The sequence below is a fragment of the Vigna umbellata genome, chromosome 5, assembly GCF_029865625.1.
Source record: "Vigna umbellata cultivar VRB3 chromosome 5, Vumbellata_1.0, whole genome shotgun sequence".
Lineage (NCBI taxonomy): Eukaryota > Viridiplantae > Streptophyta > Magnoliopsida > Fabales > Fabaceae > Vigna > Vigna umbellata.
This window is the reverse complement of record NC_142169.1, coordinates 68,888,707-68,960,648: the sequence shown is the minus strand read 5'-3', so window position 1 is coordinate 68,960,648 and position 71,942 is coordinate 68,888,707. Positions and strand designations below refer to the sequence as shown.

Below are 71,942 nucleotides of genomic sequence, written 5' to 3'. Positions count from 1 at the left end.
AATGGTCAATTTTGTTGAGAAAAAAAAAACGTTACAAAAATTATAATAACATTATCTGTTTCTAGAAACTCTTGATGAAACGAGTTTTTTTTTTGTTTTTTTTAGAAAAAAAACCTTGCTAATGAGGTAGGTGTGAATGAGTTTTATTTGAAAAATGAATTTAAAAAAATAAAAACAGCTAAAAAGAGTTTTTAAAAATCAAACCGACATTTAACACAACCATGAAATTATATTTTCTTTCTCTTTTGTTTATCTACAACTACAAACAATTCAAGGACATGCAACTAATATTATTTTTTAAAATTCAATTTTTAATATTTAATTAAGAATTGAGATTTACAAAAAATAGAAAATAAAAAGACAGAGAGAATAATGAAATTCGCATACAACTATGAGTAACAATTTACGCATAAAAATGTGATAGAAAACCTTTTTCTATTTACTGTAGAAACATCTAAAACTAAATGAAAGTTTTATCCAATACATTATAAGTTCTTTTAGATATAAGTTTAATCTTGTAAAAAAATCGTAACTTTGTTTCTTAAATTCTTTTTTATGTAATTTCATTTCTATATGTAAGTTAATTTAATTATTAATTTTATTTCAATACAGTGATATAGTTTAAAAGTCAAAATCAATAACACGTGATAAATTTTGAGACCCCAATCATATATCATATATTATGAAAAGATTTGAGAATCTAATAATATATCATATACAAGGAAAGATTATGCGATTAGAACAATTTTAATTGTTTGGTTGTATTCGATTTGCTTTCAATTCGATTTGGTTTAAATCGGTTCAATTTGACTTGATTTGGCTCGACTTGACTCGGTTTGACTCGATTTGGTTTGATCTAATTCAATTTAATTCAGTTTGGTTCGGTTCGGTTCTATTTGACTGGTTCGGTTCAGTTCAGCTTAGTTCTGTTAGATTGGACTCGTTTCGGTTAGATTTGGTTCGATTCAATTCCATTCATTTTATTTTTAAGTCTTCTATATAAGAGTCTTTTGTATTTTTGATATATGAATTATTGGTACTTATAAAACTTTCCGTTTGTTTGGAATTGTTTTAGGTTTGGTTTGAAAATTTTAATAATTTGAGAAAACTGTTCTTTAATTTTAATTTTAATTTTTAAGTTATTAGGCCAAATACATTCATTTAGTAAACGTTAAATATATTAGTCAATATGCTATTAAAAGAAAAATTAAATAAATTTGATATTGGAAATTTAAAATTTTACCCACCACAGGCGATAAAAGTCACTTGTAAACCATTATCAAAGAACTGTAATCTTTATTCTTATTTTTTGTTTAATATAGATGGATTATTTATTGGAATCATTATTAAGTATAAAAAATGCATTTAAATTTCTTTTAAAAGAGACTCACAATACAAAGAAAGATAAAGAGAGGTACTGAATTATCTACTTATTATTTTTTATTTATAATAATTTTAGTATTCATGCATTTTTCATCAAAGTCGTGTATTAATATATATATATATATATATATATATATATAATCATATACTTTAAATATAAACATAACTGTCTTTTAGACAAATATGCTTTCAAAATATATTTATGTATATTGATTTTAATGTTTTAAATATATTAAACTTTTTTTAATATATCAAAAGTGTTGTATTCTAAAAATACAATAGAAGATATTTAAAAAAACTCTGTAGAAAAAACTGAGCTCGACAATTTTCTATCTAATTAATATTAAAATCATATAGGACTGTTTTAATTTCTTCATAATACAAATATAATCCATAGTGAGAATTAAAATTGTCGATAAATATACCAAATTTATCACATTGTTGTTCTGTTAAAAAAAAAAAGGATAATTTTGACTGAACCTTTAAGGATTATATTACTTTTTTTGGTGTACATAATTTTCATACAATTTTACTTTAACTAAAGAAGGACAATGATACTTTGACAATATTTTTTGACAATATTTTAACACTGTCTACGTGTCATTATGTGATTGGTTCAAAATTATTTTATAATCAATAATAATAATCATAAACACCAATATAAACCAATCACAGAGTGACATGTAGACAGTGTTAAAATGTTGTCAAAAAAACGTTGTCAAATATCATTATCGTAACAAGAATGTGTCGAATGCGTGTTTATATACATATATATTAAATTTATTAAAGAACATTAATTATGTCATAGTTACTTATATAAAGCTATATTAAATTTATATATTAAATATTTACATGAAAGCTAGTAATATTAAATGTAGCATTAATATTCGAATTCAAGATATCCAATTTTTTATTTGTTTATTTTAAATATAATAATTAAACATATCAGATTTTAGTATATAAATGAAAACACATTATTTAAAATAATAATTAGGAATAGATGTATATCATCATATATATTGATTTACCTATATATTATATAATAATATATTAAAAATGTTAATATCACATTAATATTTTAATAAAATATTATCTAACCTTTATTCTATTTTTTAAAATATATTTATGGAAATAATAGTTAAAAGAATAATTTTTCAACATATAATTATGTCAATTGCAATTCAAAATATTATAATTAAAATGATAAATAAGAATTAAAAATAAATATCAATTTATATAGATGACAATTAACATGACCTCAGAAGATGGTCTGACGTATCAGATCTTCATTAATAATCATTTAATTCGACAGAGTTATTATAATCATCCAAAATATGAAGTTAATGAATTGGACAAGAAACAAATGGGTATTGTCTAAGTTCAACTGGGACAAAAGTTTATAATAAATAGTATAAATAAAAATGAAACATGTTTAAATAGAATAAATTTTTCTAGGAGTGTTCACTTTGAGGGATGAATTTAAGGGTAAGAGGATAGATGAATTTGAAGGTAAATTGAGTGTTGTTGTTTTTTCAAAAAAAATTGATAACAAGTGAGAATGAATCTGAAAATAAAATTTATAAAAGTTAGTGTAGAATTTGACAGATGTGATAAATTAAAATAATGTTTTAATTGATAGAAATTTAAGATTATGAAAAATGTCCAAGTAAAAACAATATTAAATGATATTTATTAATAAATGATAACGCTAATATAAAATTTTATTTATGATTAATATATTTTTTGGTAAAAATTATTTAAAGTAGTATAATTAAAAAAAAACTAATAGGTAATTAATACAATACATTTTTTAGGATACATTTTAAAAAATAATAGAAAAATAAAATATTATATTTTTATCATTAGTTTTAAAAATAATTTAAAATAAAATATAATTAATGTTAATTATATTAAAATTATTGTGAGTTACTGTTATTATTATTAAATTTAAGGTTTTAACAATTAAAAACTAAACCGAAAGTGGACTCCTTTCTCGTAAAAGTAAAAAACTATGATGCAAAAATCAATTGGGTGTTTCTTCTTGCACCTCCAACACCGTATCGTGCACCTCCAACTTTTCAAATTTTTTTTTAACTTGAGTGCTTCTTTATGCACTTCACCAGTCTCACCTTGCACCTTTCAATTGATAGTTATGCCCTTCGTTTAATAAAATATGAAAAAATGTAACGATGGTTTAATGAGTTTTCAATCAACAACCCTTAATTTTGTATTATTATACTATAACTCTGCATGAACCTCATCTCATTTCTCCACTTTTAATCATGTATTTGTGCATGCGTCCTCAATCTCATCTCTCCATTGTTCCATTTTTTCTTTTCTTGTTTCATTGAATTTTATTTGTTGTTCTCATTTCTCCACTATTCCATTTCTTCCTTCTTATAAAATGTTTTAATTAAAATAATATGTCAAATTGTTGTTTTTTAATTTTAGTTTTATGTTGTTTTAGTTATATGCTGTTTTAGTTTTATGTTGTTTTTCATTTCCATATATATATATATATATATATGGGGTTTGCTAACGCGCGTACGCCTGTTTTTCAGTTGGTACATTTTAGCAATGTGTACCGGATTTTAGTAGACAAAAATACCCTTATATATCATGGATTCTAAGTTTTAAGGTTAAGGGTATTTTAATAATTTTCATTCTCAAAACTTAAAAAAAAAAAAGAAACCCCCCAAACCGTTACTCACATCTCTCATTCCTCTCAATCCTTTCTCTTTCATCTCTCTCACTCCAACCTTTTCTCTGTCATCCCTACTGTAGCCTCAATTGAAAAAATCAGAAACACTTGCCTTTAAACAATTTGTCTTTCTAAAGAGTTGAGTCATTGACATAGCAAAGGCTCATTCAACATCTCTTCAATTTCACCATCTTTACTAATTTCTCTAATTTCATCATCTGCATATGTTGAATCATCATCTCTAAAAAAACCCTCCAGGCCAATTACCAATTCTTTCAGATAAGACAAAAATTATAAAATAAAAACTCATTATAAAGTCAATTTTTGTAAGAAATTGTTTAACAACAAGTATTCCTGATTTTTTCCAGGTCAATTACCAATTTCTTTATGCTTGTGAAAATTGGATAAAATTAGATAAGACAAAAATTATAAGATCAAAACTCATTATAAAATCATTTTTTTGTAAGATTGTTTAACGGTTTCTGATTTTTTTCAATTGGGGCTACAGTAGGGTGTTTCTGATTTTTTCAATTGGGGCTACAGTAGGGATGACAGAGAAAAGATTGGAGTAAGAAAGATGAAAGAGAAAAGGTTTACAGGAATGAGAGAGGTGAGTAAGGGTTTGGGGGTTTCTTTTTCTTTTTTAGTTTTGAGAATGAAAATTATTAAAATACCGTTAACCTTAGAACTTAGAATCCATGATATATAAGGATATTTTTGTCTACTAAAACCCGGTACACATTGCTAAAATGTACCAACTGAAAAACAGGCGTACGTGCGTTAGCAAACCCCTATATATATATATATATATATATATATATATATATATATATATATATATATATATATATATATATATATTATTACAATAAATATGTTTAAAATAATCAGTTAAATATTAATAATAATTAGTTAATAAATAATACTTAAATAACTACAAATTATAACAACAACATTAAAAATTAAAAATAAATTAAGAAACAAAATAATAAATCAAAAATTAAAAATTTATGCATAATAAATATTATTTAAATAAATAAATAATTTCAAAAACATTAAAAATTAACAAACAAATATAAATTTTAAATTAATTACATTATAAAAAATATTTAAATAAATATCAAATATAATAAAAATTAAAATTTAAAAAATGTTAACAAATCAATAAAAAAAGTTCTATAAAACCACAAAAGCACAACAAATTAAATTTAAATTAATAAACGAATCAAAAACTAAAAGAAATATACAACAAATAATTAAATAATAATTCATATTGAAAAATAAAATATCAATAAATAATTATAGATTAAAAAATTAACAAACAAATTTAAATTTCGGAATAAAGAAAAATTAATTACATTAAAAATAAAATTTAAATAAATATTAAATATAAAAATAAAATATAAATTACAAAATATTACCTGCAAAATATTTAATATTCAAATAAACTAATAAAAAAATATAAAAACTGTGAGGGCCTGGGAAAAATTATAAGGCCATTGGACCCTATGTGGGGTAGCCAGGCCCATCAGACTAAGGCCAACCTAACCTTAGGAAGGGTTTCTCAGAATTTTCATTTCTCCTGAGCTCTTTTTTTTTTCTCTCTCTCAGACTCCTTGCCCTAACTTTCTCTGCCTTCTCTACCAAATCTTGAAATTTGACCGGTGCATTGTCATTTAGGTGGTGATTCTGCGTTCCCGGAGTCGAGAGCTTCGACTTAAACCGATCGGTTTCGCGTTCTATAGCGGGTAAGTGGTTTTGCCATTTTCCTCCACTGTTCTTGAAAATAGGGCATGCGATTTTGCCCTTGCATGTGCCTTGTGTATTCTTCTTTTCATTCCTTGCCCTATTCTAGCTCTAAGAGTTGTTGATTGTCACCAATGCGGTGATCTGTAGGTCCTGTTTGGTTCTCCGCTGTGTGGGGTCCTGTTTAAAGTATTCTAGCAAGCTGTACTGCTCAACTTCCAGGTAAGGGGAGATAACTCTGCTTGTTTGGTTGGATGGTTTAATGTATTTCCGATTGATTTCATGTGTGTTGTGATGAATACATCTTTGTTACTTGTAGAGTTCGGTTAGGTTTTTTTTTGTCTCGTTTAGTTTTCATTGGATTATAGGAAGAATGTTTCGTAAGCTATATGATAAGGATGTTAAGCACTTATGATAATGGTTGTTGTCTTGTTCAGAATATTAATGGTTTGAATTCTCTTCGAAAAATATTGGTTACGTATGTGCTCTAGGGTGTTTATGGCCATGAATCTGGTTTTTGTGACGTTTACGGGATCATAAAATCTTTAGAGAATCCATGGATCTTATAGGTTGGGGTACATGAAGAGTAGAGTTGGGAAAGTACGTGAACGTGGTCAAACTCTGGTGACGGAAGAAAAACTTGGATCACTGGAAAATGGGTTTGATGTTTTATGTAATGTAATGTGTTGTGTGCAGAGGTGAGAGAAACCAAATGGTTTCGCATGCTTAACATAATCAAGTGCATGAAATAAATTGGTGAAAAGGATTTTTTGGGTTGGGGCGCCGTCCAGGTTCTTAATGAGTGAAAGTGGTGTGGGGCCTTTAAGGTTTACACAAAGTAGAAGTGAAGGAAAAATGTAAGTTGTTAAAAGAGAAGGGAGGGACCATGTGTGATTAAGTGAAATTAGAAATAAAATTAAATATGGAAAAGGTTGGAGTGTTACGTATGCGGTAGGAATTCCTATGGTTTTAGTTCAGTTTTGTGATTTTGTATGCTATATAATAATATATTATATAAAGTTATCATAATTGTTATTTGATTGGTATTCTTATAATATTATTTTATGATATTAGTTATGGAGTTACAGTGATGTTGTGATATTTTAAATAGATGACGTATAATATATTTAATATAAGGACTTTAGAGAAGTGCAATATTTGTTTTTATATATAAATCTTCTGAAATATAATTAAATATTATATTATAGAAAGTTAAGGGAAATTAAGATAATATAATAAGAAGTTTGTTTTGGAAAATCTGTATAGAAACTGAATAAACTATAAAAGTATAAAATAAATAAAGTAAATAGTTTTAATGTTGGAAAACTTATTTATTTAGTGTTAATTAAATGGTGGTTTAGATTTTATGATAATATTATGTACTTAATTAAATTAATTTTATTTGTGGGGATGTATTATTTTACAAGAAATTGTAGAGTTTTGTGGTGTGATCTAGATAACATGACAGTATTGTCTATTTGAGATGATTTTCGGTTTAGTGTTATGTTGTTTGATTGACAGAGTGTCATGTATGTCCATATATTTGAATTGTGTGGCTTGAAATAATATGACTGCAAATTGTAATGATGAAATTGAGTGTGAACTGGACATCTCAGGGTGAGATGATTGAAAGTGATGTGCGGGGTGTTAATGTTGTTCTGTATAACTGTATGGAGCTTTGAACTGGTATGTCTATCCCTACACTCAAAACACTGTTCATGCTCAAATAGAGAAGAACAATGTGAGTGGTGAGAGTAGAGGGAGGTCATCGTCTATAGTCTTAGAGTTTAGACATAGACAGATTGAGGGATTAACCTTGCATAGTGTTGGGGAGGGCCAGCTGAACTATGCAAGTGCAAAGACGACCAATAGTTCGATAGTTATACCAATCCGGATGAGTCGCGTGAGTGTTTGAGTCATGGTCTAAAGTGGTATGCCTGGATTGTTCTTTATATGTAGCTAAGCGCGGTGATAATTATTGATTGAACTATATGATTATTGCTTGTTTATCTAGCTCACCCTTGCTTCTTTATTGTGTGTTGCTTTTGTATGTTTTCTTTTGCGATGATCATCCACTTGGATGAGAGCCGAAATTGTTGAGGAGATACCTGTGGAGCAAGAACTAGAGGACACTGATGTTGCAGTGCAGTCTACTTAGGAATTTCCTATTTGAACGCTTGAAGTGTTGAATACTCTAAACTGTTTAAGTTTAAAATTTTGTCTTCTTTATTTGGATGACTGTAATTCCGTACTTAATTGCAAGTCATACTCTAACTGTTCTCTTTATTTGGATGTTGAGGCCTATATTACATGATTACTCTTATTATATATTTGGGATGTCACAAAAACAAATAAATTCAAAAAGTAACTAAATAGAAAAAAGCAAATAAAATAAAAAGAAGGAAAAACAATGCTTTTTACAAATCAAATTCAAAAAGTAACTAAATATAATAAAGCAAATAAAATAAAAAGAAGGAAAAGTAATGCTTACACCGTAAGTCAAGATGCGACAATAGTAAAACCGTACTTCCAAGTGCGGCAGTTGCATGAGCTCTCAATTGCGCTTTCAAGTACGGAGAGTTCTAATCAGTGCGATTAAGGCATCTATCTTCGTTCTAGCCAAAAAATGCGCACATACAATCTTAGTACATACAAACAACTCATACAAATACTATATACAAACAATATATACAAATAACACATACAAACGAATATCATCACATACAATTTTTCTATCATATAAAGTTTAAGAAAAAAACAACCAAACTGGACGCTTCTTTGTGGTTCTAACAGGGACACAGTTGGAATAATAAAAAAATAGTGATTCTAACAGGGACACAGTTGGAACAATAAAAAATAGTGGTTCTGACAGGGACACAGTTGAAATAATAAAAAAATAGGGAGATACAGGGTGAAACTGGTGAAGTGCAGGAAGAATCACTCTTTTAACTTTAGTAAATATCTTTTTACTTTTTCTCTTTAAATTAATCCTATACTTTTTTAACTATGCACCTTTTAATAAAGTTTTTAAAACTTTGTCTTTTATTTATAATTTACTAACTATTTAATTTAATTTAAAAATATAATATTATTTAATATTTTTTATATTTTAATAATTATTAAAATATGATTTGTATTATTATAATAATTATATTACAAAAATTAAAATTAAACTAATTAAAATAAAAATAATTATATAAAATCTGATTTAATATATATAAATATATTAAATAAATAAAATAGAATTTCAAAATTTTAGATTCTTAATTATTATATTATTATTTTAGTTTTTCTAATATCACTACTATAATAATATAAATTATATTTTAATAGTTATTTAAATATAAAATATATTAAATAATATTAAATTTTTAAATTAAATTAAATAATTAATAAAATATAAATAAAAAACAATCTTTTAGTGTCGGAATTGGAAGTTCGATAACATAGTCGTCGGATACCAACCGATGACTTTTTTTTAAATTTATTTTTTATTTAAAATTTATTAACAATTTAATTTTGGGTTAAATATGTTTTTGGTCCCTTAACTTTCAGCGAAAATTGGAATTAGTCCCTCTTCAAAAGTTTGGACTAATTTAGTCCTCAAACTTTATAAATATGTGAATTTAGTCCTTTTAACCAAATTTTGTTAACATTATTTGATGTTTCAAACGCATTTCTCAGTAAACATTGAAGCAAAAATGTGTCAAACGGTGTAAACAACTCAAATGCTATCATGAAATGCACTTGAAACATCAAATAAACCTAACAAAATTTAGTTAAAAGGACTAAATTCACACATTTCTAAAGTTTGGGAACTAAATTAGACCAAAGTTTTGAAGAGGGACTAATTCTAATTTTCGCTGAAAGTTAAGGGACCAAAAACATATTTAACCCTTTAATTTTTCATATAATAATCATATTACAAAAATTAAAATTAAAATAATTAAAATAATTAAAATAAAAGTAATAAAATTAAAAGTAATTATACAAAATCTGATTTAATATATATAAATATATTAAATTAATAAAATAGAATTTTGAAATTTTTAGATTCTTAATTATTATTATTATTTTTTTAATTTTTTTATATTACTACTATAATAATATAAATTATATTGTAACAGTTATTTAAATATAAAATATATTAACAAATATTAAATTTGTAAATTAAATTAAATAATGAATAAAATATAAATAAAAAACAAATTTTTAGAATTGGAAGTCTGATAACATAGTTATCGGATACCAATATCCCATGACTTTTTTTTTTAATTTTATTTTCTATTTAAAATTTAATAATAATTTAATTTTTCATATAATAATTATATTAAAAAATTAAAATTAATAATTAAAATAAAACTAATAAAAATAAAGACAATTATATAAAATCTGATTTAATATATAAATATATTAAATTATATATTAAATTAATAAAATAAGATTTCATAATTTTTAGATTTCTTAATTATTATTATTTTTATTTTTTAATATTACTACTATAATAATATAAACTATATTTTAATAGTTATTTAAATATAAAATATATTAAAATTTTAAATTAAATTAAACAATTAATAAAGTATAAATAAAAACAATTTTTTCGTGTCGGAAATAGAAATCCAATATACTAATATCCAATGACTTTTTAAAAAAATTATTTTCTATTTAAAATTTAATAATAATTTAATTCAAATGAAAAAATTATATTTTAATAATTATTAAAATATGAAAATATATTAAAGTATATTATATTTTTAAATTAAATTAAATAGTTATTAAATTATAAATAAAAGACAATTTTAAAAATTTTGTTAAAAGGATGTAGAGTTGAAGAAGTATAGGCGTAGGATTACTTTAAATAGAAAAACAAAAGTAAAAACAATATTTACTAATGATAAAATAAATTTTTGAAAAAGTTGGAGGTACAGGAGGATAATGAAGGATAATGAAGTGTTGTTGGAGGTGGAGACGAAACACTCAAGTCAATTTTAAAGACAGTTCCAAAAGTTACTGGGAGAGTTGCACCACCACATCTCCAATTGTATGCATAGTCTTATTTCAAAAATACACAAAGGACACTTTACTAAAACTAGGGTAAATATTATCAAATTTCTTCACCAGGATTCATTTTCTCTTATAACTCATAATTCACTTTTAGTAATTGCAAATATTCTAAAGGAAACACAATATATTCTTCAATCTGTTTGTGCAATTCTTCTTAAAGAGTAAATTATGTTAAATAGAACATAAAATATGGTTTATAATATAAAATTTGAAATGTTATTAAAACAAAAGGATTAAATATGGTTTTAGTCCCTCAACTATCAAGCGATTTTGTTTTTCGTTCCTCTTTCAAACTTTGTACGCTTTGATCCCTCTCCTTAAGGAAACCATAATTTTTGGTCGTCCAAAACAAACGTCGTTAAAAATCAAGTGAAGTGGCTAATGGTGAAGTGCCACGTCATTTTTTTTTCTGACATCGAGTCAATTTGTCCCTCACCGTTCGGTCACCATCACCATTCAGTCACCATCACCGTTCGGTCACCATCATCATTCAGTCGTCATAACCGTTCGGCCATTAACAATACCGTTCGGTCACCATTACCATTCAGTCGTCACAACCGTTCGGCCATTAACAATATCGTTCGGTCATTATCGTACGGTGAGGGACATATTGACTTAGTGTCAGAAAAAAAAAATGACGTGGCAATTCATTAGCCAACTCAGCCTAATTCTAACGACGTTAGTTTTGGAGGACAAAAAATTATAGTTTCCTTAAAAAGAGGGATCAAAGCGTACAAAGTTTGAAAGATGGACGAAAAACAAAATCGCTTGATAGTTGAAGGACTATATTTAACCCAAAACAAAAAGATTTTAAATAATTTTACAAAATTGAAAAATATTTATTTCAAATGCAATAACCTAGAAAATGACTTAGAAACCGTGGCGATTTTTATAAAAGGAGAACAACTACAATGTTTTAATGATAAAATGTAGGTTTAATAGCCAATTTAGTCCCTACTTTGGTTGAAAAATCTCAATTTAGTCCCTCGTTATAAAAGTGTTTTACATTAGTCCTAACTTTTAAAATAGTGGGTCAGATTGGTCCCTTTCGTTAAATATAAGTTAACGAAATTAATGGATGATGATGTGACACAGCTTAAAGCTGATGTGTTAGATTGGTCCCTCGTTAGCTTTAAGTTGTGTCACATCATCATCCATTAATTTTGTTAACTTATATTTAACATAAAGGACCAATCTGACCCACTATTTTAAAAGTTAGGACTAATTCAAAACACTTTTATAACGAGGGACTAAATTGAGATTTTTCAACCAAAGTGAGGACTAAATTGGCTATTAAACCTAAAATGTATAAACAAGACTCTAATAACTAAAATTAATTTTTATAAAACTCTAAAAACAGAGGATTTGTCTCTTAATTTATATAAATTTAGGAGCTCCAAACATGATGGCTAATACTGTGAGTTTACTTCCCACATAGGGTTTCCATATAGCTTAGACTTTGTTCTTGTTATTCAATCACAAAGCTCTTCAATGGTGTGATGATGTTTTATTTTTCTTCTTTTACTATAATCACCTTAAAATGGTATAAGTAAATGAGAAAGCACATGTAAATCTATCTCAAAAAAATATTATGCAACTATATAGTAAAAGAGTATAGAACTCTTAGCTTGTTATAGGTTATGAAAAACTTTATATAGTTTATGTGATGTATAACTACATATACATATACAAATATAAATATATAAATATAAATATATAAAATATATATATATATATATATATATATATATATATATATATATATATATATATATATATTAGTATAGTTATATTTTTAGATAATTGCATTAGTATATTTTAGATTTTGGGTTATTTATTTTGATAATTAATTTTGTGATCTTTTATTTTAGTAGTATTATTATATTAATATGGAGTGTTACATAATCTATTGTTTGAATATATAAAACTAAATATTAATTAATCAAATAAACTTTTCTGAAAGAATATCTTGAAATATGCTGAAATATTTAAGATTCGAATTTTAACTAAAATTTTAGGTTATAAAGAATATTTTTCTACTTTGAGAATATATGTCTTTATTATAAATCAAATAAAACATTAATAAAGTGTGTTGCATTAAGTATAAGTTATAATAAGAGTTTAAAGGTGATACGAGATAAATAACTCCACAAAAGTAAAGTAGATCGTGACGTTATAAAGTAATTCTTACAATAAAAATCACCTAGTATGTACTGCTTTTCTTTATATAAGAAGTAAATTTACTTTAGTGATTTTTTAAATTATTACCTAGATGAATAAATATTTGTTTTTAATTTAACCAACCCGACATGTTTGAAAACTAAATTACTTTTTACTAATGTTAGAGCAGTAAAAAGTAATTTAGTTTTTTTTTTCTGTTAATTGTGCATGTAGATAGTAATTGTGGTGGCACAGGAAGCAATAGCTCTCAGTTAAACGTGTGACGTGACTGGTTCATTCTTTCTCACTTTTTAGAGTATCACAAGACTGACTAGTGTGTCTCGACGAAGCATCTAGAATTAGATGTGTGCTGAAACATTCACAAAGCGAAAGAGGGAATAATAGCAGTGTAAAATTCAGCTGTTCGGTATTTATTATAATTATTGTACAGGAAAACGGCACACAAAACAAACCAGTCAGAATAACCCATCTAGCTTACAACACAAAATTCAGTACATCCTGCTAAATGCCAAGAAACGACCCTAGTTTTCGGAGTTTCCAGATGGAGACCCTGGAAATTTCAAGCCACTGCAGACTTGGGTTTAAACCTGGTGGTAAACTGTCAATTCTTCACAATTTGCAGGCAAGAATGTAGATTGGAAAAAACGTCACAAGTAAAACGGATGCAAGAGTTGCTGCAGGGTGGTATTCCTGTACAGGCAGATGTTGCTGTACTACTGTTTTATAAAGGCACATTAGGAGCTTTAAGGTAAGGCTGCACCAAATAATAATTTAATCCAAATTTCATATTTACTCAATTCATGCTATAAAGCTTCAATATCGTAACTATTTCGAGTACCAGAAAGTAGTATTTGATGCTCTAACCACAAAAGTCATGGCTCAAGATCACAGCAGGTGAGATTGCTCGTAGTTCAAATTCTACGGGTCATCCAACTCAACAAGTTGTGCCCGTCTCTCAGCGGCCCTCTTCCGAATAAAAATGCCCCATCTCAAAGCTGCCTTAAGCTTAAGCCAGCCCACAACAGCCTTTCCCGAGGAACGGTTTCGTTCATCATCTAAGTGGTAGCTCATGGAGGTCGCAGGCATGTAAGTAGATGATGGATAAGGGTATGCATCTTCTGGGGTATTGAAGGAAGCATGGGATTGCCCGCCTCCCATATTAAATATACGAAGCAAATGCTGCATGTCTTCATTTTCTAGCATCTCATGACTTCTAGTTCGAATCTCCTCCTCTGGAAAGCAGTCCTCAAATCCTCTATAACTAGGATTTGAAATGCCGACACTTTGAAAGCCCGGAGTAGCTGGTTGTCGTGAACCAAGAGTCATCTCATTTTCATTTCTAGGAAGTTGAGATTGGTGTGAAGCATTCAGTAACTGGTTTTGCAGTGGGAGTGTGTTATCAAACTGAATAGAAGAATGAAGATTGTCATTCTGTGGTTGCATTGAGGATCTGGTAGTCGTCACATTATGATAACCTGCACACATTATTGACAAACATCGATGCTGAGGAAAATATTCTTCATATTGATGTATGGTAAATATCAAGTCACTAAATTTATCACGTAATGCTTTCTACTCTTTCACAATATGACACATACCAAATTTGTCACATTAATATCTTAGCATGCATTCTAAAATCTAAATACTAGTTATACAACAAATCTGTTGGATTATAATATATCGACATGCACTCCAAAATCTAAATACTAGTCTTTACAAAAAAAAAAGGATTTGCTGCCCGGTATGCGGGAAGAATCTGTCCACTTTGATCATTTTCAGAAGAGAAACACTCAGTGTTAGGCGTTGGACTGAGAGACCGTATATTTGTGAGCCGAGTAAGATTTTAATAGAAGTAGTTTTGAATCGTAGAATATGCGATTGAGATGTGCGCCAACATCTCAACCACAGATTTTACGCTAGAATTTGTGTCAAAATAGGGAAGTATTAAAGCTAAATGACAGGTGAAAGAAGGAAAAAGACCAAAAGAGAAAAAAAAGAAAGAAAGGGAAAACGTATGAGGAAACTTAAAACGAAATTAGGCAAAAAAAAAGCTTCAAAGGAACTGGTATTGTTGGTAATGTTACAATCTTACGGTTGGAACAATATACCTCCGACTGCTATGGCTGGATCCATTGAAGGCTGCCCAGTAGTTGCAGGAACTGGTAGACTTGGGATGCAGGTCTGCTGATCAAGGGAGTTTGAAATTGAATAATCATGGGAACCCCCTGCAGCTAGAGGATGGGAGGTGCCCAAAGTCATATTCTGATTGGCACTTAGCAGAGACTTGCCATCATACTCAATAACATGCATCCAATTCTCATATGCCTTCTTCACCAGTGTGTCCACATAAACCTACAAGAATGTGAGATTCGCATTTTTCAGAAACTTCAACTTTCTTCGTCAAAAAAAAATTTCGTAAACCTTTTTTAACTTCGACTTTCCTTTCCTAGAAAAGCAGAACATCCCACCTTTGACACCTAGATCAATAATGGGTATATTTATACTAAGCCAACTGCCTATCTGATCTGTTCACTCAAGTTAGAAAGAAAAAAAATACGCGGATATTCTATGCCTGAGCCTCTTTTTAAACTAGCAATAAGTTTAGTGTAGTACTGCAAGAACTCAAGAATAAAAGCAAAATGACTTGCAGTGAAGCATAAGATCCAATTAAGTTTTATATTTTTCCTTAGAATCGGACTCCTTCAAGATTAAAAGTTGGATGCACAAACAATAAAACCGCAAGAATGAAACCACATCTCAACAAGTGACATGAGAAATCAGATTAAGCATACTATGAAAGAAATCCAACAGTTTAGTCCAAATTCAAAGAATAAATGCAAAATTCAGAGGACAGGTTCGCTTACCTTTTGACTGTCTGAGAGAGAATCAGCAGAGTAATATTGGTCATTGGTAATTAGACCACTCAACTCATAGATGTTATTGAAAACAACACCAACATTCCTTGCACCATCGGGATAATATACATAGAGTTTTCCACTGAGAACACAAGTCTTTGCATGCTCAACAAGAACATCCCACATTTTATTTGACATACCACTCCCGAGAATCTACATAAGATATCGTTAATCTGTGAAAATTTTGGATGGATAAAATTTTAAATCTTCCCCTGATAAAAAAGTGATTAAATTCTTACATTCCGCAATCTCTGTGGATCTCTGACCACAAGTCGTACGACATCTTCAACTGTATATACTCCCGCTTTATTTAACCTTTTGTGAAATGAACCATCCTTTCCAATCTTCTCCAGTCTCCAGACCTCATCATTCAAGGCAGGTGGGTAATGCTTCTTGTATACTGCAATCCAGAATCAGTTTCATGACAGAAGAAGGGTCGAACAGAAATAGTGAAGTTATACTTACATTCTCCACGGTGATCCTTAACAGTGAAAGCCTCTGTTTTGGCTTCACGAATACGCATTCCCTCATAACAATCTGAGGAAACTTTGAGCCCCAGCCTGAACTTCCTACTCCTTATCCAACTAGAGTTGTCTGTAAATGTAAGCTCACCCAATGTTCCTACACCCTCCTTCAGCGTCACTTGCAGATCACCAGCCAGAAGAGGTCTTTTTCCTTCCCGCTCTTTAACTACGTGACTGTCAAAATCTTCTTCACTCCAATTATCATCATCCTCGTTATTGAAATCTCCTTCAAGTACAATAACGTCTAGTTTGACACACGAAGCTGGGCCAGATGTAACAACATGGCCTGTTATTGTATCAATCAAAACAAAGTGTATGGCGCTGCCATGCTCTCCGTCCACTTTCCCACCAGTAAAGAGGGGAAGGGATAACCTGTTCCTGAATTGTAACTGTAGACTGCTGTCAATAGGGCCTTCTATGCTCTTGGGAGAAGACCTGTATTTTAGTTTGAGTATTAGAAAATTAAAATATAGATACAAATACACTAGGATAAGATAAAATTTATCAAACAAATATGGTCATGAAATTGACCTTGAAGTGACAAAGTAATACCTTCCACTAAGCTTGACAGGGACTAATTTTGCTAAAGCACACTCTACTTCTTCGCTAACCTGTTGAGCAGGAAGCAAGACTAAGATATGAGATATGTCCATGATCAAACATCACTCATGGAAAGTGGCATACATGCAATTAGGTTAACTTAACCTACGGAGTTGTTCCGTTGAATTCTATTTGACATGTAAAGGCATTTAAATACACCACAGGACAGAATGATGGCCTTTATCACAATTTTACAAAAGAGCGCCTGAGTGAGGTAAATAAATGTTATTCCAGGAAGCCTTTCTCGCAACACAAGGACTATTTATTTTATAAAAATATTGACCTTTTTCGGCTTGTTAAGGTTTGAATATGTGATCTCAAGTACTCTATCCAATTTTATCTTAAGCCACACAATAGTGGCATGACTGACATCTAGATTCTAGCCAAACCTATCATCCTCAAGAAGACAGAAGGTTTTTTCAAAATGGGCCAGTAATCCAGAGTTTTTGTTTCAAGGGATGATTAATCCGTACAAGTGATAACTTCAAATAATATATAAGTCCACCCTGAAGCAAATCAATACTACAATGAACTTAATTTTCTTACAACTCTACGAAGAATAGGCTCCAGTGATGAACAAAGTTTCTGCAGACTATCCACCTTGAGGGCTTCAACAATAACGCTGCAAATGATGTGAATAAATAGATAAAACATTAAATTCATTCATTAGATAGATATGACATATAAGTGCTAATACAGTGATAACAAGGCATGAAGTTTCATAATATTGCTGGTACTGTTTTCTAATCAAATTATAGTTTTTTTCTTAGTAATTTCCATAATAAAGGTTATGTATTAATACTAAAATAAAATTTTAATTTTGATTGAAAAAAATATAAATAACATTTTCTATGTTTTCTCCAAAAAACCATTTATATAAACTTGCAAGAAAGAAAATCACAATTTTGGTTCTCTTACTCATATTAAACGTCATCTGTTGTCACATATCTCTAATTTCCTCTCATCTCATCTTAAGCCTCGCTTTTACTAAACCAAAGATCTAATTCACCCATTCTTATTGTTTAGGTTAAAAAAAATCACAACAACTTCACATTTAGTTCTATTCAGTTAATCTGGCAAGAGCTATCCCCGCCCCTCCTTTTTTATCAGCGGTATGTGAACATCCATTCGGGACGTTATTCCAGTCGCGTATTCATTTATATGGTTAATTCACATCAAAACCTACTTTCCATTAACGAACCGACCAAGGTTTTCTCATTAGGACCAAACGCATAGAACGAATATGTATATTATTTGTAAGTCCGAATGTTGTATAGTGACTTTGTATTTTTGGGTTATCATGCATGTCATTAGTGAGAAGTCCACCACCGAGTTTTGTAGAGAGATGTTACTCATGATTATTTCATATACAAAATTTGAACTAGAAAACGTACTTCAAAATTAGAAGCGAGTTAAAGGACTAACTACACATTGGTCAGCAGTGACCATGAATAAAGCTGATAGAACAAAGAATCATAGTGACTAGTACACTAGAGCTGATAGAAAATTAAGAACAGGAAATGATTCACCTAGCAAGAGCAGGTCGCTTTTTTTCAGGTTGTTCTTCTTCGGTGGAGCCTGAATCTAAGCGGCGCTTCCCCCTCGCCGCGCTGCTCGATTTCTCCATGTACCTCGTCTGCATTATTCTCACTGCTGTCGGATTTCGTCGTCTCTCGTAAAATCCTTTTAAAAAAAGAGACAAAGGATAACGAAGTGTAACTGTCACGGATTCGATGGAACGCGAGCGGATAGAAAAGCAGAAGGTTGAAAATCCTCAGCAAAAGAAAAAAGTGCAGAATCTGAGAAATTTCGCGGAATTTTCTCTGCGGTTCGACGCCTGTGTTAACGAACCCGAGGCACTTTCTGTGAGATTTGTTTCTGCTACGGTGTGAGTGATAGGTATAATCTAACGGTTTGCGAATCTGGGAGTGGTTGTTGGGCCTGGGCGGTGGGGTTTCGATCTTGCGGCCGCGGGACATCATGGGATTTGGGTCGTCGGATTGAGAATCTTTGCAATATTTTATTGGGGCTTGCCACGTGGGGTGATTCAGCAGGTGCGTCTGTCACTGTCACTCCTCAACATGATAATAATCTGTCATAAACAGTGTCATGTTGAAATTGCTGTTATAGTTTTTTGCAACTTGGAAAATAATATTCAAGTTCCTTACGTGCCATCCGGAAACAAAAGACTAAACGTAGACCCAAGTTGCAACGCAAGAAAAAGCCTCGTTTAATCCTTTACTTTTCTCACATGGACCCAATTTTTAGTTGTGCTGTTCACTTCTGTGTCGGTTTTTCACTTCAATATGTTGCAATGCTAGAAAAATATTTTTGCATTTTGGGAATTTTTTTCTTTCTCAAGCTTTTACAGTTATTAAAATGTAGAGTATATATGGAAAGAAAAGAGAAAAGGGATAAGATGACGTATGAACATGTTGCAAAGTGTCATAAGCACCCACGTTACCTCCAACGATAAGAACAAAAACTCTTTCCTAATCCTCTCATTTGATAAGAAGAGTCAAGAAAAGGTTGTCGCATGATCCAAACCTAGTAAACTGAAGAAAATAAAGGAGTTTGGAAAAGATAAATGAATTGAGCAATTTTTATTTTTGAAAAAAATAGTTTCATCAAGAAAAATCAATTTTAAAAATTTAATATAATCAATAATCAAATTCCACTACCATGCTCAAATTTGTAAGATCGAGAGACTAACCTTTTTGACGCGACTTTGCTGTTTTTCAATACTTGAGTTACCTGTGCTGCTTTGCGGTTTTATGAACTGTTTATCAATATTTAGTCCTGATCAGACGTAAGTAAAACAATGTACTGGCTTTTGGTCCTGACTTTGTATTTATAATCTGCCTCACAGACCTAAACTGACACAGGTCGAATAAAATATAAACAGACTTACCTTAAAATCCAATTGGTTGCTCATAAACTGCATATCAATATCTTTAATAAGATATCCTTGATTATTTTATCTTCTGGTGGACCATTGACCCAATAACATAAACGCTGGTCCAAAAACCATTCGACCTGGTTGACCTTACTTAATGCACTGGATAATGATCTGATTGACCATTGTTGTAGTGGTGACTGAACGGTTACCAATTAATAAACCGTTCGGTATACACCATCCGATAGAATGCAGAAAAAAAAGGCTAAATTTTCTTCACAAGAGTTGAATAAAGGCCTAGAAATGATTACATAAATTTAAATGTAAAAAAATTAAATATATTTAAAATTCCCAATATTGTTTTGAATAATATCTAGTATTTTTTTAAAATTAAATATTTTAAAATTAAATTTATTTTAATACATAGTAGATAGTTGAAACAAAAATAGATTATAAGGCGAAAAAGGAATTATAATGTTTTGTGACGTGGTTTCACAAAGTGGTTGGCGTCAGACAAGGTTTGCAGTTAAGTAAGCAACCAGTATCCACGTAATATTTGTAATAGTTTGCTTATAGCATATCTCTCTCCTCTCAAACGCCAAAACCCGGTTTTTGGTTTTAATTATCATCATCGAACCGGGCTGCAGGTGGGCCATCCCAGACTTGGACCGGCTATGGATCCCCAGCAGCGTCCCTTAATGTCGGACCGTGTCACCGTCAACGGCATCGTAACGCCGCTTGCTCTGCTCGCCGACGGCCGTCTGTGGTGGTCGGAGGGAAACCAACGTTGTTTGTCCGTTGAAAAGGACGTCCTCTCCTTCGTTACCAGTGGGCCTTACATCAAGATCAAGAGTCTCGTCGAGACCCGAGACGGATGCTGCAGCACCGGCGCTCCTGCAAGACTCGCTCGAAACGACGTCGTCTTTATGCCCTCTTCCGAGGAATCGCACAGGCTCTGGTGCCAAAAGCTTAGTGAATTCGTCGATTCCCTCGGTAAATTAAATTTCACCTTTCTCTCGGTACGGTTAAGGTTGTTGTAACTGCGTTGCATGTGTTTATGAAGTCTGAAAGTGTATCGCTAAAAGTTTAAAAAGTGCTTCTCTAAATTTCGATGTACAATTGTGAATTTTAGTGCCAAAATGGGAAAATAAATTTGCTACTGTGAAGTAAGACTACTTTTTAATTCTCCACTTCTCCAAACGGAAATGCAAACGTGTACTGAATTATGTCATAATGTAGGTCGCCCTAAGAGGTTGTTTGTTTTTGTTAATCCATTTGGTGGGAAGAAATCCGCTACGAAGATTTTCGATGAACAAGTGAAACCTCTTCTTGAAGATGCTCAAATCGAAATCACAGTCCAAGGTACTCTAATTCTTTGACTATGTTTCGTTGTTGTTTCTATTTTCCTTTCAAATGTATTTGTATATTTATATGATATGATTTTCCTCAGAAACCAAGCATCAGCTCCATGCAAAGGAAATTACTCATTTGCTAGACATTACCAAATACGACGGGATTGTTTGTGTTAGTGGAGATGGACTTTTGGTAGAGGTTAGTTTCATTGCTAGTATCCTTGTTGCAGTGTGCTATTATTCGTCATCATCTTGTCCACGATTATTAATGCAAAAATTATGATCGTAATAGCATTCGGAACACATTTTTCTGTACGCTTCATGTTTACAATGCATAAATATTGAGCAGTAGCTAATTATGTGTTTCGTCAAACTATACGAACCACAAATTAGGAATTAGAGAGAAATAGGACGAAAAGAAAAAGGAATATGAAAGAAATTTCTCCTTCAAGGGTCACCCTTCCACGGGTTTTCCCTTCACAAAGGGCTAATGCTCAATTTATAGATGACAACCTATTCCCTGGATCCTACTGTTGTACCTCCCTTATCCATATTTACTTAACCCCTATAACTAACTGATTAATATTCAAAACCCCTCTTCTCCTTAAACCATAACACTAACTATTGTTATTTGCATGATAGTAGTTGGTCTTTCCAAACCTTGTTAGAAAAGAAAGATTAATTGAGAGGTGCTCTTAATGTATGAGTTAAACAATATTAGTATCTGCTGCCTGTAAACCATTTTAGTTATCATTTCAAGATGTGCTAATGCTGTACTGGTTTATGGGCTCATGCTCGTGGACTAATTGAAAAGCATATAGTCAATACCTTGATTTTGTTATTTCCTGAGAAACTTAATGGTCTTCGGGGATTGGGTTGTGGTATTCCAATGAATCCCAGAAGATTCGAATGAATGTTATGACATCTGTGGGAATTCAAAACGCAATGTGGTTCACTTCTAAGTTTTTTCAAAACCTGTGCATTCTAGAATACTTTTGCCCTTGTTCACTTTTGATGTCTTTGTTTTTAATTTTTTTTCTTAATCTAACAGACATTGCACATTTTAGTAGGTTGTAAATGGACTTCTTCAAAGAGAGGATTGGGAAACGGCAATAAAGATACCCCTTGGGGTAGTTCCTGCAGGTTTATCATCATCATTACTTTGTTGAATAGGTTTTATCTAATTAGACTTTATTGCTTTAAAGTGAGAGGTGGGTTACTAATTGGGTTTTGTTTTGGTTATAAGGTTTATCTTTTGTTATTTGTACACAATAAGTTTTATGGGCAACTATACAGTTTTGTTTTACCAAGCTAAAAAGTTCTTCCATGCGTTGAAGGTACGGGAAATGGCATGGCGAAATCACTTCTTGATTCTGTGGGCGATCCTTGTGAAGTAGCTAATGCCGTTCATGCCATTATACGAGGTTTTGATCCATCCATGTCATTCAAACATGTCATGTCCATTATTTATGTGCTATTATAAATTTAAACTGTTTATTAAATACCAACAGGCAATAAACGACCACTTGATGTGGCTACCATCATACAAGGAGAAATCAGATTTTTCAGTATATTGATGCTTGCATGGGGTAACTACTCTCTCTGTGTAATGGACTATTCAGTGAAGTGGTTGCAGCAGATGTGCTAAAACATCTAGGCTAACTGTTTGTATTTCATTCTTTCTTTTCTTGATTTATCCCCGCCCTACTTGAGTCTGCATATGATTCCAACCATGCAATTCGTTTGACATATTATAAAACTGGAGGTACTATTCTATTTCAGGTCTGGTGGCAGATATTGACATAGAGTCTGAAAAGTACAGGTGGATGGGGAGCGCTCGACTTGATTTCTATGTCAGTAATCCATTTTACAATTTCCACATGTTTATTTATGATGTTTTTCTTTCACTTATATGTGTCTCTCTTATATGGGTAATCATCGTAATTATCTTCTCCTTACTTGGTTTGATGGAAGGAACATGAATAAAAGAAAAATAAGCATTAAATTGCTGGCCATGTGCTTTAGTTTCTTGTATTTTACAATGTGAAGCTATTTATGCGATGTAGAATGTCTTCTGATACTTAGTTAAGAAAATACAGTCTTGATTTATAGCACTAGAATAGAATATGGGTCAGTTTGTTACAGATTAGAAAAAACTGATTAGTAAGACAATCTAGCGATTATTGTTTAGAGATTACAAAAATAGCATAAGCTATTTTCAATTTGTTTAGAAATCATAATTTTTTTTATAAAAGAAGTGGGTAGTTTTATGACATGCTAGAAGCTATTTTGAATTTCATCGTAAAACTTGCAGTGGGATTCGTTTGACAGATAAGTGATTGAATTTGTTCATTATAGTTTTCTTCACTCACTGCTTTCCTGATTCAGGGCCTCTGTCGACTCTTGAACTTGAGGCAATACATTGGATGTGTTTCTTTTGTGCCTGCACCTGGGTTTGAAGCTTTTGGGGAGCCCACAAGTTACCCTGGAAAACCTACTACTAGCAAAGGAAGCAACAGTGATACAAGTGAAGCAGAACATACTAATAAACAAAGGCCTTGTTATCTAGGACCTGAAATAAACGTGGAAAATTTGAATTGGAGAGTTATAAATGGACCCTTTATTTCTGTCTGGCTTCACAATGTGCCTTGGGGTGCGGAAGACACAATGGCAGCACCTGATGCAAAGGTTAGTTTTGAGTGGCTACGATTCAAGCATGTCCTCTTGATTTCTCACACTTCTATTCATGAACATATAACTGGGAAATGTTTCCAATTTTATATGACAGTGATGACACCGTTACTAGCACCGGTTATGTATCAATTTGACAGCATAACACCCTATGGTAGCTGTTTCAAAAAGAAATGATTATTTGCCTCTTACTTTTCTGGATTTTAATGATCCACTAGCAAAAATGCATGGAAATTGAAGATTAAAATAAGCACAATAGAGTATAAATATCTCAAGTCTTTGATTGCTGCCTGGATTTTTCACATCTAAGAAAATTCGTCTGAATATTGTTAATGGTCTAAATTTTCTCTTTCATAAGTTTCTGCCTAGTGGGAGACATTGTGTTATACACAAGCTCACATACGGATGCGTATGTATGATAAGCATTATTACTTACGGGCTTGATCTTTTGTTGCTGTGATCTTGTAATGCAGTTCTCTGATGGTTATCTGGACTTGATCATCATCAAGAATTGCCCAACGCTACCATTACTATCAATGATGTCAGAGTTGAATACAGGAGGACATGTAAAATCTCAGTACGTCACGTACCTAAAGGTTTGATCATCAATATGTTTAAGCACAATGCTTTTTGTAGCAGTTACTTCGAGCTTCTGAAATGGCCATGCTTTGGTTTATTTGCGTAAGGAAACTTAATAAAGTTTGTATCTTCACAACATTATGCAGGTGAAAGCTTTCAGCTTGCAACCTGGTCCACGCACCAAGGACCAAGAGAAAGAAGGGATCATAGATGCAGATGGTGAGGTTCTGGCAAGAGGGAAAGGAACTTACAAGTGTGAGGAGAAGACTTTGATGACCTATGATAAATTACAGATAGCAGTGGATCAAGGTTTAGCAACACTTTTTACTCCGATATAGTACTTTTTTTGTCTTGTCATGGATTTTTTCAAACTTACTAGACTAAGTACTAATTCCGTTGGTAGTACTGTATGATGAGTTTTCACACACAATCTTTGGTTTAATTATTTTTCTCAGCCCATTCACTTTGGTGAAATTTGTTTACAGTTTACACACATGTACAAACAGAACCTTCCATGAGTTGTTTATCTTGTACAGCACCACATAAATTAGAGTATACATGATAAAAGTGGGGCCGTGCCCCACTTTGTACTCGTATGATTAAAATCAAATCTTCATTGCTTGATTAAATTTGATAAGGGTCTAAATAACGTTTTACAGTGAAATTTCATGTGTTATGTCTTATTGCAAAAACTTATATTTCTTATATTCTATTATACCAATAACCATTGGTTAAAATAAATAAATTAGTAAACTAGGTTTTGTAATGTTAGATATATTATTTTTATTTTTTATTTTTAATTTGTTATTGTTTTTATTTGTATTTTGGGTTTAGTTTATATTTTTTTTATATTAAGTTATTGTGTATTAAAAGTTTTTTATTAATTAAAAATTCCAGTTAAACGTTTTAATTATAATATTTTTTGTTTATTGGAAAAACATTGAAAAAAAAATTCAATCTCTGTGAATTTCCTAGGAGATACTAATGCAAAATTCACAAATTTGATTCAGGCGGAGAACACAACATTTGTTCTCAATAGGGATAACAATGAAGGTGAGGACGAGTCTTACTATTTCATTCATAATTATAAAAAAAAATTATAGGTTATGAAAAAATTACAATATAAATTTCTCTTCATATTATGTTTTTTTAGCTCATTTACTTAAAGGTGCTATAAAATATGTTTCTATTTATTTCAAACGTAGCTTTTGAATAAAATTACTATGCTAAAACTTTTAAAAAATATATCGTTCATGTAAAAAATAATTGTTAATTATGAGGATTGGTTGTTACAAATTTTATAATTCAACTTTGCATTTTTCTTTTTGAGAATTTTAATTTTGAAAATATAAATTATTGAATAAAATTTACATATTGTTTCTAACATTTGTTCCCTCGAATTACTGTTAGTTGTGTAGCGAATATTTGTTCGGTAAAGTTGCTCTGCAAAATATGGGATGGTATTATGTTAATGTAATGTAGTTGTTAGATGCTTGTTTTTCAGTTGGAACGTTTTAGTAACGTGTATTATGTTTTAGTAAACAAAAATACCCTAAAAAATCAGAAGTTAAACAAGTTGTCTTTCTAAAGAGTTGAGTCATTGACATATGCACTTTCAGACAAAAGTTCATTCAAGATCTCTTCAATTTCATCATCTTTACTAACCTCTTTAATTTCATCATCTGTAAATGGTGAATAATCATCTCTAAAAATAACCATTTAGGTCAGTTACCAATTCCTTCGGATGTCATTATGTTTGTGAAAATTAGATAAAATTAGATAAGATAAAAATGAAAACTCATTATAAAATCAGTTTTTGTAAGAAATTATTTAACAACGAGTGCTTCTGATCTTTTTCAGGCCAATTACCAATTCTTTTGATGTCATTATGCTTGTGAAAATTAGATAAAATTATATAAGATAAAAATTATAAAATAAAAACTTGTTATAAAATCATTTTTTGTAAGATTGTTTAACCGCTAGTGTTTCTAATTTTTTTCAGTTGAGGCTACCATAGGATGACAGAGGAAATGTGTGGAGTGAGAGAGATGAAAGATAAAGAGTTTAGAGGAATGAGAGATTTGATTAAGGGTTTTGGGGTTTCTTGTTTTTTTTAGTTTTGAGAATAAAAATTAGACTCCATAATATATGTGACTATCGGGCTTTGCTAACTTGTGTACGTCTGTTTTAACTCGTGTACCCAATAGTCTCATATATTATGGATTCTAAGTTTTAAGGTTAAGGGTATTTTAATAATTTTCATTCTCAAAACTAAACAAAAGAAACCCCTAAACCCTTACTCACCTCTCTCATTCCTCACAACCCTTTCTCTTTCATTTCTCTCAATTGTCGTTAAACAATCTTACAAAAAATGATTTTATAATGAATTTTCATTTTATAATTTTTGTCTTATCTAATTTTATCCAATTTTCACAAGCATAAGGTAATTGACCTGGAAAAAATCATAAATATTCGTTGTTAAACAATTTCTTACAAAAAATGATTTTATAATGAGTTTTCATTTTATAATTTGTCTTATCTAATTTTTTCTAATTTTCACAAGCATAATGACATCAAAGGAATTGGTAATTGACTTGAAAAAAAATCAGAAACACTAGTTGTTAAACAATTTCTTACAAAAAATAATTTTATAATGAGTTTTCATTTTATAATTTTTGTCGTATATAATTTTTTATCTAATTTTCACAAGCAAGGAATTGGTAATTGGTATGGAGGGTTTTTTTTAGAGATGATGATTCAACATATGCAGATGATGAAATTAGAGAGGTTACTGAAGATAGTGAAATTTAAGAGATCTTCAATGAACCTTTGCCTGAAGGTGAATATGTCAATGACTCAATTCTTTACAAAGACAAATTTTTTAAGGGTGATTTTTTCTTGGAGCTGCAGTAGAATGACAAAAAAAATGTTGGAGTGAGAGAGATGAAAGATAAATGGTTGAGAGGAACAAGGGACGTGAGTAAGGGTTTGAGGGGTTTTCTTTTTTTATTTTAGTTTTGAGAATGAAAATTATTAAAATACCCTTAACCTTAAAACTTAGAATCCATGATATATGTATTTTTGTCTATGTGTGTGTGATAGAGACATATTTCAGTTTAAAAAATAATTAAAGTTTTAAAAAATAGTAAAAATAAAGAAAACAGTTATATGTAAAAAAATATTACTTAAAGGATAAAATTGATAAAAAAAATTTAATTTAAAAATTAAAAACAAAAACATAAACTAAATATTAAGAGATATATTTTAAATCTAATTTAATTTTATAAAATTAATATTTAAATACAATTTATTTTTATTTATACAATTTAACAATATCTCTCATTATTTAAGAGAAACAGTAAATTTTATTATAATAAATTGTAACTATATCATAACTAGATTCTAAATTTAATTAAATCTTACAAAATTATCTATAAATTAACTTTATCTCTTATTTTATATAGTTATATATATATGAACAAATAATTTTTTTATTATAATTATTAAAAGAAATAATTATTTATTTTTATAATAATGTCATAAGTAATTAATTAAAATTTTAAAAATAATTATAAGACTTAAAGAATAAAATAATAAATTAATTGAGATTAATAAGAATAGATATAAATTTATTATAATTAATTAATTTAATTTTAAAAAATAATCATAATTTAAAAGATAAAACAATTTAATTAATAAAAATAAAATCGGTAAAAAAAGATGTCTTATAAAATGTATCCTTTGGTAACAAATTTAAGGTTTGGATTAAAAATATCAGATTCAGTATAAGTTAATCATTTGTTTTTTAATGGTAGAGTATGTAATGCATGAGAATTTATCTTTGGCATCTTGAGCTTGAAGGAAGAAAGTTAAAGTTCATTGTCATTAATGAATGGACCAAAGTTTTAACAACCTTGAAAAAACCGCCACTGCTTTTCAAGGGTCAAACTTCAACATGGGAAGATGAATACAAGTAATTGTTAAATAATAATATGCAGAAAATAAAATAATATTTTAAAATGGAATTGTCTATAACACACTAATCAACCGGTTTTCTCATATGTCCAAAAGCCATGAATCTTTACCTGTTAAAATGAAAGATAATTTATATATGTTTTTCTTTCTTTAACTCATTATCACATGTATAGCATATTTTAAGTAAACGTATTCTGAAATCGTGCATATTTTAATAACTAAAAAAATCCCCTGAAACAAAAAAAAAAGGGTTTAATGTAGTTTATTCTTTTAAAATTGATTCTGCCAATAAAATTAAACTTCTATAATCTGTGCTGTTGCAGTTTTAAAACAATTTCGTTAAATATTGTTCTATAAATAATCATTCAACTCAAAAAAACACTATAAAAAAGAATTTAAGACATTTGACATTTTAATTGTAATTTTTTTTTATCTCATGGTTTTCATTGCATAGTATTACCTTAAGATTCTTTTATAATTTATACTTTAATATAAGAATATAATAAGACTCGTCATTTGACTACTAGTAGAAAAAACATGTTTTTATTTACATTAACTATAATGAATTTTGTGACATATCCTTTAATATTGAGATTTCACCATACTAACGTCATACTATTGTGACCCTGCAATAGAAATATTTTTACATATTAATTGTTAACAGATATAATATAATTACAATCACAATTTCACAGTAAAATAGTCATGCTCAAGAGTCAATTAAATTTATATTTTATATTAATTAAAAAACAATGTTTTAACCTTGAAATATAAAAAATCAATCACTGCATCTTAGGTTAACTCACTGCTTTTCCCAACAGATACTTTTAAGAAATAGTGTTAAGAAGCATTGGCACATTTTTAATATTCTCAATTACTTTAAATTAAATTTTTCTAATATCCATAACCATCATTTTATTATCCAATACTTTAAAAACACTCACTCACACCTTTCAAAAGCTATAACATTACTAGGTTGGACATATGTGGCATGCCTTAATCATGGACAATTGAGTATTCATATGTGAAAATTAAACCTAAAGTTTTTTTTGTCGTATATGATGTTACTAGTTGAGAGTATCATTGCAAATAAGATAACATTAATATAAAATCTATGACATCAAACATGTCATTATAAATGTTCCTGTCAAAGTCAAATAGTAATATATAAATTCAGTGAAAATTAATGTGCCCACGTAGAGTTATGAACTAATCACATAACATTACAAAAGCTAATGATAAAAAAAATCATATTTTTACGCAACCACTAATATAGAAGAATGATACCTAAAGAAGATGAAGATAGTATATAAAGTAGCATACTTATAGTAAGATTAGTCGGCAAGTCTAATCCTCTTGAGAGATAAACCAAAAGATAAGGGTTTATTGCTTAATTAATTTCGTTTGTCTTATTTTGTCTTTGATTACCTAGCATGGTAATATCCTTACGGAAAAATCATACTTCAATACTCTCAAGAGAGAAAAATAAATGTACAAAAACTACTTTATATAATAATATGATTTGGTAATCCAAATGTCATTACATATCAATTATAAATGAAAAAGTAGAGTATTGTAGAATGAAAAAGACATGTAAAATTCATCTTGTGGTTTGGAGATTATGTTAATTATGTGTATGTAAGTTGAATTTATAGTTTATCAGTAATGTTTCTTTCTAATGATCTTTCATCGACAGACTCATTAACAATATATGCCAGATGATAATTAATTTTAGTGAACAAAATATATAAAAAGATTAACCATATTAAATAAATGCTTTTTTATTAACACTCATGAACGATTCCGAGTAAAATAAAAATAATACGAAAATTTGTAAATAGAAACATATGGATATATGGGACAGAGAAATATATACAATCAAAAGTGTTGATAAAGTAAAAATATAAAAATGTTGTAAAACATAATCCCGTAAAAAATAACAATATAAATTTAATATTAAAATATAATCATAGTAATACTAATAATAAAAAATGTGTAATAATAATACTAAGAATAACAATATTAACAAAATTAATAATAACAATACAAATACTAAAATATTAATAATAACATAACATTGATAATTTCACGACTAATAATAACATATAATATTACCAATAATAGCAATAATATATAATAACAATAATAACAATAATACTAATAATATTAATAATTATATTATTAATAGTAATAATACAATAATAATACTAATACTAATAATATATAATATTAACAATAATAACATATAATGTAGTAATGATAATAATAGTAATAACGGTAATAAAATAATACTACTAATATAATAATAATAATAATAATAATAATAATTTTAATAATAATAATAATAATAGTAATAATAATACATAATAATAACAATAATATTAATACATAATAATAAGTATTTTCATAGTGATATTTTTTGTAAATTAGGAAGAGTAATAGGATATTTTATAAGTGATATTTTCATGGATGAATAAAAGTACGGGAAGTATTTTAGTCAATTGAGATTCAAAATATAAATAAATAAATAAATGGAATGACAGATACTAAGATCGATATATTTCAAGATTTAGAAGTAGTTTTAGATAGAGAGAAAATGCTTCAAATTTCGTGTTTTTAAGCATAGATGTTTTAGGTGCACATCTTTTTAAGATTGAGAAGAGGGTCTAAATGAGCATTATATATATAATTAATTTACTTGATTAGTCATTAGTTAATCAATTATGTTTATGATGCCTTAATCTTATGCGCTTGTCATGTAAGTTGTCTTTACCAATATGTAATTGGTTAGACCATGATATTTTATTATACCATAAGAGTAAAATACATATAAACACAAATAATTATTATATATTTAGACATATATATAATACACTCGATATACATATACTCAAATCTTGATATTGTCGCCATAATATTTGTATACAGTATCATTATATACAAGAAAAAATTTATATTATATATTTGATCTTATAATTTACTCTCGTCCCATAAGTATAATAACAAATAATAAAAAAGTTACAAACAAACTCACTCGTTATAATAGGTAATTAATTATTAATAATTGATCAATGCTTATCCATCATATTAGAGAACAAATTTTGGATTGGTCTCGCACTCTTTGTTTTTCTAATCAACTTAGCATAGAAAAGAGAAAAAAAAAAGAAAAAAAATTCTACGTGCATCCTTTAGTTACGAAAACCTTTCATTTTTGAAACTGGTGCCTAGTTATGGCTGGAACAAAATTTGAATTAACCTAGAATTAATCTATGGATTGAATGGTTGCAATAATCCCTTGAGTTCGAGTACTATGCAAACGTGTTGGTTTTTCGGAGGAAACAAGCAACGAGGAAAACAACGTCGTTGCCACATGAAACGTAGATGCTTAGATGTGGTCGAGATTGGTTTGTAATCTCTTTTGTGCAACAACTTGTCTCTCACACTATAGTGTTTATCATATGATCAGACCAAAAATGAAAAACTGTTTCTTGTCCTTTTTCATCTCCAGCGATAATTAAGGATGACTATGGAATTTTCCAACCCCTGTCAAATTGGTTGTTGGCCTTGTCATTTTCATCTTCAATGCATGCATCTTGTTGGAACATCCATTGCTCCCAAACTACCTCTTCTAGCATGGAACACGGGTTGTCTTAATCTTAACGTGCACAAATTTTATAAATACCCACTAAATTATGCATTCTATTTATGAAAATCAAGAAATGTGCAGAGTACTGACTTGCATGGTTGGGAAGTTTGGTTTCATGCATCAATTCTCATAATTCTTCATCCGTAAATATAACTATACCTAATTCATCTCCAAACTTCCCTAGAAGTACTGCTTTTAATTTTAAATATAATCTTTTTATTCTTTAATATTTTCCAAGTCAAATTATTCATTAGTCTCAATGTTATTTCTAAATCTCATTTGTCCTTCCAGTGAACTGTGTTATCTTCCCACTTACTTTATTTTGAATTCTTGGTCTTCGTATATTTAAGTCTTATTATCTTTCAACTGATTACACATCTCCTAATGGACACACATTTATGACTATATCCAATTGAGAAGAGCCTTTTTTTATTTATTTTAAATTTAATAAATTAAATTTAATCACCGAACCTGATTAATGAGGCGTATATTTTTAAGAATTATTTATTTCAAAATGTTTGTTTTTAATTTATGTATATACTCGTTTTAATTTGTAATAAAAAAAAAAAACCCTTCAAGAAAATTCTCCAAACACGACGTTACATTAAACTGATTACAAAAATAAAAAGACAATTTTCTAAAGTTCTTCGAAATATAATGTGAAACTTAAAAACGAAAAAGCGCGTGCCCCAAACAAGATAGAAGTGGAAATAGGTGTTGGAGTTACGAATTACGTGATTGCGTAGCGTGAGGTAGCGGGCCATGCAAGATAATTGGATATTGTAACTTAACAATCCCAGGCGCAGCGCGTGAGAGCTTGACTCCACGCGCTCCCTCCATTCCTTTCACGTGCTTGCATTATCCTCATTCCTTAACTTCGATTCCAACGCGTCCGGCACCAGTCAAACCCCCTACAATTACCGATCTGCCCTTGTCGTGTTTGCTCCGTCTATGTTTCACTCTTTTCTTTATCTATACACAATAACAACCCCATCACCAATTTTTACACCTCACATTCCAATTTTACCCATTATAGTTTATAGTTCAACCAGGTTCTTTGTTATCAACAATTGCAATGTGTGCTTCCATTTTTGGAATCACCAAGACATTATCTTATGTAAATGTAAATCATAAATACTATAACATAAAGTATATGGTATATTATTATTATTATTATTACGTAACGTTTAAATAACTCTCAGTTTATTATTATTTTATTAAATGAGACCCTCATCGGTTGTTTTCTTCTTTAATGTGAAAACGGACAAGGCTAACCCACATCAAGGAGAGACTGGTGGCAGAGTAGTGTTTTTTATGGAATGAAATAATATGATAACAGTAATAATAATAATAAGAAGAAACAAAAACATTTATAACCATTTTTTAAAAGATTAATAAATTTTTTATATATGATTCAGTTTGATTTGAAATTTTAAAAAATATATATAGTTTAGAAGAGAGAGGGTAAGCAATGATATGCGAAAATTTCCCATTTTGTCCGTGGAAGAGGGAAAAAAGGAGGAGAGAAGGAAAAGTTATGAAAGGGAGGGAGAGAGAAACGACGACGCCGAATGAACAGTAGTGGTACAACAACTACTACTTTTTTTAAAAACCCCGTTTTCACACTTTCTCTCACTTACAAAACACTCACTGGTCCTTCTTCTCTGCTTTCTCTCTCTAAAACCCTCTTCTTTTTCTCTCTCCTTCCTCTCTTTCTCTCGCTGATTGCAGATCAGGCCGCGCAAACCGTTGCGGTTGTGGATTCGGTGGGGTTCAGAGCCGCTATGGCTTCGGCTTCTTCTTCGACCAAACTGTGCTTCAATTCTGACTGCAAAGAATTGAGGCCCGAAAGACCTAAGAAAGGGTGGAGGCTCCGTAGCGGAGAACTAGCCGAGCTCTGCGATCGATGCGGGTTAGTAATTTTACCGTTTCACTATTTTGTTGACTCACACAGTGTTCTATTTGAACTTTTTTACAAAACCAAAATTCCTATTTCTTGCTTCTTTTATATTAAAAAAATTAAAAACTTTTCATTTCTGTGTTTCTGTTTATTTTTTGAATTTGGATTTTGGAGCAAGGTACACGTGGCAGTAGTTAAAGAGATTGGGATTATTATTAGTTAGCTGAGGTTTCTAGGTTTAGGCATTCCTCCTGCAAATTTGGATAAAGTTTACTGCTTTATTATGTTGTTTTAAAAAAAAGACATTATTTTTTTGGAGGGTATTAGGTAATTAGGTTTGTGATGTGAATCAGTCTATTTTTTTTTAAACGGAAGAGATAGACTTACGACGATTTTGAAGTAAATGACAGACGTCTCTCTCTTTGTCTTTGGGGATTTGGTGGTATGGGTTCAACGCACCTCTTTGATTTCACTACTTCATAGAGTTATTGCTGTCGGAGATGTAATTGGTTCTTATCTAATTCTGTTGTGTTTCAAGTTTGGAACTAAGTTAGGCATAGCGACGGGATTGGTGCTTTTAAGGTTATGTAGTTATGAATTCCTAGCCGTTTCTTGTCGCTGTTTCATCCAGAACAGAAATTTTGTATGAGCTCCTGTGCTAAGTGTATTTGTTTAGTGTGGACATTGTTGACGTAGTTATTGATACTGGGATATGGCACATGCAACTGGTCTTCGTGCTAGCCTATAAGTGTACTACTGTACTTTGAAAAGTTTCTTAGTTCTGGTGTTTTTTCTTTCTATGTTGACCATATGCACTTGTTGAGGAGACGATAATGGAAACGTGGCTTGGTGACTTGGTCCATTGATAAGGAGACCGGTAGAGTCTCCGACGAGACAGTCGATCAAATGAGAGGTGGTCTGATTAAAGGGCTGGTGGAGGACCTAAGAAATCTAGAGAATAGAAACTTTTAAAATGTGCCTTGCTTTAAATTGTTTTACTTAAATTTGGTTTTTGGTAGAGCTCGATAGTGATGATTGCTCCGTGTGACCAATTGTACCTAGCAGGAACATTGTGGGTTGTTTGTAGTCAATGAAGGTCTATGCCAAGAAGTTGAAATCATTTAAAGTTGATACTTTGATACTCATACTTTTATCGATGAATGGTAATTATATTATTTAAAATGTTTAATGTTAGGTTTTATAGTTAGTCATTTAGAATTTGATTATTCTGGAGTTGTATGAATACTTTTTTCATTGAGAGTTTATACATTGGTAGTTTATTTACTCGTCATTGTCATTTTGAATTATATTAAATATACCAAAAGTATTTAAATTTATGTTATATTTTTCAAAGCACTATGCGATGTGCTATTTGCTGTAAGTTAAGTGCTATTACTTAATCTGCATTTTAGCATGGAGAAATTGTCTCTTCTAAAGAGAGGGAGAGAAGTTAAATAAACTATTACCTATTTGTGTTTTAGGCAACATTTATTTAAAAAAAAAAATAGTTCTCATTGTAGTAGGGATCGGGGATTACACTAAGTGAGAGATATTAGGATTGGTCTCATTGAACTAAAGTTTAATATTAGATGGATATTCCTTTTTTCTTCGATAGTTTTAGATCTCCTTACTAATGAATCACTTCTTTCTTTTCTGTTGCTTCAGTAGATGTTCAGTGATCGAGGTTATTCCTTGTTTTTTCAAGTGATGGTTTTTGAAGTCATTATTCTCTATATGAATATTTCTCTTTTCCATTTTTTGTGTACTTTTCGAATGCTTAGTTTGAGTTGAGCATTTTCTTCCCCTTCTATTAGGGTGGCTCCGACATATTGTTTTCCATATTCATTTAAAAAGCTGTTTTGTATCTGTTGTTAACGTGATTAACTTATTCTGTCTGAATGCTTATCTTCAATCAGATTCTGCACTGTTCATCCCAAATTATTTTTAGTTAATGTGATTCTCTAAATTATTTGTATTTTTATTACTGTGCTCGGTTTGTGCACAAACCACATAGGTGATGTGCATCCAATGTGTTATCTGGTTAAAAGAGGTTTTAATAGGTTATTGCTGCCATAAGAGGTTTTAATAGGTTCAATAGCGGAGGTTGACCTTTCTGATTGCATAAACATTTGTTTTCACTCTTTCTTTATGGTAGAAAGAGCGATCATATATAACTTAATTTGTCTTTTGTGCTCGATGGGAAATGACGTGTACAAGAATTTAGTTGGCTATATGTAAATAATCTTGCCTGTTACTTATCATATGTTTTGATATTGTCCTCGTGCATGATGCACATGTGCTATTCATTTTGTAAAATTTGGTTGTTCTGTGATACTTAGCTCTGCTTTTGAAGAAGGGAGGTTCTGTGAAATTTTCCACTCAAATGCTTCTGGTTGGAGGAGTTGTGAGACTTGTAGAAAGGTGAGCCAAGTCTTTTTTATGGTTGTTTGAATTGCTTTATAAATGTTACTGTTACTGTTACTATGTTCAATGCAAAGGATGTTACATAGGTTTCCAAAGCTGAGTTTGGATCATGTAATCTTAATTGATGATTACTGTTGCTTGAATGCTTTATGGTGTTCCTGTTACTATGTTTGAGGCAAAGGGTTTTACACTGATTCCCATGACCAAGTTTGAATTATGTAGTTTTAACTGATGATTAATCGTTCTTTGCAGAGAGTTCATTGTGGATGTATTGTTTCAAGTCATTCCTTCATGTTGCTGGATCCCGGAGGGATCGAATGTTATGCATGTGCCCGCAAAAATATTATTATGGTAAGTTTCTTTATTGAACGGACTTTAGTGTTTCCCTCTCCTGTTTGGGCTTGATTTTTAGTGCTTCGTATAACATGTATGAGTGTCCTGTGTGTTTTATTCATGCCCTCTTTGTTTTTGCGTTTATGGCAAAACGAACTATTGAAGTTGTCATTTCATTGTCAACGGACAAATAAGGTGAAGATTCTTGGTTGAAATATTATATGTTGTTTCAAAGTAAATCTGAGAAGGACCAGTTCATCAAGAAGTGTGTGACGAAATTGAAAGATATTGAGGCTGGAGTTCTTATTTTAATTTGGCATTTATAATCACATAAAAAAAGTCCATGGAATCAATTATAAGGAATGCCAGTTTTAGATAATTACTTCAATTTTCCTTTGCTGCTCTTCCTATTAAATTATGGCCAGACAAGCCTACTATATATTGTTGAGACATTTTTTGACACTTCTGTATTAGTTTGTCCTGTCTTTCCATTTCCTCTCTTTCTTTCCACATCTTTTTTGGGTTACCTCTCTTGGTTTTGTTTGTTTGTTTGTTTTTTTTTTTTTAATTTGGGATATCTAACTTTATGAATATGGAACCAGCAGTAAGGGTTTGCCTTTATTTTTCTACTCAGGGTTTACACATGTCCTCTCTTAGTTACTAATTTCCTCTTGTTACTACTACCTTATTCCTTTAAATCTTAAACTCCATGGTGAGCAATCGAGTTGAATTGATTGCTGAATCATGATGCTTAGACAATATCTTATTTTTATGTCCTGTTTGGATCATTGAATGAAACAGTTTTGCCATAGTGACTCTATTTTGTTATCTGTTTCTCAGCCTTCTAACCTGCCGTGGCCACAATCTTTTTCCCTTCAAAATCGTTTATCTGATAGACTTAGAGATCTATCTGCTAAAGGTTGGAATCAGTTGGCTGGATCAGGTCCTGTACCCTGGAAGCAAGCGCCCAGTCTGTTCAATTCTGCTTCTTCGACTGACCTGATACCAGATGTGCCTTCTTTAGCTGAATTATCCAATAGCTTTGACAAAATGTATTGCAATGAAAGGTTACCTGCCTCAGCCTTGGAAAAGAAAAGCGAGGATTATACTGGATTACCAGTTCATTGGAATGTTACAATTTGCCCACGGGAGATGAAGCTTATGAATGGTAATGCAAGCTTTGACATTCTCTGAACTTTCTTGCGTTTCTGTTATCTGGTTTAGAAGGTGGAATGATCTCTTAATAACTTGAAGTATGATGTATAACCTGATTCTTCATTATATTTCAGGAATGAGGAATGAGGACAAAGCAAGTTCATGTTTAAATATGTGTCAGCAGCCTTCTTCTCTGAAGGAAGAGTCATCGACTCAACCATTTGGTTTGCCGGTGCCTAATTCATGCCAAAATGAAAGAAATGGCCAGCTTGGGGTAACTGGAAGTCACCCTCAACAAACTCCACCACCTCCAGGAAAGCATTTTAATGGCACTATGCATTTAGCACCTGACTCATCAGGTGAGGCTCAGGTTCGCAATGGGCGACCGCGAGCAGATGCCCGAGGAAGAAACCAGTTGCTGCCACGGTACTGGCCCAGATGTACTGATCTTGAACTACAACAAATATCCATAGAGTATCCTTCAAATCACATAATTGTGCTGTTGGTTTTGATAATAACTATTTTAATGCTCTTTGATTTCCAATTATTTCTAATGCCATACTTGAAGCTACAATATCTTAACTCCATCACAGTTCAAATTCTGTAATTACTCCCTTGTTTCAGAAAACCTTGAGTGCAAGTGATGCTGGACGAATTGGGCGTTTAGTCCTACCCAAAAAGTGTGCTGAGGTTGGTCTTGAGATTCTTCAAGCTTCTCATGGGATAGTATTTTTGGTTTAAGTTCCATAGATGCTTTATGTTCGCTGTAAACTGAAGTTTTAGTTTAGAAGTTATGATAATTGACAATTGACCGTTTGTCCTTTGGGATACTTTAATACCATAATTTTATTGTTTCCTTTTGACTGTTAGTTGTAATAATATTATCTTTGCTTATGTTTCTCTGGAATGCATATAGTAAACTAGAAGCGTGAGCTGCATACTTGTGATCAAGAACAGTATGAATGAATAGTATGATTAAGTAGATGGAGCTGGAAGAAAGGTCACTGAATCACTGATAGTTATATCAATTCTGTCAAAAGGATTTTGTAGTCCTCAAAATGTCAGGGTAGGGGACTTCCGGTCATTTTGAGAATTCTAGATAAGTGTTTGGGATTTGAATGATGAAAAGGCTTCGGGTTTACCTTGTTTTTCCTTAGCTTCCTAGCTGCCCTTTTTAAATTTTATGAATATCAAGAATAGGCTTTTTCAGAAGCATGTTAAAAATCTGTATATTGTTAAATGTACTTATTATTCAAATGTCTCCATGATAAATAATATAATTTTATGCACTCTTTAAGTACTCGATGTTGGTCGATTATAGTTTCATTAACTGCAGAATAGTTAGTCGTCTGTATCATTTTGGATTTTACTGAAGGTGTGAAATTGCTTCTTTGTATTGGCCGTAGTAATTATTTCTTATTGGCATTGTCATCTATATGTTTTTTAATGAATATTCTATCAAGGGTTATATAACATTGTATTCTGTTCCATGAGACAGACCTACTTCCCACCAATTTCTCAGCCTGAAGGATTGCCGCTTAAAATCCTTGATGCAAAGGGAAAGGAATGGATATTTCAATTTCGCTTCTGGCCAAACAATAACAGCAGAATGTATGTTTTAGAGGGTGTCACTCCATGCATACAGTCCATGCAGTTACAGGCTGGTGACACTGGTAAGACATTGTCACAAAGGTGATTTGCGTATTGGAATATATATATATATATATAGATAGATAGATAGAATTTTCTTCTTGTTCATTTCCCTTTAAGTGAAACTTTAGTCTCATGAATTATATTTGCACGAACCTCTCCGTGCCCATTGTTAGGAATTATGGGTTAAGTGTTGAGAAAGAAAAATAAGAGAGACAAAGATGACAAATAATATCATGGAATAGATTATTGAAATGTACTAATAGTTAGGTCATGTACTACTAATCGGAATAGTTTTTTCTCTACCCGGGAAGGAGATGGATATCTTACTACCGGTACCTGTAGATGTCCGACCCACCAACTTTGATTTATTTAAGTGCGCTTTTATTGATATATTTGGCTTACTGAGAACTTAAGCCTTGATGTGATGTTGCCGTATTTGAATTTATATTTTAGAAGGAGAATTTTTTAAATAGTTTGAATTATTTTATTCTTTTAAAGAGTATTACAAATCTTGTGCATTGTTTATGGGAGAAAAAGAATGTAAATCTGCGGATCTTTAAACAGTATTTTTAGAAGAATTGAGAGAATAATTAAACTAAATTCATAGAGGTATGTGCCACGATTGGGAGTCTAAATCTTGCAAAAGAATTGTCAATTAATTTTTGTTTTATATTTTCTTTAAATTTTTGAAAATATTAATGGATATCTGTGAATATAAAAAAACCTGTGGATAAGTTTTAACAGTACCTCTTTGCTCATCCTGACCCACTGGCACCTTATGGCTAACTACCTAGTCAAGAATTTACTTTATTTAAGCTAGAAAAAAATAGTGATTTATATACTACATTTATAGAGCTATTTTTCATAAGCAGAAATTTGAAAATTTGATAAAAAGTAGTAGAAACGGTTATTTCCACAAAAAAGCTTGCATAATCTTGTAATTGAAAACATTTTCTTTCGAAAAAAGGGTACAAAAGCAGGCCCTACGTAAAGAAATAATCAAGAAAGAAGAAAGATATTTCAATACAATCTAAAGATGTTCTTAAATATCTCCAACATCCCGGCTTAAATATCTCTCACAACTGAACATGATGCTATTTTATTCAATTCAAAGGATTTTGGTTTTATTAAACTTTATTCTGTGTTTAATTTGCCTGGTAAAGCTGGCCATATTTCTTACGCTTGCATTCAGGACTTCTATATTATTATGCTTCAAGATCTTGCCTTGTGCAATCCGTATTGGATCCATCTGTCTTTAAATCTTATGTAGTTTTTTTTTTTTCTCGCATTTCTGATTGTTGTACCACCATCCAGTTGAGTTCTAGTTTTAGGGCTGACCTGAGTTGTTTTTCTCAGTAACATTTAGCCGTTTGGAGCCAGAGGGAAGGTTGGTTATGGGATTTAGAAAGGCTTCGAGTGCTGTGCCATCCGACCAGGTAATTGTTTTAACAGCCGCAATGTATAATTTTCTGAGGTGTAGTTATGTGTTTTAGTCTAAGTCATACAATTGATTGAAGCTTTGTCTACTAGATCTATCGTTAACTCTAATGCTTGTATGGATAATTATACATGCTACATTAGTTGGGAGACATGTACAAATTCTTCACTTTCCTTAGTTAAGATCTTTTGAATACAGTCCGAAGGTTCTATAACGCTGTACTCTATAATTGTACTTCAATTTTGTATATTGTCTGATTGCCGGCCTGAAGTCAGCATAGGTTACTATAGTCATGGATATTTTCTTATAAAGGACAATTTATTAATTGAACTAATAATGTTATTTTTTGTTTGCATATTTTGTATTTATATCAAATCCTCTATATTTACCTAGTTTGATGAAATTTTGAACTTGTATATTTACAATTTACATATGTAGTGTGCATATATTTCTTTTTGCAGGACAATGAAACTAATAAGTCTGGAAATGGATTTTCTGCACATGGTGAAGTTAGTATTAAACAACTAACTACGTTGTAATTGCCAAAGATTGCCATTTACATTATTCTCATGGTTGCATTTTTCACCATACATTTAGGTTGAATTGGCTGATCCCAATTCATGGTCTAAAGTTGACAAGTCAGGATACATAGCAAAAGAAGCACTGGGGAGCAAATCATTAATATCTAGAAAAAGAAAAAGTGGCATATTGGGCTCAAAAAGTAAACGTCTAAGAATTGAAAATGAGGATTTAATAGAGCTGAAGATTACGTGGCAAGAAGCTCAAGGTCTGCTCCGGCCCCCTCCTAGCCACATTCCGAGCATCGTTGTGATTGAAGGTTTTGAATTTGAGGAATACGAGGTACCATTATTCCCTCTTCATATCGGGAAGTGTTATGGATTGCTGATGTTTTTATACTTTTTGGGATGTAATGACTTAGATCCTCTCATTTGATGCTTTATACTTCAATAAAAAATGATAATACATTTTCATTTTCAAAATAGTCGCACAAACCAACAAAATGATAGTTCTGACTTGTCCATCTGCAGGCAATATAGTTTATCCATTGTGTAATCTTATTTGAAATATAGTCAATTCAATGTATATTATTGGATCTGGGAGTAGAAATACTGAAGTTCAATAGTCACTGGTTGAAAAGAAATGGAAAAGGGGAGACTAATGATTCTCAACTGTTCTTAGTTGGGGATTGCGTAAGCTAAACACATTTCAACTAAACACATCTCAGGCTTAAAAGCTGACGTCACAGTCTCTAGAGTAGTGCATCCAATGTTGGATTGGAATTTTAGTGTCTACCTTATGGTCATCTTTCTTGGTGCTTTATTTGATTGAAGGAGTTCTGGAAATTATTATGTATTGTGGAAACCTTCATGCTGAAAATAATTTTACAGGAAGCTCCAGTGCTTGGGAAGCCAACAATTTTTACCAGTGATAATGTGGGGTAAATCACTTATCCTTAATTAGATTTGGTCACCTTCTTTTATATATTTACATAGCAGTTGATATATCCTTTACATATATAGAGAGAGGGAGAGAGAGGATGGATTAAGTTACTCCAAGAGTACTCCTCATCCTCACATTTCATTTTATCTTGATATAATGCTCAAACATGAGGGGGATGATATGTATATATTTTATTGTTTTGCATGTCGTCATTAAGATCCAAAAAAACACTTTAATTTCGCATTTAGACTGGATGATATTTTTACTTTATTTAACCTCGTAATTAATTGCCAGCAATGATCTGTATTTGTCTCAGTGAAAAGATCCAGTGGGCTCAATGCGAAGATTGTCTCAAGTGGCGTAAATTACCAGCAAGTGCGCTTCTTCCATCAAAATGGACGTGTGCTGATAATTCATGGGATCCAGAAAGGTAACAAGAGTGATCCATTGTCTTAATTCTCATTGGCGTGTTTGGTCTCCTGTGTTATCATTTGCATTTTTTCTGAGCTGTAAATACGCAGAAGAAATTCATTAGCGTTCCTGAGTGAATAAGAATGCATGTCATATTTTAGCCGAGAGTGATCTGTGATCTTTTAAGAGGGTGTCTATCTGAACCTAAGAGACATCTGGCTAACATGTACATCCTTTCATGATATTTATTTCGATTTCAAGTGAAAATGCTATGACTAGCATCGTTCACATGGGGTACACCTCACTTTCTCTTTTCATCTTTGCACCCTGACTTTCTGAGATGCAAACGAAGGGAAATCAGAGGGAAAGTGAATTTTTTTTCATACAAATTTATTATATGTCACGTTAAAATCAACCCTGTCGATTATGGGGGTGATATAAATGAGTACGTGGTTATTTTATTTTTATTTTTCAATTTCAGAAATATGATAAGTGAGTAAAATAATAATAATATAAAGAATAAAAATCATATAAAATAATATTATAATAAAATACTTTCTTCTCATTTCTCTTTATTTATTCTAATGTAAACCACTTTCATTTCCGCTCATTTTTTTTTTCCTTTTTCATTCTCTCCCTTTCCATCATATCATCCAAACAAATTAGGTAGGTTATGTATTTATCTATTTTAATTTATTATACAACACCTAGCATCCTTTGCCTTAGGACATGGTTGGCTGGAGAGAGAAAATATAAGAAGTGAGAAAGAGGTTGAAACATTAACACTGCCATACCATGTATCGTGCCAAGATACAACGTTAATTTCCACCCTCTTCCCTCGACTTAGTTCACGTTCACTTGCACAAGTGCGTGATTAATTTATCAATCTAACAAGGGTGTCCCGCTAAATCATTTACCCAAACTTTATAAACCTCTATCACCATGTATCCAATATATCAGAGCACTATTTTTTATTTATTAAATTCTCTGTGCTGCTAGATCTTCTTGTTCAGCTGCACCAGAGCTGACAGCAGAGCAACTTGAGAATTTGCTACCTCCTTGTAATTCAGGTTTGAATTGTTTGATCGCTTCACTTGAGCAAATGTTTCAGATTCCCTGTCACGTATGATGTAATCTTTTGTAGAACGAACTTATACATTTAGAGTATGAAAACTATGTTGTTAAATGCATTTGTTTGGCAGCTGTTCCCAAGAAAATGAAAGCCGCCAAACAGGATCCTGATAATGCTGAAGCTTTGGAGGGACTCGACACCCTCGCAAATTTAGCTATCCTGGGAGAGGGTGAAGCACTCCCAGCATCCGCCCAGGCCACAACTAAGCACCCGCGCCATAGACCTGGCTGTTCTTGCATCGTTTGCATTCAACCTCCCAGTGGAAAGGGCCCCAAGCATAAGCAGACATGTACGTGTAATGTATGCTTAACAGTGAAGCGACGTTTCCGTACCCTTATGTTACGACGCGAGAAGAAACAAACAGAAAAAGAAGCAGAGACAACTCGTAAAAAGCAACAGCAACAACATTCTCAACCACTACCTTCGTCTGAAATTTTGCATGACGAAGATTCATTACCCTGTAGTAACACAGGTGACAGTAGCCCGAACCAGAACAAAGAGGGTAATGATGGTTCTGATGATGATCCTAACAGAATAAAATCATCTGCTTCACCATTCAAAGGCCAAATTGACCTCAATATCCAGCCAGAGCGAGAAGAAGAATTGTCCCCTGGTTCAGATTCTGGTGGCATGATGAAGTTGCTCCATGATGCTACTGAGAGGTATCTGAAGCAGCAGACTGTGAACTCGGGTACTGGAGATTCTGCTGGCAGTCAGTCACAGCTGGTAGGAGATGCAATGAGGGAAGATAAACTTAGCAATGGTGTTACCCATGGCAGTAGTAGTCATAGTACTGATAAGGAACATGCTCAATCTTTGTCTATGAATGTGTGAAAATCATATTGGCTCCGGCCATATTGATAAGTTCTTGCAAAGCTATATTGAAGTGGGGAAAGATTTTGCTGTACATTTTATCCACTTCGGCTTCTTGCTTTTTCATGTTTGTACATAAAGAGGGGTAGGAAAAAAATGGTGAGAAACCAATATATTTCAGGTAATATAAGTGGGCATCTTAGTGGTTTGTGTAGGAAATGGAAAACTATGAAATGCAGCTGAATTGGGGTAGTGGGTTGAAGCTGTTTAGTTTCTTTCGAGAGCTCACCGTGCCACCTGATTTCAACAACGTTGGAAATGTAACTATGCCTAATTTGTTCTCCCAATTTATTCTCCCAATTTATTCTTAGCCTGTAACATGTTTATGCTTTCTAGTATCTGTGCGCTGTTTCTCATGATTCGAATTTGGGACCATTATTTTACTAGTTTTCAGCAAGCAACCATTTCAATTCGCTGGAGATTTTTTATCTCTCAATTTAGTACTTTGCTTTAGATTTCATATTTTAATTAAAATATATTTACACTTTTCAAAACATGATAGCAATTTAGGTTGTAGTTCTTAACTATGAAGCTAACATTGTCTGAATATGATTAAATTTTAGACTACAATGTCTGAATATGATTAGTCTGCAGTTAAAAAGTCTTCTCCAGACGATCTGTTTGATTTATAATTATTTTTTTCTAATAGTAGATGATCAACATACAATTATTATGAATTAGATGTTATAATTATTTACATCATTGGCTTGGCGATGCCATCGAGGAAGAAGTTGAATATGCTTAGACAACAATTTAAATAGTTCTCTCAGTTCTTTAACGTCAGATTAAAGTAATATTTTATGTAAAAAGAAAAATATTGATGCAAGTCCCCCTTTGACAGAGAAATATGATGTTGTTGTTGCAAAGTCTAACAGTGCTAGTTCTCTACGTCTTATATATTGTTTACTATTTTCAAGTTTAGAGAAAAATTTAAATTTGAACTAAAAAATAGTCCACAAAACAAAATACCAAAATGGGTGAGTTGAAGGGAGAAAATAAAATATTATCAGAAAAAACCGCATTGCCACTTGTTAATATACAAGTGTAATTAACCTTTGGTATATTTCCTTTCTATGATTAGCATCAGGTTAATTTGGTTGGTCCTGGTTTCACATTAACCATGCACCCCTAATACCTTCATCCCGAGTAGAAAAAAGGACCTTGTGTTCCAAACACTTTTGCTGAGGACAATCGGTTCCCTTTGTCCTTTGTCACCTTCGGTTTCCTCCCTGTTCGTAAAACTGATCATAATCCATAGGAGGATTCTCAAAGGGACAAAGAAAAGGGAACAAACACCAATCACCGTGTTAGATCTTTTTGTTACTTGATTTTCCAACAACATTAGAAATCAATTAACAAAAAGAAAATAAAAAAATAAATAAATAGAAAACAAGAGTTGTTGGTAGTCATTGTTGTTCTTCAAAATGAATGACCTATTTTCAAGCTCCTTTAAAAAATACAGTGACATGAACAATGAGTCTCAAATGTATGACGTGGAGGCTGGAAAGGAAAATGTGAACCTGGATAAGTTCTTTGATGAGGTGGAGAATGTGAAGGAAGACATGAGATCAGTGGAGAAGTTGTATAGAAAATTGCAAGAGTCCAATGAAGAGAGCAAGATCGTTCATAACGCTAAAACCATGAAAGATCTTCGAGCAAAAATGGATCAAGATGTTCAACAGGTTCTCAAACGCGTCAAAATGATAAAGGGCAAGCTTGAAGCTTTGGAACGTTCAAATGCAGCCAATAGAAACCTCCCAGGATGTGGTCCGGGTTCCTCAACAGATCGAACAAGAACCTCAGTGGTCAGTGGCTTAGGGAAGAAACTGAAGGACATGATGGACGATTTTCAAGGACTGAGAGCAAGAATGCAAAACGAGTACAAGGAAACCGTGGAACGTAGGTACTTCACCATAACAGGAGAGAAGGCCGATGAAGATACCATTGAGAACTTGATATCAAGCGGTGAAAGTGAAAGTTTTCTTCAAAGGGCAATTCAAGAACAGGGTAGAGGTCAGATAATGGACACCATATCAGAGATTCAAGAGAGACATGATTCTGTTAAGGAGATAGAGAAGAACTTGATGGAGTTGCATCAGGTGTTTTTGGACATGGCAGCTCTTGTAGAGTCTCAAGGTCAGCAACTAAACAACATTGAGAGTCATGTCGCACATGCAAGTTCTTTTGTGAGAAGAGGCACAGAACAACTTCATGAAGCCAGAGAGTATCAAAAGAGCTCCAGAGAATGGACTTGTTACGCCATTCTTCTTGGCATTGTTCTTGTCATTGTGCTCTTGTTTCCTCTCTTGACATCACTTTTGCCTCACTTGTTATATTGAACATTATCGTCTCAGTTTTACCAACCAAACCTTCGATTTTGCATTATTCTGGCTATTTTAGATTCCCATAGAGTTGTAATAGCAGGATAATCACAACAATGTACTAGAAAGTTCACTCATTTTTTGAATGATTCCAATTTTGTCTCCTTTCTCAGACCCTCTATTATTATAGCACTTTTGATACCTCCACCCAGCTACAAAAAGGACTTTCTCACTTTGAGTTTCATTTTGATGATCATTCACACAAAAACATATGTACTGATTGCATTTGTACTCATCAACAAGGAAAAAACATATGTTATACTTAACATTTGATCATGTTATGTAATATAAATGTTGATAAAAAACATGTAATTAGTAGTTGGTGGAATTTGATCAAAAATTTCGTAAAATTTTAAATTAGATTAATTAAAAAACTTTAAAAATGTAATTTTATTTTGCACATAATATATGGAATAAATTATAATTAAAAAAATTGAATTTCATATCTGTCAAGGTTGATTCTATAAGATGTGATTACTGAATATGAAGAAATTTCAATTTTTCATCTACTCTCCTCACTTGAATAATCTGAGCATATTTCAGTTCATGTTATTTACAAGTAAAATATTTATAAGTATGTTTTAAATCGTATAACTTAAAATATACTTTTTAAATTTGGAATAATATATTCTTAATTGTGTAAAATAACTTTCAAATTGTGTATTCTTAATCCAGAATATATTATCGAATTATGTAATTTAAAATATCTTTTCAGATTCAAAATATATTTTAAATTAATTTATTTATTTTTTAAATTATTTAATGCATAACATATTTAGATTTCAAATTACATTATATACAACAAATTCCAGAATCAAATAATTTAGAATGTTTTTTATCCATATAAAACTTAAGCTTTTTTTCACTGAGAATACAAAGAGGAATTATGAGTCGAATTTAAATTCTCAATTGAATTTTTTATATTGTTCCTATGCTACAGAGAGAATATAAGTTTATTCAGAAAGTTCAACGAAAGGTCCAATATGGACTTTTGACTAAGTAAAGAGAATGTCGGAGACAAAAAAATAAGTATGGAAGCTTAAATGCATTGTCAAGATTGGGTTTTTTATGAGTTGGGCCTGGATTCGTGTAGGTTGAAACCCGGCCCAAAGATAGTAACCGGTAAAAATTGAAACAAGTTCGAAGCTTGGTAAATTTCATTAAGAGTGTGTTTACTTTAGGAGATGATATGGGGAAAGTGACTGGATGGATTTGAGGGTAAATTTTTTTGTTGTTTATTTGAGTGAATTTGGAGGTGAGTGAGAGTGAATTTGAAAGTAAAGTTTGTAAGAATTAATGTAGAATTTGACTGAAATGACTGATAAAAAAAATGGTTTAATAATAGAAATTGAAAATTACCAAAATATCCTTAACAGTAAAAATAATATAAAATGATAATTATTAATATTATATAATTGTAAAATTTATTATAAAAAGAAAAAAAAAATTAAAAATTCTATTATTATTATTATTATTATTATTATTTTATTTCAATATGAATGAAATGATTCATACTATGAAGGTAATAAAGTATATAATTTTATTACTATTATTTTATTTTAATATTTATGGTTATTTATATGCTATTATCACTTGGAATGCATTACCTATTTTCTTATAATAGATTTCAGAACCTTTTTGATTGATTGAATTTTCACGCTATCTATCAATTGTCAATGCATTTTCTTTTAGGTATAAATGATTTTTCACTATATTACCCTTAAATCTTATCTCATTAGCATAGATGAGAAAAATCGTAAATCTCTCAAATCATCTCTTCCAAAATCATCAAAGTGAACACGCAAATAATCACAAATCCGTCTGCTCCAATCTTCGTCTACAGTTCCATCCGCTGAAGTGAACAGACCTAAAATCAAGTGCTTGCAGACATAATATTTGATACATACACATTAACTTTTATAATTAATATGAAATAAGTGAGCTTTTGATGAACCTATTTACATAAAAAAAAAATTGAAAACATCTTGTTAAGTGCTTTATTTTTAATAAATTTATTGATATTTTTGTAGATAATATGATATGGTTGAGGAAACATAAAACAGCATGATGGCATTAGTGTCATGCTTAATGTTTGGTGGTACAAAATGATGGCAACAAAATCATGTGGGTTAAGGTGAAGCGGTGAACATGAATCACACAGGCCCAACAGGGGTGACACGTGGAGAACTGGTATTGGCTAATTTCTGACAAATATTCTCCGTCTTCCCATGCTTTTACTATGTTACTTTCACTGTTCCAAGCTTTCTCTCTTTGTTCCTGCTCTGTTTTTAATCTTTTTTAATGGGAAACAGAAAAATGATTATATGTTTATTTAAATTAAACAAAAAAAATGAATTAAATTAATTGATATTTTATCGTTCAACTTAATTGGTCTTCATAATTTTTATTATAAAGTTGTTGAGTATTTCGTTTTAAACATTTTTTATGAAAATATTAGGTAATGAAACACTTTGTAAAACCAATTATTGTAATTTTAATTTTATTTAATTAGTTTTAAATGTGTAATAAATAATTTAGTTTATTATTGATTTTCAAATGGAGATCCCACCAACATAAACTGTTTAGAAAAGAAAGAATTGAAAAATTAAAATAATTTCACTATTTTTAATCTGTTTTCGATTTTTTTTTTTATTAGTCACAACAATAACACAATACATAGATTAATTGAAAGCATGAATGATTGAATCCCATTCTTATAGAGTAACACTGTTAGCTACCTAGCATTCCTGCCTTCACTTCACCTCAGTTTGACATTGATTCAGTGGGCCCATAAGTCAACTCAGGCCTGAACCAATCGGAGCCGTCAACTGATCCACGTGGCACACGATGTGAGCGATCGACGGCCAGGCTGGTTTGCCATGCACTGCATTCTTTTACTTTCGGCTATTTTGTGTCCCTACCAACACAACAGCCACTGTGCCTGTCTCTGCAACGCTCTCAAACAACGCAATAAAAGTGAGAGTGAGAGACATAAACTAAGGACCATTCTCTTTTTTTCTCCCTTTTCCTCAAACAAAGTAAAGAAAGTCATTAACCATTATGGTTTCTCGTACCAACGTCATTTTTCTCTCTCTTTATTTTAAATAGCCGCACTTCGAGACAGACAATGGGATACACCATCTATCACTAGTTCCAAAGTAAGTTTTTTCAAGGTCATTATAGAAGATTAGTTGAGGGAGAGAAGGAAGAGCAACTCATTCACTGAGTTGTTCATCAAGAACACCGTCTTCCTCGTATATTCTCATGCTTTCTTTGAACTTTGGACTCTCAGTCGTATCGTAGCTTCTTCTTCTTGTCATCCAAGTTCCATCACTTTCATTACTACCTTATTATTTTGGTGGGTCTATATTAAGGTATTTATTTACTTTCACGGTATTGCATGTTTCATTTGTTCTTGGTTCAGGCTAGTCTTTTTTTTTTGTCTGGCATTCGTTTCTCATTATATTAGTATCACGGGATTATGTTTCTTTCTGATTTTGGGGTCATGTGAAGAGACTATGATTTGCTTCAAAAAAAAAAAACAAGAAAACGGTTATTGTTTTTATTTCCCTGTTTGCCCTTGTGAGTACAAGAAAAAAGAAAATCCAAGTGATACACAAGATCTGGAGGACTGTGAGATTGACAAAACTCATCCTTATTACCATCATTTAGTGGAATGTTATTCCTATGGAAGTTTTGTTAATGATTAATTTCCATCCAAAAATCGAACTAACTTACTGACCATAAAGATGTTTCCTCTTATCTCTACCTCTCAAATGCACAAATCCAAAGTGAGTTTAGATTCTTTCACACTGTTATCCCAGTCAAAGGAGGTTTAATTTCTGACTTGAGTGTGTCTGGATATGACTTTTTACCCAAAACTACGAACAGCAGGGCATAACTGCATAAGCTTAGCTTCATTGTCTTCTGATTCAAGAAGCCCTGTAAGCAATTTTGGTATCAATATATTGTTCTGTTTCATGACAAATTGAGGTCCTCCTTTGATTAATGTCGGGAAGCTATTGTTAGCGATTCTGAAAGCTTTTGGTTACTGTGGATTAACCTAGTAACCTTGATTAGTTTGTTGTCTGTAACATTTTGGTCAATAAAGTATATTACTTTTTCGAGTTTTGTCCAACAAGATTGTATAAAAGTTTTGACAACTAAGAAAGAGCATGCGCATTATTATCATGATAGCAAGTATTGCCGCATCATGACAATGTCCCAATTACCATCAAGATGTTTTCTTTCCATTTATTCTAATAGAAGGCAAATTATGTTATATGTATATATGACCAAAGCAAGCACACTCGCACGTTATGGAGGAGAGACCAGAAACAGAACTGATATCTATACCGGCGACACCGAGGGTGTCAACGCCGGAGATACTGACACCGTCGGGGCAGAGGTCACCAAGAGCGGCTTCAAAGGAAGGAAAATCATGGACCCCAACCTCGTTCATATCACCAAGGTTTCTGAGTCCAATAGGTACACCAATGAAGAGAGTGCTGGTAAACATGAAGGGTTACTTGGAGGAGGTGGGACACCTTACCAAGCTCAACCCTCAAGATGCTTGGCTTCCAATCACAGAGTCTCGCAATGGAAATGCTCACTATGCAGCATTCCACAACCTCAACGCTGGTGTTGGATTCCAGGCCCTCGTTTTGCCCGTTGCTTTTGCTTATCTTGGCTGGTATCTATCTATCTATCTATCTCTTTTTAGCTGTTCACCCCGTTGCATTATATTCTGCATCTGTTCAACTGCAGTGACTTATCAACATTTCTGTTGTGATACATCATGTATATTTCAAACAACTTTGACTGGCTTATAGAGCGTTTAATTTTAGTCAAATTAGTTTGATGCTGTTTTGTAAGATGACAACACGCCTTTGCAACTAAAATTTATGTTTATTTATTTCCAATATGAAGGAATATCCTATGCTTGTGCATGCGAATTCTCTTTTGTTTTCTTTCCCCTTTATTTCTAGGGAGAATCTTTACTTTCATTTTCTAGAAAAAAGAAAATTTTGTCTCTTTGTCATGGTCCTATCTAGATATGAAAGTAAGATCATTTTGAATTGTTGTGGGGCATGCCTTTTGCAAATATCAAAGTTCATCATAGATTTCATTGGTGGAATAGAAAGAATTTCAAAGAGGGTGGGCCGGAATCATGATGCTTGCCCATTTGGCCCTTTATTTTTGCTTTTCCCAAAGTTCAATTAAATCACCCTTGTATAGGGAACAGTTCTAATTTTGTCCACATTGTCTATCTTTTGGTGATAGAGGGGTCCCTGATGCTGGTCAATTGATTCGTGAATGTATCTTTTTATAATAATTTCCATTTACTATTACTGTTCTGAAAACACTTTCCCTGTCCTTTGACCATGTTTCCATTTATAGACATCTAATACTAATAGTATATAATACGGATTTTGTCCAATTGAATTTATTAGAATGTTTGTACAGAATAATAGCGTGTGGTAATATTTCAGCCTTCTTGAATATGCTTTATCCAAATATTTTGCAGGAGTTGGGGAATTCTTTCCTTAACCATAGCCTATTGTTGGCAACTTTACACGTTGTGGATTTTGGTTCAGCTTCACGAAGCAGTTCCAGGTAAAAGATACAACAGATATGTGGAGCTAGCACAAGCAGCATTTGGTAAGTTTGCTTTGCCTTTGATTACTTTTTTCTAGGCAGTTGCTGTAACACAGTTAAAAGAAGCTACCTAATTAACAATGTAGAACTGCTTCGTAACGTAGTTAATCCTGCGTTTTCTTTTGCCTCGTTGAACTTGTTACTTCAACTAGATTCAAAATTTAGATGCATAATTTGAAAAGGATATAAGATTCTATTCCTATGTATATACTGTATTGTTTAGTATGTACGTTGTTTTGCAGGGGAAAGACTAGGAGTCTGGCTTGCTCTGTTCCCGACAGTTTATTTGTCAGCAGGAACTGCAACAGCTTTGATTCTTATCGGAGGGGAGACGATGAAACTGTTCTTCCAAATAGTTTGCGGACCAACTTGTACCTCAAATCCTTTAACCACAGTGGAGTGGTACTTGGTTTTCACTTCTCTATCAATTGTCCTGTCTCAGCTTCCAAACCTGAATTCAATTGCAGGACTTTCACTCATAGGGGCAGTCACAGCTATAACTTACTCCACCATGGTCTGGATCCTCTCTGTAAGCCAACAAAGGCCTCCTTCAATCTCCTACGAACCCCTATCATTGTCACAACCTTCTGCTTCTGTATTTCTAGCCATGAATGCACTTGGAATTATAGCCTTTTCTTTCAGAGGCCACAATTTGGCCCTAGAAATTCAGTCCACAATGCCTTCAACTTTTAAGCACCCGGCTCGTGTGCCAATGTGGAAAGGAGCCAAGGTTGCTTATTTCTTCATTGCAATGTGCCTCTTCCCAATTGCTATTGGTGGCTTTTGGGCCTATGGAAACCAAGTAAGTAAAATGAAAACTAGAATCATAGTGGTAAAGAATATGACTGGTTTTGGTATTAATTAAGTTAATATGAAACGTCTCTGCAAAACTATTTTTCACAAAGATATGTAATAGGATTTGGTGAATGATGTTGATTGATTCCATTATTTTATTGCAGATGCCTCCTGGAGGGATTCTGACTGCTTTGTATGCATTTCACAGTCATGACATCTCAAGAGGAATCCTTGCCTTGACTTTCCTTCTTGTTGTGTTTAACTGCTTGAGCAGTTTCCAGATATACTCAATGCCTGCTTTTGATAGTTTTGAAGCTGGTTACACGAGTAGGACAAACCGTCCCTGCTCCATATGGGTGAGATCAGGTTTTAGAGTGTTCTTTGGATTTGTCTCCTTCTTCATAGGAGTGGCGCTTCCCTTCCTCTCAAGTCTTGCTGGTTTGTTAGGAGGACTCACTCTCCCAGTCACTTTTGCATATCCTTGCTTCATGTGGGTTCTCATCAAACAGCCTCCAAAATATAGCTTCAATTGGTACTTCAACTGGATTCTGGGCTGGCTGGGGGTTTGTTTTAGCTTGGCGTTTTCCATTGGAGGTATTTGGAGCATGGTGAATGATGGACTCAAACTAAAATTCTTTAAACCCAGTTGATTTTTCACTCATAAGTCAAGCAAATTACATAAATGCTGTTCTTCAGTCGTTTCCCGATAGTCTAATATTCAGTACACTGTGGAAGATTTTGGTTGTATTTGTGAAAAATAGTGGTAAGTGGAAAGCTATTAACCAAGTGAATGATCCTTGTATGCGCAAGTTTATAGAATATTTCATATCTCCCTCTTGATGTGTTTCTGTCATAGCTTATTTATATTGAGAAATATTTAATGGTTTGCTCTTATTCGATTTTTGTACAGACTTCCAGAACAACCCCTTTCAAGTTGAACGTTCTCGTAACACGCGTAGCTTCAAAAAAGTTAATTTATCAGTAGATATTTGTCTCCCTTCTTTTCCAAGTTCTTGTTTTATTTGAGTTTTTTCACCAAACATCAATCACTTGAATGTTTAATAAAAAAGACTTAGTTTTAAACACGATGATTTATAATAATTAATGAGTTAAATATTTTTTTAATAATCAAATTCATTATGTAATTTAATCTGGATCCAAATATAGAAACTAAATACTCATATCTAAAATCAAACGATAAAATTTCGGCATTAAGAATAGACATTTGAATGACTAACCTAAAATATGGATGAAATACCTATGCATATTATTAGTTAGTTATTTGTACTTCAAAGTTCAAATGTAATTAACATTTGTTTTAGCCATAGTGTTAATTATGGATAAACTTCTTCGATAAGAGTTTGAAAATAAGGTATTAACAACATTTTATTGAAGATTTAATGATACGATGTATATTTCTACATATAGAAACATATGTGAATTAGAGAATTATTATTGATTTCAGATATAGTTCGTAAGTGTTGGAGTTTAGTATAAAGAGAGAGAGAAAATAAAATAACATATTAAATTAAAATCTATGATCCATAGAAAAAATGTTATATATGATAATAAATATATTAATCAATCAAATAAAAAATAAATAAATAATTATTTATATATAATATTTCTAAAAAGAATCTATAATTTTTTTTTAAGGTTTTGAATTAAAAATAATATTAAATCTTTATACAGATTCATTCATAACGTATTAATATCAAATTTTATCAAAGCATCTCCTTGGAACTTCTATTATATTCTTAATTAGTTAAACCATTACATTCTTTTATATTTTTATGAAGTCTTATTTTTATATACTAAAAGAATTAAAAAAAAATATTTTTAAATTTTATGTAATTATCTATTCGACATACTAATTCGTTGCTGGCAATGGACCTAACTAAATGAATATTTTTAAAATTAAATATTAAATAAGTCAAGAACTAATAATTAGATTAAAGAAACAACTTTTCACTTTTGCCATTATACTTTCATTAAAGAAATTGAGCAAGACCCAAAATAAAACGTACATAAAGAGGAGCCATTAGCACCACAGCATAACTGATGTGGTAATATTGAAAAACAAATATAATATGATTTAATTTAATCTTTAAAAGGTAATTAAATAATCGTAAACATCATATTTTTTTTTACTAATAAATTAATTTTGTTATCGGACCAGTAACTTAATTTAATTGTTATAAAAATATCAAAATGAGCAAATAATTAAATATTTCACACCAAGAATTAAAAATAATAATAATAATAACTTTTAAGCATTAAATTAGTATTCAATTTCATGGGTGGGATAAAATAACGCGGGCAGCTGCAGTTTTGTCTGTGAACAATGGCTACCTTGCCAACGCTGCAGCTGCAAAACACCATTCTATAACTCTCCCTCTCATCTTTCATGGTAGAAATCACACTTTCTTTTATAATATTTTAGCATTAACATATTACATTTTAATTCTTCATTCTTTTAAGCAATTAAAAATTTAATTTTTAACCGGTAAATTTCTTCTTCTGAGAAAATTTTAAGTCAGCTAACCTTCAAATGATCATATGACAGATATTTCTGGAACTGCAGAAGCAAAATACAAAGGATCATTCCTTCTCAACGTCGTTAGTTAATTTCTTAATTTTATTAACTGCACAGTGTTGGAACGTTGCTCAAACCATTCAGATTAAGTGAAATAAAATTCCGATCACAAAACGTTTCACTTGATGGATGAAGAAGTTATGCAAATTGAGGTGAAAGAGAAGAGAAGAAAAAGAAGAAGCAGACATAGTCATTAAGTAGCAACTAGCAGCAAAAGAGAAAAAGAAAAAGAAAAACTGTACAGAGAAAAGGCACAAAATTTAGTTGAGATGGTTCAGTGGGTGAAGTGAGGAGGTGCAACGCAGGATGCAGTGCGGGAGAAGATAGCAGAAACGGAATTGGCCAAACCCAGAACAATTGCAACCTTAACTTGTCCCCTTTTGGGAATAGGACGCCCGGAGAACCTCCTTGGGAAGCTTTTTGCATCCTTCATCATCATGCCACTTGCCATTTCAATCTCTCTGTTCTCTCTGTTCTTCTCTGTTCTTGTGTTTTGTGATGTTTTTCTCTCTGTTCTTCTGTGTTCTGCTTCCTGACCTTCTACCACCTTTGCGTATTATATAGAGTCCGTGTTACAGAAGTGCCCTGCTTTTGGGGTTATAATTAAAAGGTCTTGCCACTGGTTTTTTGGACTCTTTTTGACCATCCATGACTTTCTATGGTCATCACTGTACTGCCACGCATGACTTCGATTAAATATATTCTCATAATGCGAACTCCAAATTCAAGAATTTTCTAGTTGGAAAAGGAAAACCTAACATGCCAACGTGACTGATTGGATGAGTTTACTTCACCCTTTTGGACTGTTTGTTTCATAATATAACGATTATATGGATCACTGCATCTGTCATTTTAGGAATATTTTTCATCTTTTGAAAAAATAAAATTTTTAATTCTCGTAAATTTCAAATTATGTATAACTTTAATTAGTGTTTTTTTTTATCTTACTTTGATTGTCTTTCTCGGATATGTCTTCTTCAATTTTCTTCACATTCATTTTATTAATTTCGGCATTGTTTAAACTTTATGTGAATTCAGTGAATCTAATAATATGATTTGAGTTTGTGTTATAAACCTGATATTTGAGTTAAGTATCTATCTTTATGCGATCTAAATGATGTGATGTTAAATAAAATGTTTAAGTTTAATTTAAAGAAATCTGTTGGAAATTTAAGTGAATTAAAAGTTTTGTATTAAAAAAAAAACTTAAGTGATATATATAAAGAATTTATAATAAAATGTTAATATTTATGTTAATATAACATATAAAAAATAAATAAATTTAATTCAATTTTACAAAATGAATTTATAAAATAAGATTTACATGTATTATAAATTTATTATATATTTAATTGGTACGAGACTTCACCACATTCCATTAAAAAGAGACATGTTATAAGATTGATTCCATGTTTTAAAATTTATTCATAAAATAAAGTTTGTACTTATTTATAAAATGAAGGGTTAAATATGTTTTTAGTCCCTAAACTATTGATCGTTTTTGGTTTTCGTCCCTCTTTCAAAGTAAGGTACAATTTAGTCCTCATTCTTTTCGAAACGTTCGTTTTAGTCCTCGGAACTTTGGTTTTAGTCCTCATTTTGTTGCTAAATGAGGACCAACTTTTTAAACAGTGTTAGTTTTCGAGGACTAAAACGAACGTTTTCGAAAAAAATGAGGACCAAATTGTACCTTACTTTGAAAGAGGGACGAAAACCAGAAACGGCCAATAGTTTAGGGACTAAAAACATATTTAACCCTAAAATGAAGTTTGCACTTATAAAGTTTGCACATTTTTATGTTTATATACAATAAATTGATATGGTCTTTAATTGACTTATTTATAGTAAAAATTATGTATAAATTTTTGTATAAGAACTTTATTAATAATAAATCTCTCTATTAACAAAATATATTAACTCTTTTATTTAATAATTAGATAAATACAATATAATAAGATGAAAGTAATAATATACAAATAAGAAATGTTTAAGAAGTGATCAGTATAACTATGAGAAGAAAAATCAGAATTCGAGTTTTGGAGAAGTCAAAATTTTGAATTTGAATTACAATAAGTTAAAGTTTGATTATTTTAAAAGTGAAGGTAGTATAAATATCAGATATTGATTTATTTAAATAATATTAATTTTAATTTCCTTAAATAAAATCTCAAATTTAAGTACTTAATACAAAAAAATAATTAAAAAGAAGAATCCACTAAAAAACTAACTAACCAAATTATGTAGCAAATATAAAAAAATTAATAAAATCATTCATGCATATATTATATGTATATATATAAAATAAATCATATATGTAATTTTAGCATGTAACTTCATTAATTATGTAAATATTAAAATTAAAAATTAAAATCCAAAAACAAAATAAAAATATATAAAAGTAGAGAGATAAACTAAAATGAAGGCTATAGCTAAATCTAATCAATTTTAAAAGAGAAAAATATATATATCCATATGGCAACTGATAAGATAAGACAGTAAAACCATGTGCAAAAAGGTGTGTTTAACCAGCCATATTTACAAAAAGGAGATCTATTGAACGAAATGTTGTGGTCTAAATTCTACTATGAACGAAATGTTGTGGTCTAAATTCTACTATGAACATAGGCATATTCCATGTTGGAAAGAGGGGGTTGTTAAGAAAAGTGTCTGAATTATACTTCTTTTGATTATAACTTCGTTAGATAATATTATTAAGATCAATAATTATATATTTCAAAAATATTTAATTATTATACATTTAAAATATTATTTATTTTGAAACATAAACTTAAAAAATATTTTAAAAATTAGAAAAAATAATAAACATTTAAGCTATCTTAAATTTTAACTTTTAAATTATATGAGACCATTCAAATCTGATAAAAACCAATCCTATGATTTCAAAAAAAGGGTCCTTCTCATGTTAATGGGAATCACAACCAAGTTGAATTGGGTAGACGCACTCCATACAAAAGTTCTCAAGAACTTAGACTTTCGAGGCCACACAGATACAGAACACAGTAATTGATACAACCAGTCAACAAATATTTTCAAGTAAAACACGTTGCACACATGAAGGAAATATCTTCAAAAATTGCTCCTTTTACCACCTTTTGGCTAATCAGACATTTATATAAGACATTTTCAAATTTTGTTCTGACATCCTTTTTAGGATTTGAGTGTACAATTTAGCTTAATGTCACAAAAATAGTTATAAAAATTTGGTTTTTGTAGTAGAGTTGGCCACCCAATGCCCATATCTCTGATTCTGTCTGAGATTACTGGGAAAATGCTACCAAGGACGGTGATAGTTATAGTCTTTCATTCGAGGACGTTGGCTATAATAATAGTATAACTATGTGAACATGACTTTCTCAGTCTTTCTTTTCTTCCTCTGAAATTCATTCCTTTTCACATTTTTCTATTCATATACAAACCCAGTTTTTCATAATTGCACTTTGGAAAAGCCTCTTCTCAAATTCTTGCCACAGCTAAAAGAGACCCCACATTCTTTTCTTTCTGGTAGGTACACCATTCACTCGTTTGTTTCTTTATGTTGATTCTCTTTTGACACCCAGAACCATAAAGTGTGGCAAACAATAATATAGCCCGTAAAGCCAAAGCGTGTGAACACGAAAAGGTAAATATTTATATTATTATTAGATCTCAATTTCAATGATCAAGTCTTTTCACACGCTCACTGCTTCACAGAAACAAATGAGAACATCGTCTATAAAACATAAATACGAGAACAGCTCAACTAATTATAAATAAGAGTTTAGTGTCTTAATAAGTTGAATTTAGCCATATTAGGTTAAAATGCTATTAAATTTTAATTTATATTATATGTATATTTCATAATCTATTACACTTTCTAAACAAACACAATCAAAATCAGTAGTCTTTCTGCTTTTGTTTTCAATAATGATGTTATTTATAAACGCTTTTAAAACTATTAGCAATCACGCTTCATTATTGATGTGTAGTTGATTTTATATTATTAATAAACCATGCTTGCTAATTCGGAAACTGATTTAGAAGTAATTTTTCTGACATTGATTACGTAGAGAAGGTGATATAATGGTAATGATGGTGGCAAAGTTTCGTGGGGTTTTAAGTTTGAAGCATATCCAAAACACTTTAAACAGATGATATATATATATATATATATATATATATATATATATATATATATATATATATATATATATATATATATATTACTATTGTTGTATGACATGGTTGAGCAATTATGTCCACAAGCTTGCGCGTTCCCCACCATCTTTAAATCTTATCCCAGTTAATGGCTAAATTATTGGCGTTCTTTTTAAAGTGTTTATGAACAAAAAAGAGGGTAGAATCACAGTTCTCGATCCATATTGTACAACAATCTACATAATATATTTCTATAAGCAGCAAGCAAACCAAAAGAGTGGAGAAGTTGCACACAATAATGCGTTCTCTGATATCAGATACATTGCATTCAGACATGTTCAGCATATGCATGTGTAGGAGGAACAGTCCTAGGTATCATAATGCTAATTAAAGTAATTAATATTAAATAATTTAACTAAATTTACTATTATATTATTACACTGGAGATTATCTGTCATGATTTTTTAAGAACGCATACTTGTGATGGAATATGAGTGAATAATTTTTTTAGTTAGAGAGTGGATTAAGGTTCTGTTGATTTTTTAAAATATGTACGAAGAGTGTTGTATTTATATAAATTATTGGTTAATTTATATCAATTGAATTTGTCTATCGAATACTGTATTTTTTTAGTGGTTATAGATATTGTAGAAATAGGAATATATAGAGCAAATGAAATGGACCAAGTAGTAATATGCATTAGATTAAAAATAACTTAATTTTAATTATTTATAAATTCGTTCAATATTTTTGTAACATGATTCTAATCTTATTTTATAATACTTTTGTGAAAAAAAAAACTAAAAGTATTTATTAAATATGGATTTCTTAAATATTTAACAAGTGTTTTAGTATCAAACAATATGTAATAAGTAATTAATACATCTAAATCCATCCCTAAAATCTTATTGTAGTAGGTTTTGAGTTGTGAGACATGGACTTCAAGTTCGTCAAAGTCACTACACTTGAAACTTGAAATGTGAAATGGTTTAAATTATTTACTTTTACAATGAGCTTGTTTTTACTCAAGTGACTAACTTCTACCTATACACTTAACTTTTGAGCAAAATATGAGATAATTAGGCCAAATTTCGTTCAACTCTTTTTTTTTTGTTAATTTCTAAAACAATAAACTTAAAAATATAACGTAATGGTAATATGGAAATTTATCACCATTGCATGAAAGTGTTTTAACATTTAGATATTGTATTTTGGTTCAACAATCAAAATATATTCAAACAAACTCATTGTACCACGTGTGAGGACGGAGCAGATGTAATTAGGAAAATAGAGATGCAAATGATAAATGTTCGAAACCGAAATGAGCTTTTGGATCTCTTTTTGTGGTCAAGGCCCAAACGGGAAGCCCAGCCATTTCCTGACCATAGATGAGCATGGATGGTTTTGTAAGAACTAGTGGACTAGTCATGCCTCTTCAGCGCTGAAAAAACAAAACTAAAAATATTATATTTGATTAATAAAACAAATAACCATTAATTACAAAAGAAAATATAACATTAAAATTAATTTCATAAAATATCAAATAATATAAAAATCAATATAATACTTAGAGCGGTCAATTTGACCCATGACTCCGGGACTAATCCTAATCTTGAAAAAGTCTCATCTTAAGAAATCCCAACCCCAAAGCCCCCTCTCAAGGAGGTTAGGTTCAGGGTTAAAGTGGGTTTAATCTACTAAATTTTTTTTTAAAATTAAACTTCAACATTCTCCTAGTAATTATTAAAAGTATTAAATTTTATATTCATGTAATTGATTTCTTATTTCAAATTATTAAATAAAACTAATTAATTATAGTATAATAGAATATTTAATATTCAAAATAACCACTTTTTTAAATAATTAAAAATAATTGTAAACCACACACTTAATTTTATACAACTAAATAGTATTATAAATTTATTTTACTAAAATATTATAAAAATGCTTTATTTTGTTGTCAATTTTAATACAATTATGTCTTATATTGCAGACACCAATTATTAGAAAATTATATATAATTAGTAATATCAAAATAAAATAACATATTAAATTGATTTAATATTTGCACTGCTTTTACATTTCTTAAAAAAAGAATCATTGTTTTGTTTTCTCAATTTCTAAAATATCACTCAATCTGTTTTTAATTATTTAAAATTAAAAATAATTCAAAAATTTATTATCTAAAATTTTTGGATCAAAAATAGTATTAATATTTTATGTGTAAATTAAACTTATATTTTATTTTGTTTTTTCTCTGATAATCTTTTCTCAGAGTCACCATAAGATATATTATAAAAAGAAAGTTAATTTCTTAAAAATTTATAAAAAAATGAAAATTTTAAATAGACCTAAAGTACCAAAGAATTGCAAATGTTATAGTGTTTCAATTCTTTAACTAACACATTAAATAATTTATTTTTAACTTTCAATTAGAACACATAACATAAATATATGTTTATGTTTATGACATTTAAAATGTAAACATTTTGAGTGAGTAGTACACGAGATTGAATCCTATGGACGAATACAACTACAGCCTGCACAAGGTTTATGAGTTTTTTCTTTTTACTTATTATTTATGTTATGAGCATGGTTTGTTGAGTATAAAATGAAAAAGAAAATAATTTATATTTAATTTTCTTTTTCAATAGCTTTTTAAGAAAATAAAGAAGCCTTATTTTTTTTTAAATTAAGAGCTTCAATTAGAGAAAATCTTCTCTTAAATTTCAATTAGGATAATTTTAGATAGAAAACTAATATATGACTTATAACCTAAAAAAAAGCAAAATTAAATATTTAAATTTCAAATTTATAAAATGATCATTTAATTATATACTTAGAGAATCTAACTCAATAAATATTGTCATTTTGCTTTTGCTTCTTGATTCTAGAACTCTCCTCTATAAAAATTTCAATTTATTTTCTATAGTAACTATTTTTATAACAAATTAGGAGTTAATTATATTTTTTTTTGTATGCAAAATGAATATTTTTTCTAAAAAAATGGCTATGGATTGGTCCTAGCCTACAGAGCTTTTGAAGATATTTTGGCCCTGTGCGACGAGGGACCTTTTGACCCTGTTGATTTTTCTGATCTCAATCTACATGGATTAGGACCAAACCATGTAAGAGGGACTAAATTGACGGGTCTAATAGTACTTTTAAAAACACAACATAGAAACAACATCAACAATGGAATTTCCAGAAAATCTAGGGACATATTGTCCCATCTCCTAAATTTGTATAATACATCAACTCGTAAGCGTACGTGTATATAAATACATCACGCTTGTATATAAATACATCATAATCGACTAGCATCCATTTTACATGCAAAGAAATAGATGAGATCATGCTTCCAAATGTTCCACGTCATGAAATTTCTAAATGCTCCACGTCATGAAATAATAGCTTATTTCAGAAATGTGAAGAAGAACTTTAACATCATATTGCCCCAAAAATTACAAAACTTAACATCATTGTCTTTCTAACCTAACAAGGCGACACTATGACTATAATCTTGAAATGATGATATATTTTTCAACATTAGCAGCATAATCAGAGAGAGGTCTAATCTTACAGTTGCGGCTTATTTGTGTTTTCTTCCTTTCACACACTCCAACATATAATTTCAATATGCAAATCTATAAATTATTGAATTCGAGATTGAGTAATCTAAAATGTAAATTTTAAAATTTGAAATGTATAATCTAAAATATAAATTTTATTTTATATTTCAGAATGTATAATTTAAAATATTATTTTTATCTTGAACATATAATTCAAAATACCAAATTATATATTTTAGATTATATAATTAAAAATATATTTATATTCAAAATTTTATAATCTAATAATATGTATTTGTTACACCTTTTGTTCCTTTTTCAAAAAGTTTCAAAAAGAGAGTGAAGAATTTTAAACTAGAGATTAAATATTTTAAATTTTATTATTAAATATATGTTTAGATTAGTGGTTAAAATCATATTGAAACATTCAAATGTGTTAAATTTATATTGATTTAATGCCATGGCATATCTTAATCAAAAGTTTTGGAATGATCAAGTTAATATATTCAAAATTTATATATTTAATAATTGTCACTGTTATAATAAAAATACATATTTTAGTATTAAAATATGTTTTTCCTTAAGAAACAAATAGTTTTGAAGTTATATTTAACATTATCCCCATTTAAAAAAAAAAAATCCTATATAATGTAACAATTGAATTATTAGTATCATGTTTAAAAATATGCAAAGAAGTTAAATTTATTGACTGCCCCCACACATCACCACGAGGCTTTTCAATGTGTTTTGTCCTCACTCGCATACTTTCCGGGAAAACTTCAACTGTATAGTCCCATACCTACACAGTCTCTAGATCTCATTCCGGTGTATGTTTGATTCATCCATGTGTTCCTTCCACTAGAAGCCTGCCAGGAGCCGCTCCTTGTCTGTGTCCCTTGCACATCGTGCCTCTTGCACCGACGATCATTTTCCGCCCTCGTCAATGCCCGGGTGTCACAGATAACTTTTGTCTTATACCTTTTTAAAAATTAATATTTTTTTTTATTCTTCATCAATAATATATATATATATATATATATATATATATATTAAAAAATAAATTTAAGATTAAATTTTTTTTATCATTAACGAATATGAAAGACCATGTGCCACCACAAATGTTTATCTAATTGTTTCTATTTAAAAAAGGTAAGGAATTGAATAAGTTATTAAATGATTAAGCTTCTTCTTTATGTTAGGAGACTTCAAAGCATAAGAAAAAAACTGAGTAAAACAAATCAAATTCGTGTTTATTTGGGCTTTCATGATAGAAATGGAGTTTCAAAATTAATATAAATAATGTACTTAGCCAATAATTCCAAATAGTAGAATTTACCGTGATAAAATATATCAATACAAGAAAATATTAAATTAATTTTAAAATACATAAAATTAAAAAAAATCATTTATTTATATATTAATTTTTCTTTGTATTGGGTTAGAGCTTTAAGAAGCTCTTGGGCTACTAGATCAAATTTCAATTGAGAAACAATTGTAATGAGCACGAAGCATGGGAACATTGCTTCTACTTCCCTCAAAACCATTATAAAGTATATTTTTCTATATTAATATATTCAAATCATGTTAAACTTTAAAAGAAAAATATCATTTACATACATTTATATAGGTATATGAATTTAAAAGTGATCTAACTCAACCCAAATACTTTAAGTATTTTAAGTATCGGATCAAATTCAACCTAACATAATTAAATTAATTATTTATTGGATTATATATTTGGTTTTTGTATTAAATCATATAAGTTTGTTTTAGTTTATTATTTGGTTTTTGACGTCTGTGTTGCTGAAAAGAAATATTTTTCTGGTCGAGTTTTCACATGTTGAAGAAAAGATATATTCACAAGTGCGTAGGTATAAAGCATTATTCAAATAAAGTTGAAGATTTTGAAAAAGTGTAGTATAATTGGATGACATCACCAAATAGGTTTTGCCATTTTAGAAAACTCCATTATTAAGGGTTAGTTGAATGATAAAGGATCTTTGTCACTAAATGTATCTCCCAACCGCCACTAATGCCACTATGCAATTCTGTTTTATTTTATTTATTGATATGATGAGAAGGCTGTTTTCTTTGGCTGTGTTGGAGTTAATTAATTTTATGACGATAAAGACCTCAACTCAAATCTATCTTTACCTCTTTATCCAATAAACAACAAAGGAGTCAGTATCGAATATTAAAAAAGAGCATTTAAAACCACTTTAATTGATACCCGAAATACTAAAAATCAAAACAAAAAGCAGCCCTAACATAATAGTGTCAAATCTGGACATTGATAGGGTTGGTCATTCATTCATTATCATCACTGCTTCTATTATTTATCTTTCAAATACCAATAAATATCCAACTTTGTTTTTGCTTCTCTCTCTTTCAACATTATAAAAAAAAATTCATTTTTTCACGTTGATAAGAGAAATTGTTGGACACTTGATAGATATGTCTTCATATTTTTCAAGCTTTGGTACAAAAATCCCACGTATGGGGAAAGGGTACGATGATGTCTTCACAGTGACCAAGACCAAGCATGCAGTGAAGCAACCAGTTTCATGCTCCAACTATAAAGTGCCCAACAACCTCTCAAAGCAGCACATTGGTTTTGTGTCAAAATTTCCCGTGATGGAGGAGGAGCAGCAGAAAAGGTTGGATGTTTTGCCTGAGTTATCAGAGGATTATTCCAAGGAATTGGAGGTGGCTGTTAGAGCAGTGCAGATGGCGTGTTCCCTCTGCCAGAGAGTGCAGGACAGTATAATTTCCGACACTGGGTCTGTCACCAATCATCGTCAGGTGCAGTCCAAGGATGATAATTCTCCGGTTACAGTAGCAGGTGAATGCAGTTTATTCAAATCAGTATTTTGGTAAAGCTTTTTGCTTCTGTTGCTGGGGCTAGTTTTTAAGTATGCCTGTTTTCCCAAATCAAGATGTTTTCTAAGCAAATTTGGTTTAACTCATTTTGCCACCTGGTTTTCTGCATTGGATGCTATGCTATCTGGCAATAACTTTGAGGTAATTATGGTACTTCAAGGTTATTATACGAATTAAGAAGCATTTAAGAAATGTAAGATGTAAATGTGTGGTTTTGTCTGTGAAATATTAATTATAGAAAATTGAAAATCACCAATAGTTTTGAATTAAAAAAACAATAAAGAGAGACTAAAATATTAGTGGTTTTAGAAAGTAGTAGCATACTAGCGGGCAGGTAAATGTAAGATACTAACTTTAGTCAATATATATGTTTGAAATATAGCTTATGTCTGTTGAATAGCTAGGAGACTTCACATTGCGGCTTTGCCAAGTTGTGTGCAAATCCATTCAAATTATGACAAGTGGCTTGTTCTTTGGTTCTTAAACGCCAAAAGGGAGCAATGCAAAAACCTTGTCTCAGTTGTCTGATAAGCGAGAACATAACCAGATCAATACTTATTTTCAAAACTGATTTTAAGTCAAGACAAAGTCATTGGTGTGGAAAGTGACATTTGAATTAGGAAGATTCATGGATTTTCAAAGATTCACGTTTCTAATGTAGGGAAACAGTATGGTTGGGGAAAACAAGGTGCCTTTCAAACTATGAAATATAATAATGCTAACAAAAGGGTATAAGATTGGATAGAACCTCAGTAGTACTCTTTATTACAGAAAGTGGTTTACAATAAGAAGGAGACAGAGGGCATAAGTGCAAGTTCATATCTTGGCTTTATCAGCTGGTTGAACTTCCATAGGATTTATCTTTTCCAGGAGATATATGCCTAGTTCAATAATCTTTTACGATCACAATTTTTCCCATATTTGATGTAATTTCCCGGTCGAATGCCGTATGATTCAATTTTGGTTTATATTCTGCAATATTTACATGGTGATTTCTGTAACCTCATCTTGTTCTACAAGTAAACCACTTTTTGACTGAACTGTATTGTACACCTGATACATATCAATATATTATTTTTCCTCAATATTGGTCGAATCAGTTCAGATTCATGGGATATTTGGTTTTCCTTATGTTTCTTACTTCTCCCCTTCATCCTATCTAAAACATACTCTTTTTCCTTTTGTTAACAAAATTGTATTAGAACAAAATAGTGAATACAAAAAAGGATGAGGATAGGACAGTTTGAAGTTTTTAGCAGAATAGACCTCTGTAATCCCTTTAGAAGTCAAGGAGATTTTTGAAATGTGGATATACTGAATCAGCATGTAGAGGCTGTAAGTCTTGCTCCAATAAACACCTTGTTTGGTTACTTTTTAAAGTGTTGATAATTTGTTCTCTATTGGAAAAATTGAGACAAGTTTTCAATTTACTGGCTAGACCTTTCTCTTTGTTCATTTCACATTTCCAAATGGGAAATATATTTAATTAGTCACGAATTCATTATTTTCATATTAAAGGTCATCACATTACATGTTCTTTTTTTCTCTCTGTAAAGATCCGATGTCAAATCATAGTCACATTGGCAAAAGTAAAGATCTATATCAATTCATGTGTGTCTTTCATTATATTTCTCTGTAACTTTTGTATAGCTATGGTTGAAGCTTCTTTTGTTGAGTTTTTTTAGTAAATATAGCTTTTCAAGTTTGATTGATACATTCGTACCAACAATCACGTTTCAATTGTACCCTTAAACAGATTGGAGTGTTCAAGCAATTGTCAGCTGGATGTTGTCAGAATGTTTAGGGAGTCAAAATGTCTCGATTGTTGCTGAAGAAGATGTTCAAAGTCTGTCCAAAGCTAATTCATCTGAACTGTTAGAAGCTGTGGTTGAAACTGTGAACCAATGTCTAGCTGAAGCACCTCGATTTGGAGTTCAGGAGCCAAAATGTGCTCTTTCAACTTCAGATGTTCTTGAAATCATTGGTCGCTGTAGCTCAACGGGGGGTCCCACCGGAAGATTTTGGGTACTGGATCCTGTTGATGGCACATTGGGTTTTGTACGTGGAGATCAATATGCTGTAGCTCTAGCACTCATAGAGGATGGAGAAGTGAAGCTTGGTGTTCTTGGATGTCCTAACTACCCAATGAGGAAGGAATGGTTAAGTTATCATCACCGCTATCATAGGATTATATCCAAGTTGACTCCTCCAACAGCTGAAACTTGGAACAAAGGTTGTGTACTATATGCTAAAAGGGGTAGTGGGAAGGCTTGGATGCAACCGCTGATCCATGTCAATAAGATGTTTGTGTGGCCAAACCATGCAAAACAAGTTTCTGTCTCTCCCATTGACAATCCTGCACTTGCCACCTTCTGTGAACCAGTTGAGAAGGCCAATTCAAGCCATTCTTTTACTGCAGGGCTGGCTCACACTATTGGTCTCAGGTGCATTTATTTTTCATTCCATCTCCTATTTACACTCTCTTGGTATACCATAATAGATTTACAGAAAGAATGAATTGTTACAAGATAGTTTGTATATAAAGGGAGACAAGTCCAAGTTCCCCACTGTTATCTAAGGACTTCTAAATACTAAACTGAATATCAGAAAACTGTTTTTTATTACTATTGTTATTATCCCGGCATAGAGATATATTGACATGGAACTATGCTATCTTCTTTTGTTATTTTTCAAGTATCCTAGTTAAATCAGTACTGGATGCATATTAAAACTTAAGATTCTTGACTAAGGTCCAATCTACCTGTTATTGTAGGCTTTTATTAACTTTGATGGAAAGCAGAAATTGTGATGAGTGGTTACATATCCCTTACTTAAAGAACTAGTTACATTAACAAGTATCTCTATGAAAAGGAAATTTTAAAATACCTTCAGGAAGAAGGCACAGAGATAACATAAATTTATTACCATGGTTCTAACTTATAAGATATCACTTTTCTGTCATGTGTGCAGGAAACAACCGTTGAGGGTATACAGCATGGTAAAGTATGCAGCAATAGCTCGTGGGGATGCTGAGGTTTTCATGAAATTTGCAAGGGCTGGTTACAAGGAGAAAATATGGGATCATGCTGCAGGTGTTATCATCATACAGGAAGCTGGTGGGATGGTAACAGATGCAGGAGGACTTCCCCTAGACTTCTCAAAAGGCTTATATTTAGAAGGCCTTGATCGTGGCATAGTTGCTTGTTCTGGAGCCACACTACATGCAAAGATCATTGATGCAGTTGATGCTAGCTGGGGCTCTTCTGGCCTCTGAGGCTGCTTCAATTAACCTATATACGTATACACTGAAAATAATGTTAATAATGATCCATCTTTTCTTTTTCTGTTCTACATTACATCTTACATATCCCCATGCTTCACCAGTTATTTTTTATGTATTGCTAACAACTTACGAATTTCTTAGCTCACAATTCTATTGTTTGGCATTGTAATAACGCTAAATTGTCATAATATTTCATCATCCCGAATGCCATGTACTGAAAGTGATTCTTCTTGAGAAGGGTTCATGGACTTATATGCTATACAATCATTTAACTTCTGGTAGCATCCATGTTATTTGACATTATAAATATCAAACAGAAAATAAATTTAGGAGATGATTTACTTATCTTGGTTGTATGTCACTTTGTCCCCCAGCAAGAGTGCAGGAGCACATGAACACATTAAACTGGTCTGCTCGGTGATTCGATTAATTTTGAATACATATATTTGGAACTGCCACTTTGACATTTCTATCAAAGGCATTCACCGAATGGTAACTTATTAACCAGAAATAGAATTCATTTTACGGTTAATTTCATTCTATTTTCCACAGGTACACGTTCTAGTACGACTTCACATCTCATCAATGTGAATAGTGCTCTGATATCAATTTGATATCGTGGGTGTTTGGATTTGTGTTTGTAAAATTCGTTTTGAATCTACGTGGATTGATTCTAAATAAATTGATTTTTGAATCTACTTGGAATCAAACTTGATTTTGGATATGTAATTACCAAAATTTACTTCTGACTTAAAACAAATAACATTGCTCAAGCTAGTGTTATTAAAATCGACTTTTAATAAGTTACATAAAATTTGAGTCTAAAACTTCATCAGTAAAAAGCATCGTGTTTAGCCCATTTTATATGAGAAATTTTACTGTAAAATTGAAAATCTCATTAACTGGACATGAACAGTATACAGTGTGAGAAACTTAAAAAATTATTAAGGTTTTGAGTTGTAGATGGTAAAAGATAACTAATATGCATTAATTAATATTGGATTCAAATTTCTTCGATTACATATGGACTCTTTCTAATATGTCTTCTCAAAAAACTTAACAATTTGTATCATCTGTGGTAAGGAGGAAGAAAGTCAAGAAGAGGAAAAAAGTAAACTTAAAGAGAACGTGAATTTATATTTTAAAAAGTAAGACTGAGACTATTAAGCAATTTAAAGAGTATCAGACCATGATTGATACTAAACTTATATAAAAGTGTTCGTTTCATAGTATTTTAACGAGTATTGCAAAAAGAGAAACATAAGATGATGTAAGTACAACTTAATAAATTCAAGATATTCTCTAACTAGACTCCACGATTTTGTTTTTATAAAATAGTATAAAAGAATAGAAGAAAAAAAATAATATTTAACTGTCTTATCTTTGTTTAAGTAACGTAAAACTATTAAATGTGGTATAAAAAAAAATCTTAAAAACACGACGATGATTGTGAAATGGGATAAGGAATGTTACTAAAACTTCTTCGTCTAAATCCTTGCGGGAAAACTGCAAACATGGTAATTTCTTATTAGAAGTTTGCCGTCAATTGCTCAAAATTTTAAGATTTCCATAAGAATGCAGTGTCA

General features: G+C 30.9%; 6 protein-coding genes across 11 annotated transcripts; 5 read left to right on the top strand and 1 right to left on the bottom strand.

Annotated features, from left to right (window-relative positions):
* Positions 1-13,459: 13,459 nt before the first annotated feature.
* On the bottom strand, positions 13,460-19,036 carry LOC124827209 (calmodulin-binding protein 60 B-like). Of its 2 annotated transcripts, none has more exons than XM_088116212.1 (8): positions 18,647-19,036; positions 17,664-17,739; positions 17,049-17,128; positions 16,459-16,952; positions 16,233-16,393; positions 15,943-16,146; positions 15,187-15,430; positions 13,460-14,553 (listed from the first exon to the last, which is right to left on the bottom strand). In XM_088116212.1, the coding sequence occupies exons 1-8, from the start codon at positions 18,757-18,759 to the stop codon at positions 13,997-13,999; spliced, it is 1,929 nt and encodes a 642-aa protein (XP_087972338.1). In that variant the 5' UTR covers positions 18,760-19,036; the 3' UTR covers positions 13,460-13,996. The 2 variants fall into 2 exon arrangements, with proteins under 2 accessions (XP_087972338.1, XP_087972339.1); XM_088116213.1 differs by having other exon boundaries at positions 17,070-17,128; positions 18,647-19,032.
* A 1,526-nt stretch (positions 19,037-20,562) lies between these two features.
* LOC124827210 (sphingosine kinase 1-like) lies at positions 20,563-25,190 on the top strand. 2 transcript variants are annotated; one of them, XM_088114824.1, is made up of 10 exons: positions 20,563-21,006; positions 21,253-21,375; positions 21,464-21,564; positions 22,436-22,508; positions 22,703-22,789; positions 22,877-22,954; positions 23,148-23,218; positions 23,754-24,053; positions 24,530-24,633; positions 24,782-24,922. In XM_088114824.1, exons 1-10 carry the CDS (start codon positions 20,688-20,690, stop codon positions 24,783-24,785), a joined length of 1,260 nt encoding a protein of 419 aa, XP_087970950.1. In that variant the 5' UTR covers positions 20,563-20,687; the 3' UTR covers positions 24,786-24,922. The 2 variants fall into 2 exon arrangements, with proteins under 2 accessions (XP_087970950.1, XP_047156172.2); XM_047300216.2 differs by having other exon boundaries at positions 20,666-21,006; positions 24,530-24,652; positions 24,782-25,190.
* Positions 25,191-33,731: 8,541 nt separating this feature from the next.
* Positions 33,732-45,346, top strand: LOC124827212 (B3 domain-containing protein Os07g0563300-like). Of its 3 annotated transcripts, XM_047300219.2 has the most exons (15): positions 33,732-33,840; positions 33,988-34,168; positions 36,496-36,577; positions 36,833-36,931; positions 37,754-38,081; positions 38,203-38,542; positions 38,662-38,758; positions 39,567-39,741; positions 41,078-41,157; positions 41,621-41,668; positions 41,757-42,020; positions 42,569-42,618; positions 42,937-43,050; positions 44,031-44,101; positions 44,234-45,346. In XM_047300219.2, exons 1-15 carry the CDS (start codon positions 33,828-33,830, stop codon positions 44,995-44,997), a joined length of 2,706 nt encoding a protein of 901 aa, XP_047156175.1. In that variant the 5' UTR covers positions 33,732-33,827; the 3' UTR covers positions 44,998-45,346. The 3 variants fall into 3 exon arrangements, with proteins under 3 accessions (XP_047156175.1, XP_087971514.1, XP_087971515.1); XM_088115388.1 differs by having other exon boundaries at positions 33,813-34,168; XM_088115389.1 differs by lacking the exons at positions 33,732-33,840; positions 33,988-34,168 and adding an exon at positions 34,408-35,319.
* A 685-nt stretch (positions 45,347-46,031) lies between these two features.
* LOC124827213 (syntaxin-125-like) lies at positions 46,032-47,509 on the top strand. The gene has a single exon (XM_047300221.2). It carries the CDS (start codon positions 46,461-46,463, stop codon positions 47,373-47,375), a length of 915 nt encoding a protein of 304 aa, XP_047156177.1. The 5' UTR covers positions 46,032-46,460; the 3' UTR covers positions 47,376-47,509.
* A 2,955-nt stretch (positions 47,510-50,464) lies between these two features.
* LOC124827214 (Transmembrane amino acid transporter family protein) lies at positions 50,465-54,764 on the top strand. 2 transcript variants are annotated; one of them, XM_047300223.2, is made up of 5 exons: positions 50,465-50,775; positions 51,719-52,110; positions 52,945-53,078; positions 53,318-53,877; positions 54,035-54,764. In XM_047300223.2, exons 2-5 carry the CDS (start codon positions 51,737-51,739, stop codon positions 54,518-54,520), a joined length of 1,554 nt encoding a protein of 517 aa, XP_047156179.1. In that variant the 5' UTR covers positions 50,465-50,775; positions 51,719-51,736; the 3' UTR covers positions 54,521-54,764. The 2 variants fall into 2 exon arrangements, with proteins under 2 accessions (XP_047156179.1, XP_047156178.1); XM_047300222.2 differs by having other exon boundaries at positions 50,466-50,791.
* Positions 54,765-66,537: 11,773 nt separating this feature from the next.
* LOC124830161 (3',5'-bisphosphate nucleotidase AHL-like) lies at positions 66,538-70,593 on the top strand. Its single transcript, XM_047303800.2, has 3 exons — positions 66,538-67,035; positions 68,830-69,517; positions 70,044-70,593. Exons 1-3 carry the CDS (start codon positions 66,648-66,650, stop codon positions 70,345-70,347), a joined length of 1,380 nt encoding a protein of 459 aa, XP_047159756.2. The 5' UTR covers positions 66,538-66,647; the 3' UTR covers positions 70,348-70,593.
* Positions 70,594-71,942: the final 1,349 nt, after the last annotated feature.

Coding starts and splice junctions, on each gene's coding strand:
- LOC124827209 (XM_088116212.1), bottom strand. CDS start 18,759: ATGCAGACGAGGTACATGGAGAAATCGAGCAGCGCGGCGAGGGGGAAG. Junction 17,129..17,663: donor AGCCTATTCTTCGTAGAGTT/GTAAGAAAATTA, acceptor CCTGCTCAACAG/GTTAGCGAAGAAGTAGAGTG. Junction 16,953..17,048: donor TATTACTTTGTCACTTCAAG/GTCAATTTCATG, acceptor ACTAAAATACAG/GTCTTCTCCCAAGAGCATAG.
- LOC124827210 (XM_047300216.2), top strand. CDS start 20,688: ATGGATCCCCAGCAGCGTCCCTTAATGTCGGACCGTGTCACCGTCAAC. Junction 21,565..22,435: donor GAGATGGACTTTTGGTAGAG/GTTAGTTTCATT, acceptor ACATTTTAGTAG/GTTGTAAATGGACTTCTTCA. Junction 23,219..23,753: donor GCGCTCGACTTGATTTCTAT/GTCAGTAATCCA, acceptor TTCCTGATTCAG/GGCCTCTGTCGACTCTTGAA.
- LOC124827212 (XM_088115388.1), top strand. CDS start 33,828: ATGAACAGTAGTGGTACAACAACTACTACTTTTTTTAAAAACCCCGTT. Junction 38,082..38,202: donor GGAGATGAAGCTTATGAATG/GTAATGCAAGCT, acceptor ATTATATTTCAG/GAATGAGGAATGAGGACAAA. Junction 38,759..39,566: donor TACCCAAAAAGTGTGCTGAG/GTTGGTCTTGAG, acceptor TCCATGAGACAG/ACCTACTTCCCACCAATTTC.
- LOC124827213 (XM_047300221.2), top strand. CDS start 46,461: ATGAATGACCTATTTTCAAGCTCCTTTAAAAAATACAGTGACATGAAC.
- LOC124827214 (XM_047300223.2), top strand. CDS start 51,737: ATGGAGGAGAGACCAGAAACAGAACTGATATCTATACCGGCGACACCG. Junction 52,111..52,944: donor GCTTTTGCTTATCTTGGCTG/GTATCTATCTAT, acceptor AATATTTTGCAG/GAGTTGGGGAATTCTTTCCT. Junction 53,079..53,317: donor GCTAGCACAAGCAGCATTTG/GTAAGTTTGCTT, acceptor GTTGTTTTGCAG/GGGAAAGACTAGGAGTCTGG.
- LOC124830161 (XM_047303800.2), top strand. CDS start 66,648: ATGTCTTCATATTTTTCAAGCTTTGGTACAAAAATCCCACGTATGGGG. Junction 67,036..68,829: donor TTCTCCGGTTACAGTAGCAG/GTGAATGCAGTT, acceptor ACCCTTAAACAG/ATTGGAGTGTTCAAGCAATT. Junction 69,518..70,043: donor GCTCACACTATTGGTCTCAG/GTGCATTTATTT, acceptor TCATGTGTGCAG/GAAACAACCGTTGAGGGTAT.